The 72,089-nt window shown below is 28.6% G+C and overlaps 2 protein-coding genes across 2 annotated transcripts; one reads left to right on the top strand and one right to left on the bottom strand.

Moving 5' to 3' along the window:
* The first annotated feature begins 14,997 nt into the window (after positions 1–14,997).
* LOC135926459 (large ribosomal subunit protein uL11-like) lies at positions 14,998–15,839 on the top strand. The gene is made up of 4 exons (XM_065462345.1): positions 14,998–15,116; positions 15,165–15,238; positions 15,281–15,461; positions 15,507–15,839. Exons 1-4 carry the CDS (start codon positions 15,077–15,079, stop codon positions 15,710–15,712), a joined length of 501 nt encoding a protein of 166 aa, XP_065318417.1. The 5' UTR covers positions 14,998–15,076; the 3' UTR covers positions 15,713–15,839.
* Positions 15,840–30,827: 14,988 nt separating this feature from the next.
* Positions 30,828–60,858, bottom strand: LOC135926452 (zinc finger SWIM domain-containing protein 8 homolog). Its single transcript, XM_065462335.1, has 25 exons — positions 60,624–60,858; positions 50,661–50,817; positions 50,345–50,439; positions 48,312–48,478; positions 47,955–48,141; positions 47,588–47,708; positions 46,532–46,727; positions 45,868–46,050; positions 42,896–43,028; positions 41,783–41,929; positions 41,481–41,551; positions 41,292–41,378; positions 40,326–40,847; positions 39,606–39,798; positions 39,033–39,412; positions 36,840–36,951; positions 35,964–36,219; positions 35,597–35,838; positions 35,276–35,484; positions 34,912–35,082; positions 33,796–34,692; positions 33,410–33,572; positions 31,788–32,376; positions 31,390–31,583; positions 30,828–30,900 (listed from the first exon to the last, which is right to left on the bottom strand). The coding sequence occupies exons 1-25, from the start codon at positions 60,778–60,780 to the stop codon at positions 30,878–30,880; spliced, it is 5,652 nt and encodes a 1,883-aa protein (XP_065318407.1). The 5' UTR covers positions 60,781–60,858; the 3' UTR covers positions 30,828–30,877.
* Between the last annotated feature and the right edge of the window lie 11,231 nt (positions 60,859–72,089).

The following is a 72,089-nucleotide window of genomic DNA, read 5'->3' as shown; positions in this document are numbered from 1 at the left end:
GTGAATTCCTTGGGAATTGGGTCCCTCGATTTTTAATTTTTAACCGAGGGTGATTTAAAAATTTTTTTATCGGAAATGTATTCTAGCATGTACTTAGAGTATTTACCCTATTTCCAGCCAATTTCCGCCATAGACATTTTAGTATTTATTTTTTAATTTATATGAAAAAATCCATATAAAAATTAATATAAATTAAGAGTAGTTTTAAAGTTCATGGCAAAATTGTTTGAAGTTTACCTTTGGGTACTCTATACATGCTGAAATGCAATTCCTGTTAAAAAATCGCCCTTAGTAAATGATTCAAAATCTAGAGATTCCTAACCCCAATACTACTTATATACTAGTGGATTAGCGATTCATTAATTAAAAGTCTCCATACGTAGGAGTCAGCTAGCTCCATTTGTGATTTGTACTTCGACTAATTGTCTTTATTTATCTTTATATTAAAGTCAGTCATACTAATCACAAAAATGGCGATACAGCTGATTCTTATGTATGACACTTTTAAATACATTTAATTAATCGCCAATCTAGTATTATATCTACATCATTGATCTCAATACGACATATACGTACGACTAGAAAATAGTCAAAACAATTATATTTTTTTTGTAAATATTCCTCCTAACCTATTTTTTTTTAAAAAGCCGTTAAATATCAGCACAAGCCTTGTGTTAAAAAAAATTTTTTTTTACTAATATTTAGGTAGTTTGAAGAGGAAATAAGCAATTATTAGCTCAAAATAAATCCCTTATAAAAGCTAGTTGAAAAAAAAACAACTAGTATAACATAATATCGGCCTTAGATTCATGCATGGCCGTTCAAATCCGAAGTTTACCTAACATTGATATTATATAGTAAAATCAATTGTTAAAGTATATGATACTATGTCCAATACATGGGGAAGCGCTCGCCCCCCTTTGCAATACATTCCTGATAAAAATTACCCAAAAATTAAAAATATTTGGCGGGTAGGGGGGATAATCTTATGGGAACCAGTGTTGTTAAAAGTTACTTTAAAAGTTACGCGCTATTATCTATTTTTAAAAAAGATAGCTACATATGATTTTTTTTTACATAATTTTATTTCAAACAACAAATAAAAATATGACTAAGATTTCAAATATATATAATTCTCAATAATAACATTTCCATACTATCATCCTCAAGTCTAGAGCGACAATCAGAAAGTATAAGATGTGACTAAATAATCGTTTAACACTATCACGCAATGCAATTTTAAATTTAATATACGTATTTTTTATAAGAAAAATGGTAAAAATATTCATTTGAGTATTTTTAAATTTTAAAAAATGCGTCTAAAGGATTTTCATTAGTATTAATATTTATTTCAAAAAAATTATACATAGTAGGTGGCGTTTTTGATCTAGCTAGGGTCAGTTAAATTATAATAGTAATAGTTAGAATAGAAATTATGAAGGGAATTAGTGAATGGACATGTTGCCAACTGGCCAGGCCATCACCCTTTAGTTTTTTATCCATTGAACCAATTAAAATTGGCTAAAATGTGAAAGGATTGAAATAAGTTTCGATAAAATTTTAAATATATAAATAGATGAGTATTTAATTTAAACATGTTTAACATCCAGATAATAATTTATAAAATATCATTAAATAGATGAGTCTGATGATAAAATGAAATGTTAATAATTTTTAATTTATAATATAATTCTTGAATAATATCTTTTGGCCAGTTGAAACATCCTGTTTGAACTGGGCCAGAAAATCAACTTTCACAACCTAGCTCAAAAACTATTATAGATAGTGCTTTGATTCATTTTTATTTAAAAGTTAGGAATTGGGTGACACATTGATATTAAATTTTTTTGATATATTAATTTTAAATGTCTCGTTGAAGCTACTAGTGTTGTTTGATAATAAAACCTTCTGGCTCATCTTACAGTGAAATTTATGTACTGTTTTCTTTTTTCTTATCGAGATTAAAATATTTTGCGAATTCAGGAAAAGGAAATTTCATATTATCATCATTTTTCAGGGAAATTTGTCGATATGAACTGTACTAAAAATATCTTAAATCTCAATCCCTATTTATCGCCATTTTTTTTAAAAAGAAAAAGTAGCGTGCTTTTAAGAATACTGATGTGACCTCTCCCCCTCATGAAACTATTAATAAAATTAATATTTTACCATTTCCTACATTTAAAATATAATGTGTCATTAACAATAAGATCACGGAAAACCTGAAATTTCTTCTACTCTCGAAAATCATTCGATAGAATTTTCAACATCACGTGATAAATCGAACGTTAAAAAACGGGTAATATTTGGACTATCGACCATCAGGGAAATTTCGTTTCATAACAACAACAGCGACAACTCTAGATCCCCCCAATCTAAATCAACCCCTTATAATGGCGAAAAGCTTTGCGTGGAGCAACCGTTTTCACACATTTATGACGAAAGTTTGTGCGCATATGATGAAAGAAGGTTTTGTTTAGATCTGAGCTCCCGCCATTGTCAACTTAATCGTCTATTTCCTGCTAGATATTGTCATATCTATGATGATGACGACGATAATGATCATAATTACGATTCCATAACGAAATCTGGCACCGAAATTAGTAACGAAACCCTGGGTTTTACACGAAGCTACGAAAAATCTACGACTAAAGATACCGGCTACAATACCCAATTAATCAATAATTGTGATAATATATCAATTAAAAAATCAATGATCGAAACTGATAAAAGTAGTATTCATTACGAATCAATACGTTTTCGTTACCCCCTCAAGAAAAATGTGTCTTTATCGGAGCCTAACATAGCGTGTTTCAAGGATGGAGGCGATTATGTCGACAAAGATAATCTTTCTAAAAATTTATCTTTCGATATGATTAACAATTCTCTGTGGTCACCAGTAATTTTTTAAACTATTGTTATTCAAAATTCAATGATAGATTTAAATTATTTTTAAGACCAAAATTTAGGGTAACTTGAAGTTTTTTTTAATATACATATGTATCGTATCTTGTATGTATACTACCTAAAACTAATCTCATTGAAAAATTACTTATTTTTTGCCTCTTTAATTTTGTTTGGAAATAAAGAAAGATTATTATTAATACAGTAATAATTATTTGTGTTGTAAAAACATTTCCATATATTTGTAACAACCTTATAGAATTGTTTAAATTGCTGTAAATTGTTTTTTATTTATTAATTTTATCAATATGTTACTTTTTTTACAATAATTACAAAATTAAACAATTTTATAAGAAATTTGTTGCACATGTAATATGTGGAATAACCTTCTTAACGGCTCGATTTGAGTCGATTTTTAAAAACATCTAACTCAATATTTTATCGAGAAAATTTTACGCACGTCCGAAAATTTTGTTCATAGATTGCACAAAGGTTTGGATATCTATTAGCGAAATCATGAGGCTTGGGACAATATTTCTCTGGCGAAAATATTGAGTTTACCGTTTTTAAAAATCGGCTCAAATCCAGCCGTTTAAACAACAAACACTACACATATGTTTGAAAATGTTTTATGACAAATCATAATACTTACTGTGTATAACATTTTGTCTCGTAAAAAAAAATCATTTCAAAACTTGTAAATATTTATTAATATTTTGCAGGGATTCTCATCAACTCCTCATCCGCTCCGATCCAAAAGATGATAGTTGATTGATTCGATGATCATTTGATCCTTTTATTTATTAAATGTATTTTAAAAAAAATTACGATACTCACAATTTGATTGAAATTTTTATATCTTATTCAATAGTTATATACACAAGTACAACCAACAATTTTAAAAGTATATTGGGGGGGGGGGGGGTTTATGCGCCAAAATTTTTATGCACTTTAAAATGTGTGTGGATCTAAAAGATATTATATAATTGAAATCTTATTTCGAATATTTCACGAGGCGATTTATAAAACAATGCTCACATAAAAAAAATTTTCCCCACTAATAAACAATCAAATAATGTCTTATTTTTTTAAAAATTTCCAACATCAACAAAAAGAGGTAATTCAATAAATGAAAATTTTCTCTTAAATGAACAAAAAAGTAGGCTTACATTAAAATGTAAGAGGACTATATCTTAAAAAAAATTAATATTTTTCCTCTAAAATTTTCATTGGATTTATGCCTTTATGCGCCTGTTGCTGCATATAAGATATTCATCTAAAAACTATCAAATATTTTATCTATAAAATAATTTATAAACTTAGGCATTATAAAATATAAACCACATTTGAATAAAATATACAGTAGTCGGAAGGGAAAGCATACTGTAGTAAATTTTACAGAAATAGCTATTAGAAAATGAAATCTATTTTAAAAAAAAAATAATAAAAATTTAACTTTTATAATAAGCAAACCTAATATATTTTATAACAAAATATTTATTTTAAAAAAGCGTGCATTATAAAACATATTCGAAGAATTTTAATTAAAAATTGATATTTCTAAAGTTTTTCTTATTGTTTGGAAATTTTGGGTTTGTTCATTGATTTAAGATATATTAAAATTAATATTATTTGTCAGGGATTCAAACAGGTTAAACCATGTTTACTCTTGTTATTTACTGAACCTAAACTTTATCAGAAGTCATTATTACTCAGTAGTATAAATCATTATTTTAGATATTTCTGTATTTAGTGGTGCCAGCTACCCAATTGACCCTGTATTCACGTTAACTGTGAATCCAGAGTAAGACTAAAGTACTCTCATTCATAAATTATTTTAACTTATAGATATTATATGGAAAATAATCTTGAAAATATTTTATTTGCTCTGCATCAATAATATTTTTTGGGAAATAATTATATAATATAATTAATAAGTATTCTCTATTTGTTATAATCTATAAATTCGGTTTTAGTCTTAGGTATATCTGTATGAATCTAACCTAACCTGAATCTTCACAATTTTTATAATAAAATATTTGAATCAAACCTAACCTATATTTTGTTATGGTTCAGATCCCTGTTTAAAATAGTATAACCTTGGATTTTTTCTTATAAAACAATATATGCCTTATTATATATATAATAAAATAGTTACTGTTTCTATTAAAATATATTTTTTATTCTATTAAAGTATATTTTATTAGATAATTCTAAAATATACCATCACGTTGGTGAATTATCAAAAATAGATACAATCAAACTTAATCGGGCAAATAACTAGTGAGGCAGAGTTAAGGTTAAGATCTGAACTGGGGCACAAGAAGCTAATTCAATGCATATTAATACCTAGTTTGTTATAAATAATTTCCTCTAAAATTAACCTAGTTGACCGTATTATAAAAACGAGAAAAAATTAAAATAGATTTTTAGTTTAGTAGATGGAATTAAAAGGTTGGAGATATAAGGGTTATAGGCAGTTTGTATTAAAAGATTAGAGATGTGGTAGATTAAGGGCTAATTTTGTAGATTGTAATTTAAAGAGATATGGATTAGTTTAGAAAGAAATATGTAATTAAATATAAAGGAATTAAGATTTCTAGAAGAGTATTAGAAATTTATCATCCCAAATAAATTTTTTAAGACCATTTTTATTTTTTTTGTATTTCACTAATTCCTCTCTTCAATTATTAAGGTGTCTTTAAAAAAACTTTAAAATCATTAAACAAAAACATTAATACTAATTTACATTTGCTAAATAAAAATTTAGTTAATTATCTTATTTTTTTTTCTGATTTTTTTGAGATATTTAATTTTTGGTTTGAATTAATCTAACTGAATTATTTTTGACTTTATGATGTAACCTTATATAAAAAATGACCTTTGTAGCATTAAAATGTGTATTTATACAAGAATAAGAAAATTGCTAAAAATTATTATTTTCTCCTATGGGTGTGCAGAAATGTAAAATGGAGTAACATCACGAAAACAATTAGGAAATTAAATTAGAGGTGTTTATATAATATTACGTCAAAGAGTTTTTTATAATTAAATGTAAGCTGGATTTTATTATATTATTCCTTTAATTCTTTTTTTCATATACAATATAAATAAGGTCCGTGAAGTTGGCAGAACGACTTGAGGTGCAATTGACAAAATTTATGCCATTATTTAGAGTCTTAATTGCACTTCTATCCTGACATAAGCAGAATGAACCGTTCGTGAGTTATGAGCAAAGTAAGGAAAGTGTGAAATTTTGATGCTGGCAGAACGACTTGAGGTGCAATTAACAAAAGTTACGCCATTATTTAGTCTTAATTGCACTTCTATCCGGACATCAGCAAAATGAACCGTTCGTGAGTTATGATCAAAATAAGAAAGTGTTGGCACTTTGCCAAATCGAAAATAAAAGAGATCCTTTTTTGAAACTTAACAATAATGTAGTATTTGATTTACTCTTTAATATTCTCAAACCCGGATATCCGTATGTATAACCGTAACCGAGCTATATTAGCATTGGCTTTGCCTTCGTTGCTATTGATCTTCTCAACTTCTGCGCATATTTATTCGCGTTTTTGTCATTAATTTTTGTTGTCTTTAGTCGATTGAGATCCAAGTAGTTTTTTAACATCAACGTTATAATTAGGTTAAGCATATCCTATGAACATAATGTTCAATCAGGGGGTTTCGCTCATTAAAAGTATAAAGCTGGGATGATTGAACTTTACTATGTTAGGGCTAGACATAGGTAGAATCCCTCGTTGGGATCCTCGGTCCTAGTAGAGATTCCGTCGAATCAAACAATTAGTGATAGGAATGTATATTTGGCAGGTAGCGATGGCAAATATTTAGCAGGTTTACACGCCCCTCGACATCTAATAGAGCATCCTTATTTATATTGGAAGGGGTAAGAGCAGGGTTGCCAGGTCAAAATTTTCAAATTGCGGGAGAAATTTGGTATTATGCGGGAGAAATATGAAAATTGCGGTAGAAATATAAAAATTGCTAAAAAACGGGATTTTGAATTAATTATCCGCCTATTATTTTTATAATTAGTTTATATAAATGCAAAGTAGGTAACTATTTTTAAAATAAATACGTCTTGATTTATTAGAATATATTAATTTATAAAAAAAACCAACGATCTTTTTTATATATAAAAGAATATAAACTAAATAAAATTTTATTTAAAAAAACGATTTTAATTTTACAATTAATATTTTATGTAAATGTTCCGCAAAACGACCGCAATTGGAAATCTACCGTGTGTTTGTATCTAACATTATAGGGATAGGCGCTTAATTATCACGTTTAAATACATAATAAGGTACTCCAAAAATAAGAAATAATATAGATGTAACTATAGTTGCAGCAATTTTAATCACTTATCTTGTAGTGCAACATTCACAGAGCTACTTATTATCACAATATTGGTAGAATCTTTTTCATAATATTTAACGACTCTAATATAAATGAAAACTATACTTGTAGAACAAAAATGAGCAAAGCTATCATCAATGTTTTAGGACTTAAATCCAGGAGTTCAATTCCTGACGATTTGAAAGATGGGCATACATATGCAATTCTAACAGATGCATCTAAAAAGGGAAATATTAAAATATACCCCTTGATTCTCCGCTATTTCAACAAAATTAAGGTCGTTTCAATAATACTATTTAATTTTTTCCCCTCAAATAGTGAAAAATTCAAAGACATAGCTAACCATATAATGGTAAATATAGCAGATTCGAGATTATCAATAAATTGTATGACAGCTTTTTGATCTGATAATGCCTCAGTGAATTTGGTAAAAACAGAGTGTATTTGCAGATTTGAGTCAGCACAATGTTGGTTGCGATATGTTCCTAATACCCGCCATCGATAGAATTTTAAAATTTTATAAACCTTTAAAAATATATTTCTTAAATAAAGATGTCCTAACATTTTGAAAATTTTTTTCAATAATGAATGGCAGAGGTATATTTAGGAATGATTTTACATGTAGGAAATCTACTACTTGCTATTAATGTTGTTTTCATCAGAAGAATCTTAACAAAGATTCACAAAATTATGCTGTAGATGTGTTCATCTTTACAGTTAAAAATTGACAATAAATTTTATGGCGCCATTGCTAAAACTTAATTATATTTTATTTGAGATTTAAATAATAGAATTATATGTTTACCGTCGTTATTGAGTATTAAATTCCTGGCATTACATATTATATATTTGTTTAACCATTAGCTCGGCCTCTAATGTTGTTAAAGCAATCCGATTTCTCTCCTTTTCCAGGCAGTCCTCATCAGGCTAAAAATGCGCTCGGGTGAGGCATTAGTGATGTAAGGAGAAGACATACTCGCATCTTTTTCCCAAGCATAGGATTTATCGTTATTACGAAAAAATTCTACCCATTTATCCTCTGCTTTTAGACCATCTAACTTTAAGTATTTTGGCGAATAAAAAATAGAGAGAATTACAATCACCTCAAACAAGACATCAATGTCTTTCGGTATTTTTAATATATTTATTAAATTACAAAAACCATCAATTGATGGTTTCTGTTCCAACGTCATATTATTTATACATTTGTAATTAGAGTTATGAAAATCAAATTTTGATTGTAAATATTCTAAATTGTCTTAATAAAAATATCTGCTTCATTTAAAAATGTATTAATGAGAGTATTATTTGAACATTTAATATAATATTTTTAACAATAGCACCATAAAATTTATTATCAATTTTTAACTGTAGAGATGAACAGAGCTGTAGCATGATTTTATGAATCTTTCTTAATAAAGAATATTCTGATTGCAACTGAATATTAACTGCATGAAGTAGATTTCCTACATGTGAAATGAATCCCAAATATGCTTCTGCTATTTCATATTCGAAAATATTTTTCAAAATTTTAGGACAGCTTTTAAAATCTTTATTTAAGAAGTTTTTTTAAGTTTGTAAGATTTTAAAATTCTATCGATGGCAGGTATTAATGACAACCACCTGATAGGTATATATCGCAACAACTCACACCATTCCAAGTCAGCCACTTCACCAACTCTTTTAATTCATTAACTCTTTTAGTTGATGAACTAAATTCGTTAAAACATTTTATCACAATTATTTCGACATCCACAGATAGTACATTCATTTCTTGCAAGAGTTATATAGTATATGGCATATACAGCCAATTAGTATTAATTCATTATTGTGCTGCCTCAATTCAGTTACTTTGGTTTTTGCCAAAATTTACAGAGGCATTATCAGCGCAGAAAGCTGACATGCAAATCATTGATAACCCTGAATCAGCTATATCTATATTATAATTTTCCGTTGTCCTCACTACGTCATCGTGACGTCATGTCATCGCTACGTATTTATTTTTATTTTTTTTATTTGTTGATATTTTTAATTTATTTTATACAAACATATGAAAATATTTTTGGGCTGGAAAAATCTTCTGCGGAAAAATGGATGATGTTAAATTGATATAAACAATATTCCCTCAACTTTCTAAATATGAATGAATAAAATGATATGAATAAAAAAATAATTCAAATTTCAATGTCTCTTCATTTCTCAAGATTCAGGCTAACTTTTTATTTCACTTAATCCCTTTTTTTATTTTTTAGATTACCTTATCAATTTTTATCTCAAATTATCAATTACACATTAATGTAATTTTCCTCTACAAGATACTCAACTTATATATTTATTTTGAACCACAATTTTTGTCAGTACTTACATCACAATTTTTTATATTCATATTTTTCTTTCATAACCAATAATTAAGTAACCAAGTATATTTAAATATTTAAATATTCTTATCCTAACCTACTTATAATCTCCAATCCTTATAAATAACTCTTTCTATTTTTTCCCCGCCCTTAGTGAATTTATTTATCACTAAATTTTATTATCTCATTCTTTTTTTCCTATCTCTATATTTATTAAACCCTACTTCTCAAAACCTTATCAATTCCTTTAATTTAATTTTTATTATTTTCATAATGTAATAATTTATACCTTCCTTTTTCTCCCCTTTGTCTTATTTTTTAATACCTTACAATTAATTAACTTTAATCATAATAACAATACATTCATCATATTATTTTTTAACCTTAACCTAAATTGTCAGCCTGCTTTCTTTTTCTATTACCTAACAAATACCAAATCTTAATTTTTCTCAATTTAATCTAAAAATCTTTTCTCAAATTACCAATTTTTTTCTTTTAGTCTACTTCTATTACCTATATCACTATTACTTATTTCTTTCTTATATAGAAATATTTAATAACACCTTTTTTTCTTACTAAATATAAATTTCTAATTCTTACCCTATTATTAAAATATATTTTTATCAACTCAGTGGATACTAACTTTATCCACAAGAGATACCTTAAGGTCTCTTAAATTAAACGGGCTCTGATAGTAGGGTAAATTACTGTTAGTGAATATTTGCTTATTCACGAGAGGTACCGTAATTCCTCTTAAATTAAACGGACCCTGACAGTATGGTAAATAACTGCCAAACAGTGAATGCAAAATCACTTCACTGGAGACGCCCTCTTTGGGGTGGTGGAGTGTCCACTTAATTGTGGGATGTCTCCCCAGTGTATAATAGGATAGGATACAAACAGATGATCCTACCAACAGTCTTAATTTATTTTTAAATAGTATTTTTTTTATAAAAACATTTTATAAATTTTTAAAATCAAAATATAATTATAACCTTGATCATAGTACAAAAAAAGCATAAAAATCATTAAGCATTATAAAAAATAAATTGTTAGAATTTACTTAGTATGATATTTTTTTATAATTTAAATAAATTTATATTATTTTAAGCATCCTACGTATTTTTAAGGTTATCCATTATGTCGGGCTGCACAATATACCCTTTTATCACTGATGAATATTTTGTCTAACTAACTGAAAAATATACAAAGTACATTTTTAATATTTAATTAAATTAATACATTTTTTAAGGATCCTTCATTTTCCATCATTTTTGACGGGCTTTCTACTAGTTTACCATTATGTGGCTAGCTACATCGTTGGATTTTTACTATCCGAGGAAAAAATTTGAACAGTTTTATTGAAATGTTCTTATACTTGTTGAAATAGCGAAGGATTGAGGGAAATGTTTTATTATTTCCTTTATTAGATGCATCTGTTAGAATTGCATATGGATGCCCATCTTTCAAATCATCTAGAATTGACCTCTAGGATTCAGTACTAAAACACTTGTGATAGCCTTGCTCATTTTTGTTCTGCCACAAGTAAGGTTTGCACTTATATTGGAGACGTTAAATATCATGAGAAAAAGATTTGACCCACATTGTGATGATATAGCTCTGTGAATGTTAAACTACATGATAGATGTATACGAATTCCTAAAATGTAGTTGGATCTGTATTATTTATTATTTTTGAGAATATTTTTGTAATGCAATCGATGTTGATATACTCCCCTGTACTGACTTATATGAATGAAATGATGTTGATTTATTATTGGATAAAAATAAAACAGGATAGAAAGAAATTTACAAACTAGACTTGTTTTTCGATAAAATACTTTTTAAAAAAATTGCAAGAGAAATTAAAAAATTGCGGTTGAATTTTGCGGGAAATTTCTAATTGCGGTAGAATTTTGCGGGATATTTATAATTTCGGTAGTTTTGCGGTAGAGAGATGTCTGCATGTAAACTAAAAAATTGCAGGAATCTCCCGCTGATGGGGGAAGACAAGGCAACCCTAGGTAAGAGAATCAATACATAAGAAATTCCAGGTTAGGAATTCCCCCTTCTTCCAAGGGATCACGGTGGTACCATCGGGACGCTTACCATCTGAATTGTAAAGGTCAGTAGGCTCGAGGGTTGACGGGATGAAGCAGATTTCAAGGCTCTGGCAATAGTATCTTTGCATTTTAAATGTCTGCTAAATATGCCTCTACAATGTTTGAGTGCAAAGAGTGATGGCCTATGGAGTTTACCGATGTTTAACAGAGAATACAGTGGTGGGATATAACCATATCACAATTGAGTCTAAGACCAATGGCGTGACGTACACATCGTTGCTTAGGAGTGGTCAAGATTTAACCATGGGAAAGCCTCGAGATATTTATAGCACCTGGGAAATGGAGAACAGTAGAAAATGGTACTTGGGTTGGCTACTTGATTTAAGGTATGCAACTGAGTTGCAAACTAAAGGCTTATCCCAGTCCTTCTCTAGTGCCGATAAGGGAAGATCAATTAATGAGAGAGATCAATTGCCTGCAGAAGCAAAGGGTCAGTGTTTTGTGAGTGTGTGTATGATGGGCTCGCATGACAAGCGAGAGGATATGAACGCACTAACGGAAAGTAGGGAGGGTGACCTTATGCCAATGCCACAGGATTTGGTTGGTAAGGTAGCTGTAATAAAGATATGTCTCCAAATTTAAGATTGAGTATGTCTACTGTGAGTTTAATCTCGAGCTCATGTGCAGAGGTTGACATCGTAATAAAAAATTCGTGACGATCGGAGTTTATATAAAATTCTCAGAATTAGAAGGTAGTTCATCAATAGGAAGAAAGTTTGGTGGGATGAAGGGCGCGATAGAGCATCGTGTAAAGGTTTAACCATATTACGTATTATAATATCTAAGATCTAGCCAATATTTTTCGAAATTTTGATTTCGTTGATTTATCAGAAAAACGTCTAAAATGAGATTTTGCCCAAAAGAACATTTCAAGGTTGTATAAAAGAGGGCTAAATATTCCGCCATTGTGAGATCTCTAGGCTTAGGCAATATTCCTATGAAATATCGGCAAGGAACTTGATGAAGGACTTTTCTTCACCTATTTAGATTCGAGATGTTTCAAAGAGTTCAATGATGAATGATTGAACATAAGATCGTGGGTCTATAATCCCTAGGGATATTCGCTCTTATCTTATCTCGATCGAGGAATAGCTGGCATAGCACTTCTTTTATAACAATAAGTTCTAAATTATTGTAGACACAATGTGTTTGGTTTAACGCAACAAAAAATTATTATTATTTAATTCAAAAAATCAAGATAACAATAATAAATCTATATTAAATGAGCAAGATTAAGAGTGGAATTCCCAAACTGCTCTCGCTGAATTTTATTATCTTGATTTATTTACTTGAGGTGAGCCTCCTAGTATGCCATCGTCGATATACCAATTATGAAGATTAAGCATGCATTGGTCATTTATGTCTCGTATCACTAGTATGCCATCGTCGATATACCAATTATGAAGATTAAGCATGCATTGGTCATTTATGTCTCGTATCAGGCCATTAATGCCCAGAACAAAAAGGAAGATAGATCAACTTGTCCATCGCTAGAAGGGATCAATCTCCAAATTGGATGTGAGAGGGACCAAAGATAAATTGCGAATATTTCGGTGGAGGGTGAGGATAGGATTTTAAAACACGCTACGCCCTAGAAAGTTAAAGTTTCTATTTAAAATATTCGGGTTCAGGCCGGGCCGGGCCTAATATTTAAAAAAAAAATTTGGGCCGGGTCGGGTAGAGTCGGACTTTGAAATTTTTTTTAAATATATCTAAATTTATTAATTTTATATTGAACTTTTTATGTAAAATAAAAATATTTGATTTTATTTATTGAAACTAAACGACATATAACATATGTCTTTTATTTTGTGTAATTATAAAAATTAATTTCTATATTTAAATAAATTGTGGCCGAGCCAGGTCGGTAAATTTTTTTAAAAAAAATTTCGGGCCGGGCGGGCAAAACTTTTTTAAAAAATTTCGGGCTGGGTCGGGCTTGAATAACTAGGCCCGATGCAGATCACTAGTATCTATCCAGTGTTTTACAGAAGAATAATTATTTATCAAGGAAATCAAGCCTTTTAACAGGTGTCTCGCCACTTGAAGCATTGCCCTCTTAGATATTTATGAAATGAAGAATGATTTTGGTGTGGTTAAAAATTTCTACATCTGTAAAGTAGGTTGTATGAAAACTGGAAACTTCTGCGCCAGTGGAGGTAGAGACTGTTGCACTAGTAAGCATCAGCTAATAAGGTAGGAATGGTGACTATGTTTAATTGTATTGAGGGCAAGAGCAGAAAAGGTATTAAGTGTTAGAGGAATTGCCTGTGATAAGAAGGATGGTCCAGATTGAGGACACTTGATTTTCTAAGATGTCAATAGCCCCAATTTGGTTACTTTAATAAGTTTATTGCACAATGGGCAGTTATATTTGATAGGTGTTGTGCTGAGATCTGGTAGGCTCATGAATGGGAAATTTTTCTCAGATTTAGGATGAAGATGAAAATCATTAATGTCAAAATTCACGGTTGTATTTATGGATAAATAACTGTATTGCACTGTAAATTAATTAAAGTAGAATTTTAAATTATATGTATTTCAAATCAATACCCATCTAAGTAGAATGTGATAAAGATTAACCTATCAATTGTAGGGTCCAGTTACTAATAAATTTAAAACTCTCTAGTAATATAGTTCTATCAATATTATATAGCCAATCCCAATATCAATAAGCACAATCTATTCTTAAGAGTCTATTATTTGAGATCATGATATGAAAGTTTATATTACAAAGATGATTTTATACAGCATTATTATATGTTGGGATTTACGATAAATAGGGAGGAATACTGATGGTAAGGTGAGTAGAACCAGAGTGCGTATACTTGAACACCTATATGCAATAGGGCAGAATAATACGTCCCAGGGAGGACAAAGGCCTTTATTTAAAATTCGAGTTTGTGAATAATTTGGATGATTGTGTAATTTAGAAGCTCAAATTTATTTTGAAATGATTAATATGAATATGATATTAGATTAAAGTAAATAGAATGTTGTAGTTTTTAACTGATTAATATATATTTAAAGCTAAATTAATTATCAAATTTAGAAATAAACAGCTGTTGGAAAGCTTTTCTTAAATAATTATATATTTATAATTATTTTTAATTAGCTACTAATTATTTAGTAGGTTAAGAAATTCGTAAACAGGAACATTAAAATATGTATTTTTTAATAAAAATTATATATTATATAAATAAAAACATTTTATTCATTACTTGTTTTTTTTTTCAAATTCCAATTTTTTTATTTTAAAACGAGTTTCTTCAAATCACATGCTAATCATTTTCTATTTTCATTCCGCTAATTAATGCCTCCCCCAAAAGGAGATCCAAATGCTATAACTGTTGGTAAATAATTATTTTACATGCATATTAAATAACTTAAATTATTTACAGTATGCTTGAGAGCAGTTGGGGGTGAAGTTGGTGCTACTTCCTCCTTGGCTCCTAAAGTTGGACCTTTAGGATTGGTATTATTTTTATCTTATTCTATAAATGTAAATCAACTATAGTCTCCTAAAAAAATCGGAGATGATATAGCAAAAGCCTCACAAGATTGGAAAGGTCTAAAAATTACAGTCCAGCTTACCATCCAAAATAGACAGGCAACTATTGCAGTGGTTCCATCAACTGCCTCAATGATAATCAAAGCTTTAAAAGAACCACCAAGAGATCGAAAAAAAGTCAAAAATGGTAACTATTTAAGATTAATTATAAGATATACCTATAAATTAACAGTAAAACATAATGGGGATATAACAATGGATGACATATTTGAAATTGCTAGATGTATGAGGCCTCGGTCAATTGCGAAATCTTTAGAAGGTACAGTTAAAGAAGTTTTGGGTACTGCACAATCTGTTGGATGTACTATTGAGGGTTCTAATCCACATGATATTATTGTCAAGATTAAGAATGGTGAGTTAGAAATTCCGTTAGAATAAAATTCATATAAATGGGCGATTTTTATAATATTTATTATAAATGATAATAAACATATGTTACATGATTTTGTAATGTGTTTTTATATGAAGTGAGAAAAGATAATTATCTTATAAATTTAAAAAATAAAAACTTGTTACGGGTTTAATATTTGTAGCGTGATCCAAATTTAAATCATTTCAACTTTTGATTTAAATCATTAAATTATATAATTTTTGAGTGTGGTTAATATTTAAATATATTACCCTTATTAGAAACACCAGATTAAATTTATATCATATTCAGCATAGCTTTTTGCAAAAGAAATTCTTATCTGTGATAATTGGTAAATAATCTGTATATGCTGTGGCTCTTTTCTGTATATTTCAATAAGATTGCTTATAACATCTTCATCCATTATTTTTCTAAGAGTGTGAAATATTAGGTGCCCCCCCCCCATAAATAATTTATTATACATCTTTATACAACTTATAGCCATATTGCTATATTATATTTTTTTTAAATCTGTGTTTTCACTTATTTTTTTAAAAAATGAATTATATTCATTATTTTTGAGGAGGGTGTAGGAAAGAACTATTTAATTTGCTATAAGTGAAATTTACCTATTAGCCCTCTTGGCTATATGCCTGACTTATAGTCTATGAGATCAATTTTTTTATACCTATCTGTTTTTTTTAATTCTCTTTATTATTACCTAGTTGGAATTCTTGTCACTAAGCATTTTTCAAAGTGTGGGAGGGCACTACTTTAAAGTATGAAAACTTAGAATAAATATTTACTGATTTGTAAAATTTTTCAGTTTGATTTATAACAAACCTGTAGTCCTTTGGAAAAATCTGGACTTGGCTTATTTAAAAAGATTAATATCTGGGCTATTTTTTTAAATTATGTCAATCATCCTTAAAATCTTATAATTGAATACTTTTTTATTCAATCCTTATCAAGGTGGTAAGTAAAATTAAGAACTCAGGTGTTTTTATGTGAACTACTTATTTTTTAAAAATATTTTTATAATATTCATTATCTTTGTATGATGATTTTGCTGTTTATTATCTATATTTCATTTACAAATCTCTCCTGTAGTTAGTTTGTTTAGTTTATGTGGGCCTGTTTTCTTAAAAAAACTACCACAGATTTTAGATACCAACTATATGAAAATTTATTAATAAGATCAGGATTTTTCATGAGAAATAAATTATTGGTATAAATAAATATGCTTCAATGTGAATTCCTCTTTAAATTTTATTTCATATTAAAAATTTGGTTATTGCCACTCAGGGTTATATTATTTTTTTATCAATTTTTTATTTTTGCCTACAAATTTAATTTTTTTATGGTAAAATATAGTAATTATTAATTCCGCAAATTTAAGATATTTTTAGGTATTTTGTATTGGGGATAAAATAGACCCCACCTTTGAAGCTTATGATATTTAACCTTTCTAGTGAAGGGTTAAATCGGAATATAGTACCCATAAATATAGTATTAAAATTTATACATGAAATATAGTATTAAATACCCAATTTTATTCATTAAATTAATACAGTGATTTATAAAATGAATAAAAATGTCAAAACAATTTAACAATTTATATTTTCTAAAATATCTATATTCAAGAAGATATTATTGTGATCCCCATGTCTTTTGTAGTTTCTTTTAGGTCCCGCCACATCCTCTCAACTTTTTGGGTGTGGATGGATCTGTCATTAGGATCACCAAAATTTTGCGAATGATTGACCCGATAATGGAAATAATTGGCTTGTTTTAGCCTGTTATATCTAAGATAAATAGATTTAAATTTATTACCACATTTGATTTACAGGAAAAATATTTTGCATACCCTCACCATGAGTCAGTCATTATCGTTGTATCTTGCATTACATTATCTTTAACCACATGCAGTGTGGTATCAAATATTATAAATAAAAATTTGTAGAAAAAAACTTTTTTAAATATCTTAAATAAAAAATTAAATTTGTAGGCAAAATTCTCCTAAAAATAACTTAAATATGCGGAATTAATAATTCCTATATTTTACCACAAAAAAAATTAAATTTGCAGGCAAAATTCTCCTAAAAATAACTTAAATATTTTACCACAAATAAATTAAATTTTTATGCAAAATTCTCCTAAAAATGACTTAAATATTTTACCACAAAAAATTAAATTTATAGGCAAAATTCTCCTAAATATAATTTAAATATGCGGAATTAATAATTCCTATATTTTACCACAAAATAAATTAAATTTATAGGCAAAATTCTCCTAAAAATTTTTTCACAAAAAAAAAAATTAAATTTGTAGGCAAAAATAAAAAATTAATAAAAAAATAATATACCTCCCGAGAGTGGCAGTAACCAAAAATTTTGAGTTATAAAAACATAATCAAAAGTAATTCCATTCTAGCTACTAATAAATCAAAATTACTAATGGTTTTATGTTTATAAGTAAGGTATCCATGGGTGTATTGTTAGGGATATAGATCCTCTCACAAATTTATAGTCCACTTTCCAAATTTTAGTAGGCACCGTAGAGTTTTGCATAAGCGCATTATTTCTGGGCATGAAAATTTTTTTAAAAAAATCCGGGCTGTATATTTTATAACAATTGCCATTATTAACTATAATCAATTTTAAAAAATTCAGGCTGGGCTGAAAAATTAAAAAATATTCTAGGCTTGTACAAATGGTCTGAATAATACTTTTATTTAAGGTGGCAATATGTGAATACATATAAATAACTTTTATTTCTTAGATATTATACCAAGTTCAAATAAAATAAAAAAATTTTAGTCAGCCTTGGGTTGGATCTAAAAATGCCTGCTCAGGGAAAAATTCACTTTGTAGACCTCTAAGACTGAGCCATTTGCATAAAAATTTTAAATATTTTTCAAAAGTGTTATCGCTTTTCTCTTTATTTTTTATAGACTGAGCCCTTTGCATAAAAGTTTATTTTTCAAAAGTGTTATCCCTTTTCTCTTTATTTTTTATAGCTACTTCAAAGATAGAGAATAAAAATGTTAATTTTTCATATTTCTATCTTTTTATAGTTTATTAACTAAAATAAAAAATTTTGATTTCTCTCATTTAATAACATGGATATTTAAAAAAAAAATTCAGTATAATAAAAGGTGAAAGATTAATTTTTTGAAAATATTAATCATTAAATATTTTTTTAAAAGGTGGTTAATAAAGTTGATACTGATTGGAAAAGAAAATGCGATAACAATTGGTGTTACAGGCTTTAAAATTTTTACATTATTTCAGTGGTGCCTTACTCCACAGGATTGGTAAGATTCTCTGCCCATTTAAATAATCTATAAATTAAATATTATTCACTCATCAATTTTTTTTTAAAAAAATTTACAACCCCCAAACGAATTTAACTTGCTCCCTCTTCTGCATTATTTAATGTATATATAGGGGTTTGTCACCAGTAATGGTGACAAATGGCTCCACTTTTAGCAGGTTTTGAGCTTACTTTAAAAAGGCTAAACCAAATTTTTATTCAGAAACTATTATCTCAGCCTGAATTGAAGTTAAAATTTAGAATCGCTCAATCTTCAAAAAATATACTCTGCCCTGAAGGTTTAGAAATATTTTTTGACTGTTAGGATTGAGCCATTTTACAACTACAGTATACAGAAAAGAAATAGTCCAATTTTAACATTTTAAATATAAATATGACATTTTCAAATAGGTAGGTTGTTACATGTAAAGATTAATCATCAATATCATCTTGCCAATGATCAATATTATTGATTGACTGATTTTTTTAAAGTGTTAATAATAATTATTAATTATCATTTAATATAGGTTAATATTAAGAGATGTTGCTCAATTCACAAATTAAAATTATTTTAAAAAGACCTAAAAATAGTAAGATTGGAAATAAACTAATTTATGATTTCTAAAACATGCAGTCCCATCTTATGAAAAGCTTTTTTAAAAAAACTTTTTTTATTATAATAATTCTTTCAATATATTCTTTATTCGAAAAAAAACCTTTTTTTTTTATTTTAATAATTCTTTCCAATATATTCTTTATTCAAAAAAATGGCCTAAGAATATAGATGCGCTATTTTGCGAAAAGTATATTAAAAGATTCAATAATAAATATGAAACATTAGCGTTGACAATATATTATGAAGAAATTCCTGATGAAAAATTTAAATTATTCCTTAACTACATGGATACTCTAACTTGCAATACTGCTGAGAGTGTATGGCTTCAATTTTATAAATTTGATCGTGGTAGATAACCGAACGAGTTTGAGAGTAAATAATTTGTCAAATTTAATGTTCATAAATATTAATAAACCTTCGATATCGGAATTGATTACATAGCTATATTAAAATATGGAAAAGAAATCATTTTTAAAAAATTCACTCCAAAGAAAACGAGGAAATGAAAGTATGGGAATTGTTTTATTTCATATTTATATATTTTTTAATTTGTATAGAATATATTGAAAGTTTAGAATTTAGAACATTATTTTTATATTATAAGTAAGATTTATTCATATTCGTAATGGATTAAAAACGATCTTATATATATAATATTTTAAAGGGCTGTGAACTGAACCCTGAGTTAGAACCCTTCGAACCCTAATATTTTACTGAACCACGAATCTTTTAAAGGCAGATTTATATAAAACAATTTAAAAAAGTTAAATGCTAAAATTCGACGATATGCATGACAACTATCATTTGTAACTTTTTTTATTTATCCTGCTCACATAAAATAGAATATTATGTATGAAACATTTAGAGAATTTCTAGATAATTTTGATGAGGCGATAAATCTACCGATGAAAGTTGTGAGAATGAACTTAAAAGATTCATCGTTCATAAAACAAATAAAATTATTTGAAGTTTACGGAAGCAGGAATATTCATTTCGTTTTTTTTTGAGAAAATTTGCTAGTAAAATTTTATTAGCCAAGTCTGGCTTCCCGTGAAAGATTTTTTTTTAATAGGTAATCGCTTATTAGAGGATATACGAACCAAAATTTTAAATAATATGGAGATTCTTTATTTTTTAAAATAAAAATTTTGATTTGTAAATGGTAGCTAGTTTGTTTGTTATTAATATGGAATTTAAATATAAAAAAACTATGATTGAATAAATTCAAATAAAGCGTTTAAAGTAGCAATAAAGTTTTGAGTTAGAAAAATAAATTAAAAGCCTTCCTGGCGTGATCATTGCCTCTCGTGAGCTGCGGGTTGGTTTCATAAATTTTTATCAGCAAGCGTGAAAGGTGGATTTGATTTTTTGTCACCGTTAGCGGGCGGGCGGTGAATAAAAATTATGCCCTCATCCATTTCTAATCCAAACCATTCAAATATTAAGATTTAAAAAAAGGAGATTTTGTCCATTTTTTGAGTAAAATGCTCAAAGTGTTAATTATAGTTAGTTGGATTATGAAAAAATTTTAAAATGAAATCGATTAACTCAATAATTTCTATTATAAATTTTATCCATTATAAAAATGAAAAGCTTGCATTTACAGTTGGAACCCAAGTTGGGCTAAAAAGCTTTAATATTTTAAAAAATATTGACCATTTGCAGATGGAAACTAAAACATTCATAGACCATAATTTTTTAATCAAGTCCGCATTTAAAAAATTTACCCCAGATCTGGCCCATATTTTATATTGGAAAAAATGCCCAAATATTAGAATTAGGCATTTTACAAGGTGTAAGCAAATTCTAAACATTTAAGTCCAAGTCAATTGAAATATTTTTTCAAAACATATTAAAAGACGCCATCATAAGGATATATTTTTATTGTATTAAAAATAAAATATTAGAAGGAAATTTTATTTTATAAATTTATCGATATTATAATATCTTATAATAATTTTTTATAACTGTCCAGACTATAATTTTAATTATAAAAACCAATTGATTCTCAATTAATATTAAGAAAGTTGAAAATACTGAAATATGATTAAAAATATATACATCAACAATTAAAATATTTTGAAGTTTTTGAAGCAGGAAAATTTATCTCCCTTTTTGAGAAAATTTGAATTTAATCGCTTTATTAGAGAAAAGATGAATCAATTAAAACATAAAAAAATGTGGAGATTTTTTCTTTTTTTAAATCAAAATTTTAATTTATAAATGGTAGTTATTTGATTTTTATTAATATGGAATTAAAGAAATAGAAAACTATGATAGAATAAATACAAAAAAGCATAAAAGTAAGCAATAAAGTTTTGAGAAATTTAGAAATAAAAATCGTGAATTTACCTGCCGTGATCATTGCCTCTCGTGAGCGGACAGGTTGGTTTTATAAATTTTAATGGCAAACGTGAAAGGTGTTTTATTTGTCATAGTTAGCGGGCGGGCCGCGAATAAAAAATTATACCTGCGTCCTCTAATCCAAACCATACGAAATATTAAGATATAAAAATAAGCATATTTTGTCCTTTTTTGTCAAAGTGCTAAATTATAATTAGTTACATTATAAAGAAAATTTCAAATGAAATCGATTGACTCACTAATTTATATAAGTTCTTATTCTTCTTAAAAATGAAAATTCTGCATTTGCAGTTGGAACCCAAGTTAGGTTGAAAAGCTTTGATATTTTAAATAATTTAGACTTTTTGCAGATGGAACCAGAGACTTTCATGGGCCATAATTTTTTAATCAAGCCCGCATTAATAAAATTTAGCCCAGACCTGGCCCATATTTAATATTTAAAAAAATTCCCGTCCATAATAAGTTTAATTTTTCCAAAAATTTAATATTGTATTTAGTGAAAATAAATACATTTCAGCAGGGTTGGCAAGTCGGTAAATTGACCGGCCAAATTCAGTCAATTACCGGCGGAGTATTTGACCCTGAAGAAAAAAAAATACATTTGGAAAAAGGAAAAACGATATCAATATATGTGATCACAATGCTTCTTATTTATTGTGTCACCAATATCAAGGGGAACATCTTACTTGTAGTGAATTTAATGTAATATATTGTATAATACTGAGATATTAGGCATTTTACAAGGTATAAGCGAATTTTAAACAAACATTTTTTTATGCCCAAATATATAAAAATAATTAAAATAAAAAGATGCCATCTTGTGGATAGATATTTATTGTATATATTTATATAAATAAAAAATATTGGGATAGGTTCTAAATCGCTAAAACAAAAATCGCCAAAAATTGGGAATATGGCTTATATCTCCTAGAAAATTTTTAAAGTAAATTTGAAATTAATATTAATAGATACTAGGGGATTAAATTTAAATTGAAAATTTAAAAAAAATCGCTAAAATATAAGAAATATCATCCAAATTTATGGCCTGGCCGAAATTACATAGACCATTATATTGGATTCAAACTAATATACAGATATGGAGGTAAATTTATCTTTATTATAGTGATATCAATACCTTTAAAAATTTTTTATCCTCTTATATTTTTCATATACACTTCTAACCGGCAGTGTTGACCCTCAAGTTTATTTTTCTGTTTTATTTTATTCTTTTTTTTATTTTATTTTATTCTTTTTTTTATTTTTCAATTTATTTAATCTATTTTTAATTGATTTATTTTTCCCAGTTGCGTTTTATTAAAAACTAATCTATATGAAATATTTAGAATAAATAAAATAAAACTTATATTAATCTTCAGCTAATAAAAATTTGTAGCACAAGGATAATTCAAACAGCTCCCTTATTAATTTATAGATCTCTAGTTGAGTCATTTCAGCAGGTTTATACATTCATAAGTTTAAATGAAACCTTGATTTAAATATAGATTAATAACTTTCGTTTAATAAGCTTAATTAGCTTTTTGTTTAACATACTCTATAATATCTATCATGAATTCGTTTGGCAGACTTATTTATACCGTATTGATTATAATTAAAATGATTTAATTTGTGTAAAACCTTAAAGTAAACGGTATGTTAGTCTTTTTAACAATATACTACTTTGGTTTATATTTTTGTACGCATTTTGATAGCGTTAAAGGTTTAATAGGAATTTTACCTTCGTCTTTGATTATTTGTATAAATTTTTGTATGTATTATTGATAGCGTCAAATTGGTTTAAAAGGAAATTTACTTTTATCTTCGCTTAATATAAATGACTTAAAAAGCAAACTAACGATTCTTCTTAGACTGATGGCGGAATAGAAAATGGATATAATGGCGATACAAGAAACCCACTCTAAGGATAATAATATGGCCAATTTTAGTAATTTCATATTATACAGTTCGGGCACTACTTTAAATAGATGGTCAGGGATCGCCTTTTTGATTAGTAAGAGAGTACACAAATTTGTAGATAAATTTGTACCCATTTCCGAAAGATGTGGTTTGCTGTATCTAAACACCTGGTTTAAACGAACGATCCTAATCAATGTCTACGCCCCTTCTCACAGAAATGATAGGCTCTCCTTTCTAGACGATCTTGAAAACATTGTATGCTCACTCCCTAGGAGCCGTAATCTGATAATCTTGGGCGATTTAAATATCAAAATTGGGAAGGAGGAGTCCTTTATAACTGATGGAGTAATTGGAAATGCGGCCATCCCACAGCTAAATGGTGAGGATAGCATGAAGCTTTTGGATCTGTGTAAGAGCCTAAACCTTAAAATTGAAAACACCTTTTTCCTCTATAGTGAAAGAAACACATTAACCTATAGGAGAAATAATATCACCTCTCAAATCGATTTCTTTATTTCCAACATTAATGGCTGGTTTACCGATGTTAGGGCCTTGCTAAACATTAATATTTCTGATCATAAGCTAGTCAGAGGAAGTATCACCATAAGAAATTTATGGGGCAACTCTAGACGACTAGCCATCTCAAATCAACTTAGTCCTCCCCCCATATAATAAAAGCAAGGAATCTACAGTGTTCAGAAGTTAAGCTCCTTTTAGTCCAAAACTTAAGAGCTAGGATGGCGTTAAATCATGGTTCATCGGAATCAGAATCCACGGAAGAATGTTGGTTGTCCTTTAAAAAATTTTTATTTGGAGCTTGCAACGATCTCCCAAGCATTAACAGGCCCTTCCAGAGACACGAGTGGCTATCTGAAGACACCATTCTGATGATAGCGGAACTAAAGTCAAGTGAAAGACGGGATGGTAACCTTTGGACTATCTTTCATAGGCTTATTAGGAAAGATAGAAGGATCTACATTGCAAAAAAAGCATTTGAGATCGATTGAGACATGAAGGACAACAGGACCTTTGATGTTTATAAAAAGCTTAACACTTCTGTAGCGCTAAAGTGTTTAAACCTCTCCCGTCTATCAAACTAGACAATAACTTCCTGATTACAGACCCAGATGAACAGATCGCCCTTTGGTTGGATCATTATATGAAAATCTTTGATTCCAGGAGGCCATCCTTATTCTCGTCCTCTAGTCACAACATAGAACCACCTGACGCAAACTTTACTGTGGCAGAAATAACTAAAGCCATTAATAGGCTTAGGAGCAATAAATCCCCAGGTCATGACAACATATTGGGAGAACACCTAAAAGCTGCCCCGTCAGATCTCCCAGCTTTTGCTGAGGTTGTTTAATAATATTTGGCATACAGGGAAAATGTCTGGAGATTGGAACTTAACTATCTTTTACAATTTCCGTAAATTCCTAACCTTACTAAATTCAAAGATTATAGAGCGATTGCCCTTACCTCCATAGTATCAAAATTCTTTATACTCTTTTAAAAAACCGAATCCTAGCATCCTCCCCTAACCTATTATCCGAATTCATTTGTGCATATCGCCCAAACAGAAATATAAACGAACCAATCTTGGCGCTGAAGAAAATTGTACAAAAGTGTGAAAAATATAAATTACCTTTTTATTTTATATTCATTGATTTCAAACGCGCTTTCGACAGCATCCCTCATGATACCTTGTGGGCTATCCTAGCGAGATGCGGTATAGAAGCCAATATTATCAAGATTTTAATAGTAATCTCATGGCTTCATTTAAAATCTTAAATAAAGTTATACCTCCTTACAGGACAAAAAAAAGGAGTTAAGCAAGGCTGTGTCGCTTCTCCACTACTGTTCAATATAGTAATGAATAGAGTAATTACTGATACATTAGGGGGCAGCCAATCTTCTAGAACTTAGATCCAATCAGCTGTGGTTTTTGGAAAACAGGGTGATTAGTTATGCTGATGACTTGGTCTTGATTGCAAAAAACTTGGAGGAGGCTAACAATTTGGTCTTGATACTAAACACTTTTAGTCTTATGGTTGGATTAGATATTAACTTCGATAAGACTGTAATCATGCCATAGTCTCATGCTCCCCCTCTGGGAGATTGGTTAGTTGGAGGAAAAGTTGTCAAAGTAGTGTCTTCCTATAAATATCTTGGAGTGAACATCGACAATAAAGGCAGTTGTAAAGATGAACTGAGATTCCGAATTCAGAATGCTAGAGCTGCTTTCTACAAATATTTTAAGCTATGGAGAACTAGGGAGATATCGGTGTTCACTAGGCTAAGAATTTTTAACTCTTCTAACATTCCAATCCTCCTTTACGGGGGTGATAAATGGGAGATAACTAAGACGGAGACAAAGAGATTGCAAACGTTTGTTAAGCTTAAGAATAATCAATGGAGTCTTTTACCCCAACATCATTTCGAACGACAACCTTTGGAGAAGGTCTAAACATACTCCGGTACATGTAACTCTAAAGAAAAAGCGTATAACCTTCTTCGCGCATATTCTGAGGAATCATACCAATAACAGCCTAATCAGTGGCGTAGCTAGGAATTTTCCTTAGAGGGGGTCCATACATATAAAAGCTGGGGGCTTCGCCCCCCAGACCCCCTTCGGCCGGGTTAATCTTACAAATCATAACCATATCTTCGATAATATATAATAAATATATTTTTTAAATGCATCAATAATATGTTATTATAATTTAGTAGATTATTCTCAATGTCTTTATAATAATACTGCCAGAATAATTTCAATAGTAATATAATATCCTTCCACAAACATCAAAACCAGAAAAATATAATTCATATAAAATCACTTTTAAGTCTTTTGAACGTATAATCTCAAAAAAAAATTTGCTCTGGTAGGGGTCCAAACCCGAAAACCACCCCCGTAGCTACGCCACTGAGCCTAGTCCTTGATGCCATAAATTGGCTATACTTCTTCAACGGCAAATCCTATGGAAAGTTTAAAATATTATGGTACTATAGGGCAAAAAGACATCATGGATATGAACTTAAACACTAAACAGTTTCTAAGGCTAAATAAGAATAAGAGATCAATAAAGAAACTGCTTAAAATCAAATCAAATTATTTAAATCTCCCACAAACTTCTCCTAAAAACAGGTTATTTTACTATATCTTTTTATCTCCTCTTCTCCTTGTCTACTTTTCTTTTTCTTCTCAATCTTACTTCTTCTTTTCATAACCTACTCTACATTTCTCACCATGCTTTTATGTATTACTGACTAGTTTTGCCTATTCACTGGAATTTTCACCTATTTAAACAATTTGCTGTAAACCCATTAGCTTTTTCTTATTTTAATGAATAAATTCTAATTTCAATTGATATGAACACATTCTCAATTATTGATAGTAATTATCAAGTACATTAGATGTTAAACTTAAAATTAGCCACCACCCACCCTGTAATTAAATTATTTTTGCAGTTCTTGGGTATAGGCTTTTGTTTTGCCCATTTCTTTTTGTTTATTAGCCTATAGACGTTTAAGCAACAGTTCTCGGATTGTTGCGCGTACAAGTACGTGCGGCTTGCCCACAAACGTGTGAAGGGCTCCTCATTTTTTTCCCCTTAATTAACTATCCAGTTTGAAGGATTTTTGAGGAAAACCTAGCGTAGCTCTGTTGTATCCACAACCAGAGGGCGAAAACGCTTTTATCACGTATCACGTAATAAACCTTATTTAAATCGGTTGATTGGCATTACATAATATTAATATATATAAAAATATGACACATTAATTTTTTAATTGTCCATGATCGTATATTTTTAGTTAGTTTATATTATCCGGCAAAAAGGTTTCTTTCCTAGAAGAGAACTGCACCAATATTACGATAATTCCAATTTATTAAAAATTAATTATTTTTTATTGAACACAAACCGAACCTGAACCCTGTTTATAAAATATGTAAAACCCTGAACCAACCTGGGAATTTTATTTGAACCCGGGTTCAGTGTATTGTTTAAAATCATATATTAAAATATTTGTATAATTGTTAATACAAATATTAATAATTTAATTGAGATTTTATTATATTTTCAAATTTCCAATAAAATGAAGTGTAAATATATTTTAAACAACTTAATTCATTTTTATAATTTTTTTAATTTATTTTCAAAGATTCCCATTGGAGTGTTAGTATATTTTAAACAATTAAATTTTACCCCATTTAATTTTTAACTTATTCTCAAAAATTAGAGGAAAATGAAAGTGAACAAGTCGAAGTAAAAATTATTATATTGGATATTGTTAATTTAAAGAATTCTTAAAATCTAACTTAAAAATTGTTAAACAAAGATGTAGGGCACTTATTGGTTTGCCTATAAATATCTAGTTTTTTAATTATGATTTAAATATAAATTTTTTTTAATCAATTCAAAAATTCTTAAACCCCAGCTGAACCCGGAACTAAACCCGGGTTCAAAAATATTTCCCTAAACCGAACCAGAACCTACCTATATTTTTTACGTAAAACCGAACCTGAACCGCATCCTTCACCTCCCTTATTTTTCAGAGATATTCTCAGGCCTATTATACATATTCATATATAATTTTTAAAAAAAACTATTTATATTAATAATTAATGATTTTATATTTTTCTTATTTATCCCCTCATTAATGGTCATTTCGCAAAATCTCCTTGCATCTCTTTAGTAACTACAATTGTTTTGGACATAGGTCTTCGTATCTTTAGTTCATCGTTTCATAGGAATTTTTTTGAGATTGAAATTTTTTTGCTGAACTATTGACATCGGATACGCTTTCTTTATCATTAATTTGGGTGAAGAATGAAAAGCTTGGGTCATTCCTTGTGCCGTCAAAGGATTATAGATGGTGATCTATATTAGTTCTGATTGCTTGGACAACCAGCCATTTCCACCAGAAGAATAAGTCAGGCGAATTTGTCAAGACCATTGAAATCCACGTGTTGATTGAATAGGAATTTGTATTGACGATGAAATTTATCGTATTCATTCCATTATTATATCTGTGGCATTGACCTACCATAGTATTTATCAAATCGTCCATTTAGATTGTATCTGTTTTTGGTACGCTTTGGAACCATTATTTGAATCGTCTCTTTTTGAAACTGATATATGGTATACTCTTCCGGATATATTGACAATAAAAGACATTAACATATAATCTAGGGAAAAATTATATCGAAGTTATAATCTATTAAATAGTCATATTGAGGTTACAATTTATGGGATAATCATCTTGAGGTTATAATCTTGGGATATTCATATTGAGGTTATAATTCACAGGATAGTCATATTGATGTTATAATCTAAGGAATAGTCATATTGAGGTTATAATTTATAGGATACAATTATAGTGACTGAATCTGAGAAAAGTTTCATTCGACTAATTTAACCTAAGTAATATTTTTCACATCTGACGCAAATTTTTGGCAAGGTCCTAAACCGAATCCAAGAGAATAATTTACTGATCTGTTCGGGTAGGGTTCTAATACATATCAAAGATTTGATATTATTATTTTATATAAAATTGAAGAAAAAATCCGTCTAAAAATATGAGCCGAGAATCCAAATATTTAACAGCCTATTTTATCAGTATTAACACTTAAATTTAATTATAAAAAAAAAGATCAATTTCTATAAAATATTATACAACTCTATAAGTTCTTAAAATCTAAGTATTCACAAAAAGATTTAAATGCAAGAACATTGAAGTTGCTAAGCAAAATAGGTAGTCATCCTAAAGAACTTAGTAATTTCATTTAGAATTCTGATAATAAATAAATAGACTTCTTAAAAGGTGGTTTTATTTTTTTCGACACACCTTGGAACCGGTCATAATCTACCATAATTTTCGTTTAATGAGAATGGGCATTTTAAAATTTCAGGGAACCATAACTAACAAAAGAATAAAAATACATATTAGGAAGATTTATTTATATCGCTTAAATTTTACGAACTGGAACCATTTTTAATCGGATTCCCAAACTCTGAAAAATAAATCGAAAATAATTGTTCAATAAAAAATCACAAACGTTTTTACAAATTTTGTATCTAAAGTATTTCATTTGCCTACGATTTACACTTTACAGATTTTAGGTAGCTTATTATGTTTAATAAATATTTTACAAGTTTGAAATTGTGCATATTTACAAGTTAAGATGATATATTGGAATTGCGAGAAAGAAATGGAATAGAGGCGATTGGAGTGGTGATGGGAAGGAATAGACTGAGGTAATTTGGGCATGTCAAAAAAATGATTGGGAAGTGGATCAAAGTCACGAGGAAGAATCAAGACCCATATGGATGTGATAACGGATAATATGAGGAAAATAGATTTCATAAATAGCGATGCTCCGAAGAGCAAAAAATGAAGGGGAATCAGAGGGAAAACTGGCTTACCCAATTGTTTTTTTGATGGCAGCAATGGTTCATACTAAAGATGTTTAATAAAATTTGGACGTTGTTTATCAAAACTAGTGTTGTTAAAATGCCGATTTTTAAAGAAGGCCCGATTAAGATTTTAGCCAAAATCATATTACGTATGTAGTAATTGCTAAAACTCGAGCCTTATACAATATTATGTTGACCAAAATCTTAATCGGATCGATTTAAAAATCGACCCAAATCGGGGTTTTTAACGACACTAATCAAAACGTAGGCAGAAAAACTAAAATTTTATGTTCTGGCTTTTTAGATTTGATCTCGTAACAGGAGTGCTCCAATTCTATATTTGAATAAGGAGGTTACACTGTATTTAGATATATTTTTTTTTCTTCCTAAATACAATAATAATAATAAAAAAACAATCATATACGCATTTATATCCAAATTATTTTAATTAATAAATAAATATAAATTTACATTTTTATATAAGTAAAAAAATAAATAGTATTTTTCAAATCAAATCACCAAGTATAAAACGCTACATTCATTCATATGTGGATTATAGTAACGATGACCTAAGACATATTATTCAGGACATCTAATTATTATTTTTTGATAAGATAAAATAATATAAATTAATGAAATTATATTTTTTTTTAATGATACAAGAGATACACTTATAAAAGTCATTATTTTTTTTATAAATGACAAAAAAAATTAGCCAGCAAAAACTAATAGCATATTATCTTAAAAAACCTTGGCTATAAATTATTCTTATTTGGAAGCGTCCTTTGCAATTTCTAGCTAAAATGATTTTTAAAAACGACTCGATTAAGATTTCGATTTTTGCAAATAGTGTCCAAACCTTTCTGCCATCTATGAGCAAAATCTTCAAATTTACATGAAATTTTAGCTAAAATCTTAATCGGGTCTTTTTTAAAAAATAGATCCGAACAGGGCTTTCTAACAACCATAGACTTGCAACTCGCTAAACTAATCTTTTTTCTTTTATTTATTATGTCTTTTTTTTAAAACTTATGTGAATAAAATCGAACAGTTTAATTGATTGCCAAGATATCTGGCTTACTTTGGATTATTTTCTGCCAAAGATCCTTTTTGAGCATTTTGGATCGACGCATATTTTGCAGAAAATCGTTAAATTTAGAGGATCCGTCGGACGATGTATAAAATGCAACTTTTGAGTGGTTCAATAACTGAACAAAATCTTCGTATTCGTCCGGGGTAATGTGGGATAAACGCATAGTTGCCCAATGAGAATACCTGAGTTTAAAAAAAATTAAACCTTTTTTTTGATAACATATCGAAATAAGATTGGAACTTAGAAGTTAATCCCTACCGGTTGTTAAATCAAGATCTTGGCCAGTCCTTTTCTTGGATTTATTCATATATCGGTTAAATCGAAGTTTTTAATACCATAAATCTTTCAAAATTACATTTTAACCGATAAAAAAAACTTTTTATTACATTTGCCAGCATTTAGTTCGTAATGGCGAAATGATAGAGGCTTCTAGTCGAGAATTATGCTGACTAACGGGCGTGGATGGTAATGAGGTAACTGGTAAAAACTTAAAAGAATTAGCGACGTTATTTATACTATTTTCAAAATAAACGGATCCGATCGAAGGTGGTGGTAGGGCAGTGGTAAAATTTAAAAAGTTTGTCGAATTATTATTTGTAACGGAATTTTGGTGGTAAATTAAACTAGAGGCAGTTTTGTAAGCGTCGTCGAGGTGAAAATTTACACCGCCACCATAACCAGGGGAGCCTATCAAATTTGTCACACCATTATTAGCAACTTTATTAAGGTTGGAAACGAGATTGTATTTTTCCGCAATAACATTTTGTGGAATATTGAGGGGATTTATAACTAAAGACGGGAAATTCAAATTGTTTGTAAGTATGTAAGATTGCGAGGGGGTTGAAGTTTGAACTAGGTTCGAGTTGTTTGAATCTAGGATATAAGTTTGCGTGTCGACCAAAACGTCCTGAAGAATAAAAGGGCTTTGGATGCAGGTGATAACGGAAGCGCAAAACTGATGAAAATAGGTGGGCCCTGTGAGATAAATTATCAATGTGGTGAATTAATAATTAGTGATCAAGATTTTATCGTTCTGCAAGAAAATATATTATCCCGTTAATCTTCAAGTATTTAGATGAGGGGGGGGGGGATAACGTGAATGATTGGGTAGGGTCAAACACACCAGTGAATAGGCCTAAATTATATTTTCTAGCGGGTCTGGGTCTTTAAAAATTTTTTTTAATGGGCTTGGGACTACAATTTTTTCAATTAAATTTAGATTATTTAAAACAGTTAACTTAAAAAAAATATTGAAATCTATTTTTTTCTATAATAACTTTGTTTTACAAACAAAATGATTGCCTAAATACACTGAAATATTTACGCGACTGCTATATATCCAAAAATTTCACTTTCTAAAATTAATATAAAATTCCTATTATATAGCATACTAATAAATTATAATGAAATATTATTACCTACACAATTACAAAATTCACAATATTTCACTTTCTAAAATTGACAAGATATTAACTTTAAAATTGAAGTATAAAAAGGACATTTTGAAAAATGGGAAGAGAAAAAAAATGATTCCTCAAAAAAATTTTTTAATTTAATATTTTTCTTGGACACCTAGAACCTATTACTTTTAAAAGGGTCTGGGTTGGGATTCAGCCAAACCAGGGTTCGGGTTCACACCCCTGTCCGAAACAACTTTTAAAACTGTTATATCTTATTTATAAATTTTTAAGTTGAGCTTTGATATTTTAAACACTTTGCAAGGGTGAGATGACACTAAGCGAAAACAAGAGGTTTATATATTGAAAACCTATACAATAATAATAATAATAATGAGACTTTGCAGAGACAGAGTAAGGATAAAATGAGGGTACCGAAAAAAACAAGATGAAATATCTAAAGATTTTTTAAAATTATATTTAAATCGCCAGTTTATACAGCAAGACCTTAGTTAAACCATTCAAAGTTTAAAACCCCATAATATGAATATGAATTTCGCAATAATTTAACAATCTAAAACGGCCATTATAGGAGAATTGCCTCAAATAACCTAAAATAATTGAGATTCGGGAGAGCCATTTGACATCCTCTCCATATGGCGGGTTAGGCGCGTATTTTGTTTGAGGTCTTTCATCCTGAATTTTCTTGCCTAACAATTCCAACGCCATCATTCCAACCCTGAAAGCGGAAAGTAGATGTTGCGAATTCTTAGTCTAGCACGATATATAAACAAAAATCATGTTTTAAAAAAATTATATATTTGATTGTATACAATGAAACCTCCAAAGATGATCACTTATCTTTACCCCTTTAAAATAACCTTGATATGACTATTGTCACTTGGTTTATATTTTAATTACATAATTGACTTTTAAAATAGTATCCATCTCTACGAAAAGTGGCGTTAAACATTTAAATAATCAAGCGATAAAATACTTCTTTGGCCTCGATATTAGTAAGACACCCGCCAGTTGTATTTTCACCACTCTTGTTAACGACATCGATAACTTTATTCTCGAAGCGTGAGCTATCCATAAGTGTATGATCATGAGACGAACCTCTCCGAGTAATTTGCTTTAAACGTTCGCGAGGAAAGGATTCGTCGGAAGATATACTTTCCATATCGGCAATTATTTTATTGTCATCGGCATAAACTGCGTTATTCATTACCATATTAGCGTTGACGCCATTACTATCATTATTATGTATGATTCCATTGGTAGAGCTGATATCTAAATTTTGAAAGTTAGAATAATTAAGGGTAGAGTTGTTGGCGTTATACAATTCGAGGTTGTTACCAACATAGCGGCTCGATTCGACGGAAAACGCATTGTTATAAAAAGTTTTTTGAGGGACTAATTCCTGAGGTCTACAATAGAGGTAATAGTGGTAATGAAAATTGGGGGCAGCGGGGAAAGGTGGTAAAGATGGAATGGGGGGCAGGGGTGGCAAGAGGAGAGGGAAAGAAGGGTGGTGCTGCAGGGGTGCGATGGGTGGATAAACGGGATGAAGTTGCAAAGGAGATGGGAGAGGCGGAGGAGGGATCATGTAATATGGATTTAACCATCGTTGAGGAGTTTGGTGAGGTTGTTGAATGGAAGGAGGCCAGTTTTTAAAGGTATGAATATTAGCCAAGTTGATATTTGGGTTATTGAATGGGTTGAGGGCTTTATTAACAGGCTGAAGAAGGTTGAGAGGATTGGGGAACATGTTTAAATTGAAGAGTGATGGATTCACGAGAGAAGAACTATGGTTGCTGCCGAAAGCAAAATGGTGACGGTGATAGGTAAGTTCATGAAGCGAATACCAGTGCTTGGCTACCTCGAATAAAACCTTGATTTTTTTATTTGATTGGAAAGATTATTCAATATAAATAAAATTGAAAATTCTATTCATTCTCATCGAATTGTAGCTGAAATTGATGAAGGTTGCGGTTGGAAAGTTTTTCATATATCGACCAATGGTCCATTTAAAAGAAGACCGGTCTGTCAATCAATATATTTTAGTGGGACTACAACTACAAACATAAGCTTAAAGTTTAAGGAAAATAACCTCGGGAGAAACGTGAAAATTTCTGGCAATATTTTCAACGGTCAAACAGCCTTTAATCAGCATTTCGTTGTTCTGTTCTTTGCATTGTATAAGTGCTCTTTGCGTTTCCGTAATGGATAAAGCATGACAATAATTCAAACAAGAGAGAGCCAACTCGGCTGCTATATATGGCTATTATAATTTTAAATAAAATATAAATGCAATTCAAAAATAGCAATAATGTAATTCAGTATGCTAAATTTGGTCTGCAAAACCGCACCAAAAAAACCCAACATAATCTATTTGGTTTTCAGAACACTAATTAATTGCGTAAAATGAACATTTAGTTTAGAAGCCTTCTTTATAATATTAAACACAAAGTTACCATGTAAGAATCGCAGATATTAGAAGCTTTATCGGCCAGGGAAGCCGTTTCGGAAGGCGTCAAATGGGCTTGCCAGGTGTCTACGAGGAAATGAATGGCCGAAGCGCCAATCTCCAAGGTCTGGCCAGTTATCCAAGATACGTGCGAGCTGTATGTTCGCGATAACCAATTAGGTGTGACTCTATTGTGAAGCCCTAGGGCGTATAGGCCTTTGTTTTTTTTAATTTTCAAAATTTCAAGTTCAATATAAAGAAATATTTAGATAAGAATTTTAATGGAAATAATGTTTTAACTTTTAAAAACATTTTTATGACAACTCACCTATCTGAAACGCGCAAAAGTGAAGGGCCTTGTGGGGCTCGCGAATTTGAAGAGGTGTTGAGTGCAAGAAAAGATCGGAATTCGAATTGCCACCGGCTTTTATCAAGAGATTTTTCGCGAACTCGAACGTATAATGAGCTCCAGCCTCGCTAGGAAAAGCCGAGAGTTGGGATGACATTTGCAAATTTTCTTTCAAGGCCTGCTGTTGAGAGGTAGCGCCATTTTGCTCAGCGTGAGTTTGGCTGTAAGGTATAAATAGGGAAAATAATATTTTTGAATATTAATGAAAAAAGGATTGTTATTTTTAAAAATTATTTAAAACCGGAACTCTTTCTTAGTGCCGGTTCCCAAACTCCAATTATATTACTTTTCGAGGTTATCAATCGCAAGATTCTGTTCCTCGATCTCGACCAAAGTTTCATCGCCATCTTTCCTGTAGTTTATGGTTCTAGAATTACTAAGCGATAAAGTGTCGGGCTCGAACATGTGGGAATTTTGGGGGGAATTATTCGATGAGTGTGTGATCGAATATTCGCTGATAACTTCTTCCGTTCCATACGCTGGAAGGTCTTTTTTCTTATCATCTACTATGCACTCGTTGTCATTAGTCCGCAATGGAGAATCTTCAATGTGGTAAATGAATGATGTATTTAAAGATTGAAAGTAGGGCGGGAGGTGTGATGAATTAAAAAAAATATATTTAGCATCATCGACGTTGAATTTGTGTTCCATATTTATCGTGTTTTTTATGATTAAAATTTATATATGTACTAGAGGTTTGGGCCGACAAGCAGTACGTTTCGTCAGATGTTATTTGTTTGCCACAGATAAACAAAGTTATGAATATTACAAAAAACAAGTCGAATATATATAGTTTTAATCAGATAGCCCGGCCCATGAACAGGGCAAAGTTTAAAAATTGTTTTTTTTTGTGCCAGGCCAAGCAAAACTTATTTTTTATGGATTCAGATATTTCATAGAAGAGATAATCAGTAGAATATTTTTTTTAATTTAACCACCCCAAGATGATAAATAGTTGTTTATCAACAACATGTATTTTGGTAAGCCTTGTATTTGAAAACCAGTCTAGTCAAGGCAACCTTAATAAAAAAAATTGTAACTTGGACCGGGGCAGTAATTAAATTCCTACCGTTGGGCTCGAAAATTTTGCCATTTGCAGACCTCTAGTCGATTAGTGGCATACAAATAAAATGTAAAAATGAATATCTAAGAAATGGTCAACCTGTTTGAGCGTGATTCATTAGATTATTGCTAGCGTTATTGCAGTAGTAGAAGCAAGGCATGGGTCTTTTGCACATTTGATGCACATGGGAATCTAAAAATCTATCCATGATCTAAGTAAGGAATTATGAGAATAGTAAGATATAAAATTGTTTTAGCGTTGAGTTTGAACTGTACATTGGAAAATAAAAAATAATCATTTTTTGAATATTAAAAAAAAAGAGTCTTTGATTCAAGCTTAAACAATAATCTCGCGAATCAGATCAAAGCCCGTTTGCCATTAAAAGAAATCCCACTGATATTACCTCCAAAAACTAATGATAACCACAAATCCAGGATTTAATAAAAACTCAATGGATCCAATTTCGATATTATTCAAGTCTGTTAAAATTTCGAATCTGTTTTGGCTAAAACATGATTTACCAACCATCAAAGATACCAATAAGTTTAAATAAGTTGTCTCACAGGCAGAGTGAACATTTTTTTTTCTTTTACAACTAATTAAAATCCTTTATACCTCTTTATTAGAACCTGATCATAAATAAGATCTTGTTTATTAGTTGGCCCTGTCCAACTGAGTTCACTGCTTAACTAATAATTTTTTTTAAAAAAAGTTTACATTTTGATATCATGTTAAGGAAGAAAGAATGGAATAAATGGCTATATATAGGAAAAGAAAATCAACGACGATTAGAATTCCGAAAGTTTTGTTTTTTTAACCTTGATTTTTAAAAAACCCAATCTTCACTAGATTTACATGACCTTCGATAAACTCCCGACGCTTTCTCGCACATTGTTTCAAAGACAATGAGTGCTTAGAAGATATAAAGATGCTCCAGTGTTTAGAAGAGGTTTGCATTTGCTTAGATTCATTGAATAAAAACCCCAACATCCCCCCCCCCCAATTCCAACTTGTTCTAGAGCTCAACAATGTAGTGCTTAACAATTCAAAAATAATAAGCCAAAAGCAAGATGGTGATAGAAATTTGATTAAGACCTGGGTAATGATTCATCTTGCGCTTGACCTGAGAAGTAATATAATAAAATTAATAAGAATGTTGGTTTAGGTTTAAAAAAAATGTCATATAAAACATATGGGAATCTTTAAAAAAATAAAATATACATTTTACCTCAAATTGTCAAACTTATTAAGCACATGGTGTTAGAATCCTAAAATTGTCGTTTTGTCCATTTTATTATATCCTTATACATTTTCCACATATTTTTTGAAAAGAATACCCCCAACTACATCTTATAAACAGATTCTTTAATCTTATAACTCGAATTTATTTACAAATAAATTTAAACTAACTCTTGTTATTTTTCAATAATTTTGTACTCTTCCATAAAAGCTTCTTTTTTTATCTACTATATATTCAAACTTTCTGCCCTATAATTAGGTACATAATATAATTTGGTAGTAATCTCAATGAGATTTTAATAGCTAAAGGGGCAAGGCTTTGATTGAGATTCATGCTAGCGTTATTGTTGTAATAAAAGAAAGGCATGGGCATTTTACACATTTGATGCACATAGGAATCCAAAAATCTATCTATGATCTTAAAATTGGAGTATATAGATAAATAATCTTACATTTATATCCCATTTAAATCCCTACTATCCACCCTAATATACAAATCAGCTAACTTATTAGTTGGTCCCATCATATCACCTCGTAAATATCCCACAATCTCCAACCATACTACCCTCAGAACTTAATTAACAAATAAATTCACCACAATAAATATTCCTTTCTTATCACTCTTCAAACTTGTATATATTTGATAAAATATTCGTACGTACAAAACCGTCTAACAAAAATTTTCAAAATGCCTTTTTTTTGTTGCATTTATGGGTATAGTTAATTTATATGATTTCTATGATATATTAAAAGCAGGTGAGATTTTCAATTATTTAAAATTTTCATTCTATTTTTATTTTAAAAAAATTTGGGCAAAAATATGTATATTTATGTCGCAATTACCATTATAATTTTTGTTTAATTGGATATTTATTCATGTTATAAAGAATAATTTTATTATTTAAATGGCATGCTCTCAAATTGACATTATCATCAATATTAAAATAGATTCTTGTAAATTTCTTAAAATAAAGTTAGGCAGGTTTATGAGACTGATGATGATATTTTAATGCCTCGATGAAATAGGTGCATATTAATTATTTAAAATACTACTTGAGCCAATTTATAGATATCGTCTTTATAGGTCAATAGTAGTAGTAGCGCCAAATCGCCTCTCCTCCTTCTCATGCCTTCTATCAATAGCGGATATTCTATTTCGGAGATATTGGTTCTCATTTCTAAAGCCGCCAGTCCAATTTTGAATTCCAAGTAGTTTTCCTTGGAGGATGCTTGCTGCAGGCACTGAGATTTGGAATTCGTTATATTGAAGTAAGAACAGCTGGGCTTAACTTTGATAGAGTCCTTTGCCAGTTGTTTAGATATTTTTGCAACATTGTTAACTGCGGATATTGAAAAGTGTGATTCAGATAATCCAGTATTGTTGTTAGTGTAGGGTTTTTTTGGCTCTGGTGGTAACGTAAATTTGTCTTTTCCTATAATTGAATGCGTATAATATTTTTTAGATGAGAAAAAAAAGTACAATTATAATTGAGATAAACTGGAAGTAAGGTAAACTTGTGTTTTCTTATAATTGCAATAATAATAATAACATTAAAATATTTAGTAGTTAAATAGAAAATAGCCCTAAAAAGCAAGTGGGAAAAAAGAATAAAAATCCTCACAAACTCGTAGAACATAGAGCCTCGAAGAGCAATGTTGCGAGGGTGTAAGGCAGAATACAGGATAGGTTGGTGTTGAGATTGAAGACTTGGTTGATAAAATCCGAGCCTTCCTCGTGTAGCAAAGATAACTTCGCCAAGTCCATGGGTATTTTGATAAGAATGTCCCATAGAACTGATTCCTGATTAGCTAATTTTACCTTGAGTTGGCATTTTTAATTGTTTACAAAAAAAAATAGAAAATAAGATAAGAATTATTCCAGCCCAATTCTTGACATAACTGTTTAAAGCAGAGGCTTGGAAACCGGACCTCTTAAGTGTTTAAACGAACAACATGGTTTCTAAAAATTATTCCAGAATGTTTCAGTGATTCAATTTAAGTAAGCTTAAAAATATCCTGCCAAATTCAGTGAATGTTTTTTTCCGTTATTTTAAGTTTCTTATTATAAATATACCAAGAAATGTTCCAAAAAAAATATATATGATCTTGGGGCATGGAGCCAGAACATTTTTAATTTTAAAAGGCATAACTATGCAATGTTTTAATTGACCTTCACTACTTAGAGTCACAAAAAGGCAATTCAATTTATTTAGCATATTTTTCAAAATTTGTCTAGTGGAGTAATTTAATTTAACGACACTTTTGAATCATCTTTTTAAGATATCATATTTCAAAATTTTAGCAATTATTTCTAAATTAACCAAAAAATCTATTTATTTATACTACCTCGAGAGCTTTGCTAGACGCCGGGGGTCTCAAAATTTTCAAGGTTGCCAATCCTAATTTCAAAGCCAATAAGGACGTGCCCATTTTTTCTTCGTTTTGATGTTTGATGTTATCGTCATTAACGTTGCCTATTACAGGGTTACGTTGTCCAATGATAAGGTTATTCATTATATTATTAGGAAGAGGGCAGTGCAAGGAGGCAGATTCGCAAAGCACGGTACACACAAAAATGGATTTGTTGAGAATGGAAAGAGACTTTCTGGTAATTTCGTAAGACAGTAACTTGTTAACAGTTCCAGGTTTCTCGCTATGATGGTGATGTTGTTTAGGTCCTGATTTTTTAATACTAGTCAAGAAGGGAGTTTGGGGTTCATTAGGCGAAGACACTGATTGTCCCAAACTGAAGCCTATCAAATAGAGGGAGGGAGTTTGTACGAGAAGGCTAGCGAGTTGGTAGGCCATCGATGTAGCTAGTTTGAGGTGTCCATGGTAATACAAGCCCAGAACCTGGTAATACATGATCTAACAAATATAAAAGTAGAAGGGAAATGTTTTATAACATAATATTTTTATGAAATATAAGATTTCATCAGGGAGTGTTTCTCAAATAAATGGTCTAAATTTTGCACCGACTCCAAACCTCAGTTGTTTTAGTCTAAAGAATGGTTCAACCTTGAAGGCACTCAACAAGTGTAAACAGGCGACTTAAGGTTTTGCTAATTATTTTCGTGAACACGCCTTAAAATCGAGCCAAATTAGCAACGCCGTAAAATGGAAGTGAGAAAAGTGGGGAGAAAACATAAACGGAAACCCGATATAAGGGTGATATATGTTTCACATGAATATCAAAAAATCATAATAAATCGAAGTAAATCTGAATAAGGATGTTAATTTCAATAACATGATAAATTAATATATGATATAAATTTTAAAAAATGAAGGGAAGCTATGACTAATTAAAATTACTTCTTGAACATCGGTTATTTTAGATATATTCGCAAAATAATTCGGTTCATTCGTGCTTGTACTATTCGTCGAATTGGGCATATTACTCTATTTTTTGTTTTTAAAAATGCGATAATAATTAAATTTTATCTGTTTATAAAGAATAATAGTGAACCCTATCATTCATATTATAACATATAAGAAAATTACCGTTACAACATCTGTTGGCGAACACAATTTATCCTCAATTTCGATATTGGTAGATTGAGATTGCAGGGATGCTGAAAAAAAACAACTATGTTATCACTATTTTATGAAATAGTTCTTTGTTTAAAGAAAAGATTAATACACTCTCCTAGCATAAATATTATTATTATGAAGTTCAAAGTTAGTGGGTATCCTAAATACATAATTAAAGTGTTGGAATTTTCATAAATTATCAATAGTACAAGTATTGAAAAGAATAAGTTTTGAAAAAGCACGTAATAATTTTTAAAAAAAATTTTTTTTACGAGATTCTTGGCTAAAATTGAAATTGGGAATAGATGACAAATCCAACAACTGAGTTGTATTAGGCTGAGGTATCATGCAAGCTTCAAGTGCTGGCTTAAATCCGGGAAAGGATTCGAGGTCAAATTTTTTCAACGGATAATTGCTACCTTTAAATTTTTAGTAAACATTTTTTTTTTTGAATGAAGCTTATCTTTTAAAAATAAAATAACAGTTTTTTTTTAAAAAAAAGGAACCGAGCTAAATCCAGAGAAAGTCAAACATCAGTATACCATTCAATATGACCGTGGCATCTAAAGGAAATTGGGCGGACACGACACGCTCAAATTTTGTGTTTTAAATATTTATTAGAGTACCGCAGGGCAGGCCAGTCAGCCTGGTGGGCAAAATGATCAATAAAATAAAGGCCCTGGCCCTTGGCCTAAAAAAAAATAGCAGTGTTATTTTCTTTTCAATTTTTTTTGCCCGATTGAATTTCACAATTATAAAATGAATTTAAAAAAAATAAAGTAAAAAGAGAATAAAGTTTAAGATTTCTTCCCTCCCATAAGTTTTCCCAAAAATTCGAGTCTCGGGTTGGACCAAGGGCCTGGGTCAAAAAGGTTTTGCCACTAGGGCATGGGCGGACTAGGTTGGAAAAATTTAAATTTTTCAGGTCTAATATTTATTATATTAAAATGGAACAATTTATAAAACTATGGATATGATATTTTTTTGTTAATTTGATTCTTAAATCAAAAAAACTTCTTTTTATGAATAATTTTTGGCATTCTACCAAAAGTTGATGATGGGAGAAGGTATGATCAAGCTAGTTTTTGGGAGAGGTATCATTATCATCTTAGTGAGGGGGGGGGGAGATGTTGTAATGCCTGATGTTATATAATAGAAATGGGAAGTAATTATAAACAATGATTTAAAGAGGTGTAGAATTGCCCTATGCTAGATATACCAAGTAAAAATAACTGAATTCTCTTTAAAAAAGGAAGAAAAGATCTTAATCATGTTGGAGTTAAAATTCAATTTCTTACATATATATATATATATCAGAAGACCAGGAGGTCCCGCCCAGTAAAATTATATGATTTTAAAAATAGAGGATTCTCAAAAACACTAACCATTATGTTGATTGGGATAATGATGTTGAGCCGTAAGATTGGATGATAAGGATACGGCAATCTGAGGCTTACCTATAGATACGAGTTTGTCCATCAAATATATGTGCTTGGATCGTAGGTATTCTTTTATGGTCTGTTAATAAGGTTGATATGATATAAATTTTATTAATTATAAACAAGAATTATAACAGTATTATACTATTATTTGCTAAACAATTTAAATAACTCTTATAAACTGAAAGGTTTCTACATAAGTATTTAAAAGGCAGAATATAAAATTTAAAATAATCCAAGGATCGAAATAAGTAATTTCAATACATTTTATGTTTTTAAGTAGTTAAAAACCTTTTTTTTAACATGAAATCTTTTTTTAAAAAAAGTTGAAAAAATCTTCACTTTATTTTAATGAATATCAGCTAAACCCAGCAAGATCTATTTTTTTGCATAAATGAGTTTACCATGAATACCTATACATCATAAGCTCAATATAACCTGTACAAGCACCAGAAATTTATGACCAAAAAATCCGATGTCGCCTTTATAATTTAGTTATAAAAATAATCCTTTAATATAAAAAAATATTTCACAAGACTGTGCATCTAAAACATGATTGTGATTTATTATTCATAATGTTTAAAAACAATTTCGTTCTTTCGAAAAATATAGCGCAATGTCATATACTGAGCTATCCAATGTGAACGATGTTCGTCAATAATTGTTGAACAATGAGTACATCTTCTCCTACGTTCAGATCTGATATGATGAGGTAGCATCTTCTAATCTCTAAGGGCACTTTCTTTTTTATTAAATAGAGTTGGATGGCTTTGTTTTGCTGGTGAGCTGTACATAAATTATCATTTTTGCCAGCATATCAGATATTAATTTCCTTCTAAAGTCTTTCATAGTCATACATGATTCATTATTCATTTTATAAATTGCATAATTTTCCAGACCTATTTACAGTAAACCTATTCAAAAACGAATAATGCATTATTCTTATTCGATTCGTTTAATCGATCGAATAACTAACCGTATTCGTACGAATAATAAAATTTACTATTTGTATTCGATTCGAATAATTCTTTTTTCTCTCTAAATATTATAAAATAATTCTTAAGAACTTATTTTGATAGAATTTTTTTTATAGCATATTTATTTTTAAACAGAAAAATTAATTATAATGTAATGGTAAAGAACTTGCGATCAAGTTATTAGCGAAATTAAAATGTATATTAATTTAATTTTATAATTCCAAGCTAAATTTTTAAAGCAATGAGTTTTTCCTATTGTTTCTTTTTATGAAACATGGATTCTTTTGACAGCAAATTAGTTCCAATTGAGACACCTTTCACGATCGGTTAATGTTTGTATGGATAGGTAATTCATTGCCATTTTCGAAAGTATGGGAATCTTTTCCTTTCACCACATTTAACGGGTGAATAACAGTTTTTGCTCTTGGCTCACTCAGATAAAAATCTATTTCACACAGTTGTATATTATTTTGTTTAAAAAACAATGTCTTGTCTACTGTTTTGTTGAATTACTTCCTTATTTGTTTGACAGTTACCATTATCACTTTTTAAAATATAAATTTATTTACTTAAATGAAGAGATGCTAAATACCTAAATATAAATCTCTTTAAATTTATCCGTTAATTTGGATATATCAAAATTATAATCAGCAGATGTTAATTTAAAATATTTTATTTTAAGCCTAGGATCAAGTATAGTAGTTATTCTTGCTTTATCGTCAGTTAGATTATATTAACCAAAAAATCTATAGTAAGCATCTCTATTTCTAAATGATCTATCAAAATTAGGTTTTCTGTTCAAGAATTAAAATATAAAAGGTATAACTAAATTATAAATGGGACAATTTTCCCCACAAACTCTTAGTTTCATATTAGTGGTAAGGTATTAAATTAGCCTTAATTTTTTATATGATCTTCCTATTCCATCTATATGTTAACAAATAAAAATATATTTCATTTTTTTAAATAAATTTTTGTTAAAAAGTTCGCATAATTAATATGGAGGAGAATGTTTGCTGAATTAATTATGCTGAATGTTGATAAAGTTGACAAAATAAATTTGGATATATTGAGCGTTTTTGCGTTAAATTTTTTTTTAATAGTCTACTTGCTATATGTAGTTCTTATAGGAGGGAAAAACGAATAAGTTTACACGGCCATTAACAAACAAAGAAAAAAAATTATAGCTATTATTAACAAATAAATGACTAACGACTAAATAACCTTAGCTAATTAATAGCCTCTAGCTAATAATTCTTCATTTTTATTTAAATCAGTGGGCTATGTATGACAATATAAAAAACCATGAAATAAAAGAAAATGAAAAAGGACGGACGAAGTGATACGGCTAAATAACTATAATGTAGTCGATCTGTTATAACTAAGCCATTCCCCAACTATAATATTTGTATTTAATTTCTAATAATTTCCATATATTAATATAATATGGTGTAGTGTTTAGTGTATATTATAATATATTTAAACTAGCCTGTATATTAATTCATAACTATACATCTTAAAGTTTTTAATTATTATTTTAATTTTAAATAATGACTACAAAGGTCAATTTCTCAAGAGCGTATAACTCTTTGGGTATAGGCCCTAAATCATATCTTATTTTGATAAAATTTTATATTTATCGGGCGAATAATTTTCAAAATATCGGATACAAGGGTTTGCAATAGGGCACTTTAAATTTAATTTTAAAAAATCACATCTATTTTATAATAGGATATTATTATTGGCCAAAATAATTCACTTTGAGTTGATATAAATGATACAAATAAAACATTTTTATAATACGGCACTTTAAATTTAATAAAAAATTCAATCTATTTTAAGATAGAATTTTACTACTGCCCAGAGTTGACATAAATGATACAAATAAAACATTTTTATATAAAATGTAACTTCACTATTATTTTTTTTAAAAAAAAAAACCTCTCTCTCGTGAGACGTGAGCTCTGGATTCATAACGCAAATGGACCATAAATGCACAATCTCCTCACATAAATTTAGACAGGCATGTTGCGTGGAAACGGTTATGCTGTTAGAGGAGTTACGATTGAGTATATTTTTACAATGAATTTCGGCGGATTTTGTGTTGTACCAATAATTCAAAATCTTTTTTTTTAATTGTTAACCATAAATATTTTCCTTTCCTTTCCTTTTACTAAAATGATAATACCAATGGAATAGTGGATTAGCATAAAAAATCATTTTTTTTATATTTAAATCAAGTTTTATAACATGATAAAAAACATTTGAATGAAAATAATCACGGAGGTAATACCTTTCAAATTTAGGAATAACAAACTTCTTTTTTTTTAAAAAAAAGGAGAAGATTTTAAATTGTAATTTTTATCATAAAAAAAATCTTTGATTTTGATCATATTAAGCATAGGTGGTAAGTAGTGAAGTAATAGATAATTAAAATCAAATGAAATAAAAAATTATAATAATTTCAAGTTTTATTAAATTCCCTATGTATGCAAATAAATGGGCTTAACTGTAAATTTAATTGATAATAATTTGCATATCCAGAAATAATAAAATAAATAAAACACTCATTAAAAAATTTAAATGTAAGAAAATCAAGCATTACCCGATCAGAATTGAGACATTCCTGAGTGATGATTTCAAGCAACTTAACGGCGTTCCCGTCCTTTTTCTTGAAGGTTTCGGCGACAATATAGAGTAAATTCCACATTCCCTCTGGCTCCCTACCTCTTAAGGGTCTCAAAAGGTTGGACCATTCCAAGGCGGCGGGCGGAGCAGAGGCGGATAAATAATTAACGTCGCTTTACAAAACGAGATAGAATGTTTATCGTACGGGGACAAATATTATCGATCATATTAAAATAAGTGGCCAACTTAAGGAATATTGGGTAATTTTAAAACGGCTCAGGCGAGAATCGAAACAAATTAAGTCATTTTCTGGGTTAATCCCCTTCTTCGAAACATTTTTTAAAGTCTCATAGGGAGCAATTCATGCACATTATCCCAGGATCCCGCTCTATTCCGATGGTTAGTTCGTCAGATCCATTTTTTTGGGTCAACCCGATCCCATAATTTTGTTTTGTCCGATCAATACAATCCGATGTATATTTTTTAGATATCTGAAATAGATCTGAGTATAACCTGATCTAATTTTCTTTTAAATCGCGGTAGGATAAGGTCGATATAAATTTATAAATCATTCAATTCGACCGAATCCCGGATGTCGATCCGAATCCCTATTATAAAGTAAGAGATCTAAGTGGAAAAGAAGGGGGAGGGGGTTAAAATCGTAGATTTTTTTTATTGGCTAACTTTGATGTAAACTTTTAATAGATATTATTTTTTCAATTTAATAAATATACTGAATTTAGTATTTTATAATATTGGATATTTAATAATAAATATTTTTTTTTTAAAAAAAACACATGTTTATTTTATTTTTCTCAGCCCACCCAAATCTTGAAAAAAGTTTCAGATTTTATTCTTATCCGCAATATTATTTTGTGGTAGTAAAACGAAAACGATAAGAGAATAAAATTAAAACCTTATCGAAAGTTAATAGCAATAGATAAGGGATTACATCGAATCCCGTGTATTTTAATTTTAGCGAATCAGAGAAGAGGGGAAGGAATTAAAGAATTCAAATGTGGATATACAATACCTGAAAACCATGGGTGTAGGAATGCAGAGTTTGTACAACGTCTTTTTGATGCTATCATGTAATAAGGCTTCGTCTAAAAACCACGATGGTGATTCCTGAGTTGATCCACCAGCTGTTATGTCTTTTTTTTTAAAAAAAAGAAAAGGATTTTATTTAATAAATATTTAAATTTTTATGGCCCATTTTAAAAAAATTAAAATGATATGATTATTCTAACTGAATAAAGAAAATAATATTTTTTAAGCCTAAAATTTTATCGTGGTAAAGTTGTCATTACCAAATTGTAAAGTATTTCTAAACTTGAAGCAGGTTAATGGATATACTGAAAATTCAAAATATTTTTTGGTTATATTATATTGAATTTTACCTGGAGCCCCCGAAAGAGTGTTAATCTTTGAGTGTGGTGTTAAAAGTTCTTCCAGTATCTCTTGCGCCGTCGGTAAGATTTGTCGAGGTAGTTTGCTTATAAGATACTGTAAGGCTTTTTGCAATTGTTCCCGCTGCAGTCTAGATAGAGATTCCGATATAGGGACTCTGTATTTCACTAGATTCGCCTTTTAAATTTAAAATAAAAATGATTAAATAAGACCATGTGGTATAGTATAAATAATGAAAATAAAATATCATCCCTAATCTGGACCTTATAAGTTAAGGATTCATTTTCATAAACTTTTTCAAAGTAATATAATGAAAAAACGATTTTTTAAATAAAATTTGTCATTACGTTGTGGATTCGAAACAAGCAAAGGGCCACGATATGGGAACACCAAGAGGATTGAGCGCATTCACAGCTGCAAGAGGTAATTTTACCTCTATCAAATAAAACGGTCACCATGTACCTCTGACTTTTGTTTGGCAGTGATTGTATTATGGTAGTGCTAAGATGAAACCCTGGTAATAATAACAAAAATTATGATATACTGCCTAGAAATCTGCAAAGTTAGGCCCGGCCCGAACGGGTTTCGGACCGGGCTCGGGCCTAATTCTATTTAAAATAATCGGGTTCGGACCGGGCCTAATATTTTTAAAAAAATTGGGCCGGGTCGGACCTTGAAATTTTTTTTAAATATATCTAAATTTATCAATTTTATGTAAAATAAAAATTTTTGATTTTATTTATTGAAACTAAACACCATGTAACATATGTCTTTTATTTTGAGTAATTATAAAAATTAATTTCTATATTTTAATAAATTCGGGCCAAACCGGGCCGGTAAATTTTTTTTAAAAAAATATCGAGTTCGGGGCTGAGCCGGGCTTGAAAAATTAGGCCCGATGCAGATCACTATTACTGCCCCAATTCATTGATATTTGAACACTCTTATTTATTTTTATAGCTTAATAAAATTTATAACTTGAAAAATAGTGATGGACATTCAATTTTTTTTAAAAAAAACCTTTATTTTAAAATAACAATATTTATAATGAATAACATTTAATATAAAATATATGATTTAATATGTAACTTTAGTCAAAACCCTGTACTATGCTAAAATACCATTATTTTCGCCTAGCTATATTTAAATTGTGTTTTATTTAGCTTTGCCTTTATACGGCTATTCTTTGTGACATTAAATTAATATTAATTTGGCACATATTCTGTGATACCGATTTTCATATAAACCTTAATTTATTCTACAGAATCCTTTGTTCTGCGTCGCTGCTTCAACTTTCTCCCTAGATGAATTAATGATGATTTTATAAATTTGGATATTTGAGATCTTATCTCCATATATTTAAATAAAATAATAAATCTTAAAAAGGGTTTAAAAAAATAGGCAGACGATAGTTAATCTTAAAAAATAGGCAGACGATAGTTAATCTTAGAAAATAGGATTAATTAACATGGGCGAACATTTTGGTGATCTTAACATCGTAGGATGATTGATATCTTTGCAAACACTTTATTTAAATTCCAAATAAATTTTTTTTATAAATTAATATTATTTTGTATCAATTAAGATTATAATTTTTTAAGAGATTAATAGTTATCCACTTGAAAAATTAATGTATCTGAAAAAAAAGAATGATTGGTTATCAATGAAGCGGAAGCAATATACTAGAGTCCTTTGATTGGACCTATTTTGTCAAATCTGACCTGATTCGAGAAAAAAAATTAAAATTTTTGTTAGACCAATCATTTTATTTTGAAGATAGATCCGAGTCAAAGCCAATCCGAATTTTTCATTGGATTGTTAAAAGAACTATATTTCAGCGGAAAAATTTTTAGGATCTGAAAGTGTCTGAATGCGGTCCAATCCCATGATTAAATTCAATCCAGGTCAGAATCCAATCGAAAGAATGTCTGTCAGAATCAAACCGATTCGAGTTAAGATCGAACTAAGATTGGTCCGTGCATAGATCTAACAATGACATGGACCATGCCTTCATTAGATAGAACCCTTTTCCAATAATAATTCATCTATTTAGAATTGAGGATGATAGGGGGGGTTTAACCTTAGAAAATTGAATTATAGTTGAATCAATGTGACAATTAATACTTATCTAGACTTCTGAAGGGTGGTTGAATAAATTAGTTGGTTCACGGTTTTTGGTTTCCCTTATAATTTTTTTTAATCATGAATTTCATAAAATTTTAAATGTAAAATGCTTATATAGGAAACCTGGCGTATCAGCTGACTCGTATTGAATACATATTTAAACGAACAAAATCGTCAGTTTAGGCTAATATATATATGTTATTTAATTGAATATTCTTGAACAAGTAAAATCGGTGAAACTAATATTATTATTTACCTATCTGTAGGGCTTCGTTGATGACCTTCATTTTGAAAAGACTTTCCCCGCGACAAAATTCGTCGCCGGAACCATTCGCGAGACAAGAATATAACCTAGGAAAATATAAATAAGAATTAAATGTAAAATTAGATTACTCTCGCTATAAAATGTAAAAGTTAGCAATAGGAAAAAATTGTGGAAAATAATTATTTCTTTTTACCTTGATGTAACTAAGCATAAGTTGCATCTTAATAAATATATTATAGCTTATGAAAAGTCAATCAGTTGCGGGCTAGGTCTTAAAATTAGTTAAAGAAATAAATTTAAAAAAAACCGAATCTCTTCCTCGTTTTCAGGAAAGCTCCAAAACGCGATACGCAATTGCAGTTGTTCTGGTACAGGAGGATACATTTTCTCGACAAATTCGAAGGGTATGCATTTGGCCACCCTTTTCGCCGCTATTTCCACCAAAGATTCGGTGCCGAATATTTCTGTAAGTAGGGAAAAACATCATATAAAAAATTAGCATTTATTTTATCAAATAGTCCCGGCTCGTCAGACCAAGCCTGTAATTTTTTTGAATCTTCAAAAGATTCCAGGATTTTATGGGATACGAACATGTGCCTTATTATCGTTTGGAGAAAATAATCTCTAAATTAACCGATTGGGAGTGGGGGAAAGGGGGGTGGGGGGTTCATTTTCGATCTTTCCCATGGTGCAAATAATTAAAGGTAAATTAGAAACAAGGGAAATTCAAGAAGAATTTTAAAAAGAAAGTTTATATTCCGATGTACGTGATAAGTGCTATAAGGGCATAGCCCTCTATAATTGAATAAAACAGAGCAACTGGATCAAAACTAAAGAATGCCTCATAAGAGGATCCTCCGCATATCAGCAAGAGGAACTTATCTAATTCACGCAACAAAGTTTAGTTGACCGTTTAAACCACCATAAGGGGTGTCAGATATACAAATTAAAATGGCCTGTGCCCTAAAATTAGCTAGAGGGGTTGGAAATTATAAATTCAAATATAACAATACTTAATTCATCGTTGAGATACCTGACTAACTTAGCTAACAACGTTAATTATAATATAGCAACACGAAATCTACATACCCTAAGTTTTATTGTCTTTCGTATTCTAAAAAAATCAGATAGCCTGATTTAAAAAATATATATAACCCTGCATTTACAGTTAGCGCGACGGCGAAATATACAAAACATGCTGTATTTATGTATAATTCTCCGTAAATTCGCGCTAACTGTGAATGCAGGATAAGACAGAAAAGTTTTCTTTCTTTTCATTTTTATTTTATTAGCCTATATTAATAATAAAAAAAAATTTTTTTAAATAAATCAATAATAAACATGAAATGACCTCAATAATTCAAACTTTAAAGATAACATATCAAGATTTGCCCAGCGGGACTGATAAAAAGCGAGTTAGTATAAAAAATATGCTTTTTTAAAAAAATATATATACATTAGGAATAACCATGCTAGTAGTGATACACTTTAAAAAGATGAAGTAAAATTGTGGTAAAAACCATTTTAGTACTTTATTACGAAACAAAAAAAAAATAAATAATATCCTGATTTTTTTAAAAAAAAAGAGAGAATAAAGAGATAGCGAAAATATAATAACAATCAATATATCCTCAAAAAGACGATTATAAAATCAATATTTTATTTTCTTTAAATAAACAAGAGCACCCATAACTAGAGGTGCAATGTTCTTAACCCTAACACGCACCCAATGCGTTAAAAAATTTTAACCGCCAGCCAACCCGTCCATGTATAATGGTGATTTTATGAAATAAATATAATTTAAATTCACCTCCCCCCAATTGTTTTTAAGAATATTTTTGGCTCATCCCTTCTCACACCCTACCAATGTTTTATATTTTTTAACTTGCCCGCCTGCGCACCAGTAGTATAGGTGGGAAGGCTAAAAATTCCCCTGCTGACCTCTACCCAGGACCCTCAAACATAGGGGATATGAATCAATTGTATCATTAAATAATATCGGGAGAGGGGATAACTTCATAAGATAGATAAGTAACAATTTAGTCACACCCACTCGTTACATTCCTTCCCCGGCGCCGGTTTAGCCATTGTAAGGGCTTACCGGTTATTAATCTGGGGTTAAAAATGGCCACGATCCTACATGTAATAAAAGAGGGAAAAATGGGCTTACCCTCTATTCTTAATTTACCAAAAAATAATCAAGAAAATAGAGAGGAAAAATATATAGAAAAATAATTTAATAATATAGGAATGTAATCGACCCCAAAATTAATTTTTTTGTTAGTTTGTTTGTTAAAAAAATGTTTTGACCCCAAATTAATTTTTTGTTAGTTTGTTAAAAAATGCTTTGCCTTATGGGAGATTTGGAAGTAGGGGGGAGGGGGTATATTTTTTCCTGATATAACAAAATATGTATGATATTATACTAATATACTAATCGGGATAAACTGGAATACAAAAATATGAACTTAAGGACGTTAATACTATCAGAGCGGATATTTGAGGAGAAGGGAGATCTCATCATAATGTTCACATATTTACAATAAATGGGTAAATTTGGTTTCTTCCAGTTGAATGTGTCATTTATTTCATTTTCAATCTAAAATATTCTAAAAACGTATGAGATTATACTAATCGGGGTAAGCTGCAGAAATATGAACTTAAAGACATTGATACTATCAGAGCGGATAGTTTAAGGAGATGGGAAAGTTTATTACATATTTACGATATATCACCTGCTCAGTGTGCCACATTTACTCGCTTTCAATTTTCTCCGGCCTTTAATACTTATATATTCTCGACCATTGTTTGATTAAAATGGTCAAACCTATCATTACTATTACTACTCAAGGGAGAAATAATTTTTTTTTAATAAAGTGCTAGAGAAAGCTATACCCAAGCGTTTATATCGTGGATTTTTAAGATTTTCGGCTGAGCTACTGTTGATAAATCACCTCATTTGCGCATATTTCTAAAAAATGAGCGCCATCAAGATTTTTTGCCAAAATATTATTTGTTTAGTCCTCAAGATTTCACCTAAAATATGGCCAAAATTATATTGTTTGGATATCTTTTTTTGCGAAATCTGAAAATCCTTTCAAATGGAATGGGGGGGGGGGCACGGTAAATTGAAATATTAAATGGGGGAAAATATTCATTCATGTAATCCTCTAGGATAATCATTTTAAAGATTTTGAATATTATTTTTAAAAATATATACAAAAAAAATTAAAGAAAAGAATAATATAGGAAAATAAGGTCAAGGGAATTTGCGTCTATTTAACGTTTAGATGGAATAAAAAAAATTTGTTATCCATTATTTATTAAGTTTTCGTAAACATGAAAAATAAAATAAAAATGGAACATTAAATTTTAAATTAATATTGAAAAATATATATTATAAATAATTTATAATGCGCCTGCGCATATGTGTTAAATGGGATCGTTTATAATGGGCATACAAAAGTAATAATTTATAATAGATGTTTTTTTTGTAAAATATCAATTTTCGGGAAAAATAATGTCCAGTAGAAATCTAGATGAATACGTGGTTTAACAACAAATTTTCACTAGTTTTGAGCCCCATCCAAATTAATTTTTAATACCAGAGAGGTTAAAATATAAAATTCTCTTCAGATAGGGATTGGAGGATAATGTCTACCTTCTTATAGTGACGACCTCCGTATAATAATCACCGTCTTATAATGAAGATCTAAATTAAACTGTTAGGATCTTAGAGATAATATTATTCAAGAACCTTTTCCGAAAGAAAATGGGATGAAAATAAACATTAAAAAAATTATGGGTGTACCGATACCACTTTTTGAGGCCAATCCGATATCATATCTAATTCTGTAAAGATACCAATGGTTTTAATTTTTAATATACTTTTTATTAGTTTTACTAATACCATAACATATGTCATTTAAATATATGATAATAATCAGTTATAGTTGATATTCAATTCAATTGCAATTCTAAAAGTATATAAAATATTTTTACTGATAAATTACTTATTTATATAATAAGTAATAACATTAGTCTATTTACATAATTAATAATAAACAAATATTATGAAATTTGAAATTAATAAATCGAAGATTTCTTTTTAGAAATAACAAAATTTCCAATTTATCAGAGATCAGAGATCAGTCTGCGGTGATGGGGACTGTCAATATCGCTAGCATCACTAAAAACAGATTCTGAAGAGATTATTGAACACTCTTTTAAACAGAAAGTTAAAAAAAAAATAACTATATGGCAGAAAGTTTACTAACTAAATATTACTATTAAAAAAAAATGAAACATAAAAATGGATTTCGATTAAATGGGTTTTTAGATATAACTTTTTTTTAAATTTTGATAAAGGCGCCATTTTTTATCGGATCGGATCGGAAAATTTTATAATATTTGCCGATAATCGATATTTTAAAATGGGTGAAATATCGGCGCGATCCAATCCGATATAAAATATCGGTACATCCCTAAAAAAATGATCATCTTGATAAGTAATGACTTTTGTGATGCAAATGTTACGGTTATTCGGATTTTATTATATTGAACGCACCTGAACTAAATCAAAATGGTAAGAACTCGTTGTTTAAAGGGCTCTATTTTTAAAAACGGCCAACTCAATATTTTAGCCAAAAAATATTACGCAAGCCTGGAGATTTGCTCATTAGATGACACAAAAGTTTTGACCATCTATTAAAGAAATCTCAAGGCTTGTGTATTATTTTGGCTTAAATCTTAATTTTATAATATTGGTAAAATCAAGCCGTTTAATAATACTAAACTTAGAGCTATTCGGAGTAATGTGAGTAGTGTTGTTAAACGTTTTGAGCCGATTTTTAAAAACGGCTAACTCAATATTTTAGCCAGAAAAATATGGCCCAAGCCTCGAGATTTCGATAATATATGTCCAGACCTTTGTTTCTTCTATGAACAAAATCTTCAGGCTAGCGTAATATTTTTCTGGATGAAATATAAAGTTAGCCGTTTTTAAAAATCGACCCAAAACGAGCCCTTTAACAGCACTAAATGTGAGAGATGGGTATGGTTTAGGATTAGTTCATACAAATTTTTTAAAAGAACAGATATATACTTTTACTACAAAATTTGAGCCTAATTTTTTGAATATAAACCTTAAATCAAATATTGAAAAAAAAATGAAATGCGATAAATGTTTTATCTTACTTCCATCGAATAATTTTTCATGCCTCATTATGCTTTCTTTCTTTCCTTATAGCTTTCTTTGTTTCTAGTAACTATTTTCTTTTTAAGACATACTCTTAATAAACCCCCTATCTCCTTTCTTCTAAATCCTATTCACCTTTATTAATTTTATGTTAGAAAAAAAAAATTGGTAATATATTATATTATAACAGTTAATATTTAAATAAAGAAACCAATGACCAGTTTAAAAAAAATTACAATAAGGAAGGTTAAGTTTTTTCCACCAAATTTCAAAATGCCCTCCCCTCTCCCCCCAATAAATTAACTACTTGGGTAAGCCATTGTTTTTATTAGCCTTAATAAAGTCATTAAAAGTTGTGTATAAAATTTTAATCTCAGCCTTTACTTTATTATTGGGTAATATATAATACATAATAATAAAAAATATAAAATAAAAAAATAATTTATAAAGGAACAAAAGAAAATTTATTAAATTAAAATTAAAAAATTAATTTAAAAACATGTTTGCGAATTGCGGCAATAACAAAAAGATAAAATGTTGTTGATCACTAAAATTAAAAATAGTATTTATAATGGTTGGGAAAAATAAACACGATTATTCCCGGTTTATCAGCTCGATATGTTATAAAAATGGCGTACGCGTCAAGACTGCCGTCCTATAGTTCATTTATTGCAGAGAACCGGGCCGTTATACTACCGAGTTTTAAAATTTAGTTTTATCATATTAGTAAAAGTTTAGATAACCAGCGAGATATGATTGGTTTAAAAAAAATATATCATATTATAATATAACATTTAATAATCCCTTGAGGGATGAATTTTTTTAAAAATATGATTTTTAAATAGACTTAAGTTTCGTTCTTTAGTTTCTGCTAATTTGCAAAGATTCGTTTAGGTTTAATAGCTGGTTTGTTATCAAGCTTAGTGTCCAGGAGATCTTATTAAGCAAACATACTGACTCAAGAAAAAAATGTAGGATGGCCTCTGACAGGCGCGTAACCAATGGGAGGGAAAGGGGGAAATTCCCCCCCATCGCAAATTTTACTATTTTCATAAATATCATTTTAAGCTAATAAAAATTTTACTCCTACCCCCCAGACCCCCCCCACCCCACCAATCAAAATTTTACAAATATTTGAATATCAATTTTACAACATATTATTCAAAAATATTAATAAAATGGAAAAATATTTAGTCAAAGAGATTGAAATCAAACGATAATTTATAAATAAGGTTGAGCATGAAAAAAAAGTAATGTGTCGTTAGCAGCGATATCATTATTGAATTCAATTGATCAATCAGAATTTATCATTGCTGCTAGTTGCATCAATAAATTATTTTCCTATAGCTCACTACTTTGTAGAAATTTACAAAAACCAAATTTAGATTTGGTTCAGGTTATTGATTTGGCGGAAAATATAGATGAACAGGTAGATACAATAAGAATGAATGTAGACGTTGAATCGAAGGCTAAATTTTATGATATAATACTAATTAAACCTCGTCTAGCACCTAGGCCATTATTGAGATGAAAATAAATATTGGCTCAACTGAAGAATATTATAAAATATCCATTTTCATCTCATTCTTAGATACTTTTTTATTTCAAATAAAAGTACGGGTTTTAGATAAAAAACAAGTCTTTAGCAATCTTCAAGTTTTATTACCCAAAGATCCTTCTTCATTTTCTAATGCCACTATTGGGAAAAAAATTAAATATTTAGAAAAATTTTATTCCTATGAGATTGATACTGAAATAAATTTAATCAGTGAATTCGAATTGTGGTATAAATATTTATACGTTTAGCTATTTTACCTGAGCATGCTATTGATGCGCTCAATCGGTGTAAAGAAACCTTGGCTCAAGTTCCTAATATTTCGAAGTTGTTTTATATTCTTGCATGTTTGCCTATTACAACATGTACGAATGAAAGAACTTTTTCCAACTTGAGAGGGTTGAAAACATATTTACGAAGTACTGAATCTCGGCTAAATGGGTTAGCTCTGTTAAATATACACAGAGATTTGGTTCCAACGACAAACGAAATAATTAAAAATCTTGTATTTGATAAGAAGTTAAAAAAAACTTGTTAATTTAATTATTTTCTAGTCAATATTTTAAACTACTATTAGTATTTTCAATAAAAAATTTATCTTCTACTTATATTGTATGAGAATTTAAGCTGAGGCTAGTTTTTAAAGCAAATTTTATAAAAATGACATTACACTTTATTTCAACTTTTAAAAAAACCTTTACATTTAAAAAAACTTTATTAAATATAATATACCTATCTTGAAATAATAAAAAAGAGGCTTGTAATATCCTATCCATAAGCACGAATTAGTAAATAATAGTTAAAAATAGAAATATAATTAAATTATGAATAATTTAATAGAATAGCTAAATAAGACCCGGCCGTAGGCCGGGGAAAAGCTGGTCGAAGGCCAGGTAAAAGGGGTTTGGGGGCGAAGCCCCCAAAATTTCCCCCCCCCCCTATAAGAAAATCCTGGATACGCCACTGGCCTCTGATGACCCTAAAAATTTGCGCCTGGGCAAATCAAGAAATAAATTGGAAATCAGCATACCCCATCTTCGAAAAAAAATAATTAATTTCTGAGCTGGACAACTGTACTAAGTATATTTTACAGATCAAGTAAAAAAAAGGCCGAGCCGAAAACCAAAATAAAAATATATATGAGCCAGCTCGGGTCGACCTAGTTTAATTATAGATATCTGCCCTTAAATTGAAAATTTTTAAATCTCACCCCCAAATTCATCTTTTATGTACGGCTAAAAATAATGTCTAAAAACAGTAATTACCCAACTATACTCTTAACAAAGTTTTAAAAAACCGCTTTGGTGACAAATTCCCTTAAAATTTGAGCCCCATTAGCCAATCCATAACTATATCGAAGATGTGAGAACGAGCGTTGCGATAACCTGAAACCGCGCCTAAAATAATACTTTTTGATTATCGAGTGATGAAAAAAACTTATTTCACAACCGGCAAAAATGGGGATAGAGGGGAAGAGGGGGGGGGGCAAGAACTTTTAAAAAAATAAGTCAAGAATAGATTTTAAAAATTCATTTTTAAAATAAAAAAATACACCATATTTACCATCGATTTTTCATTCTCCCTTTTTTCGTATATTTTTATTATTACTTTTCCCCCACACTTTTATTTTATTTTAGCTTTTATTTTCTTTTTCACTATAGGGGGGTTTATGTATTTTATTTGTTTATGAAATACGATATTATTATAAAAAAAATATATATAATATATTTTAAAGGCGGGGTTCATTAAGGTTCAAGGATAATGCCCTCTCAAAAATAATAAATATTATCATTTTATTTTTTCTTACAAAAAAATATTAAAATCATTAAAAAAATATATATTATTATTATTTTTTCCAATTAGTAGTTTTATTTGATCATATGAGACCACCCCCCTCCCCCTTTTATTTTTATTTTTTTAAATATTCAATTACGTAGTTCGTTCAACCTTGCTTAAATGAGCGTTCGTTATAACTTAAATAAAATCTAATTATTAAGCTCGTTCTAGGAAGTATTTTTCTGAATACGGTAATAAATAATATTACAGGTAAAATTCTCGATTTAACCTCTAAAATTTCTGGGCCATTAATAAACTGTTAAATTTGGGTATTTTATTTTGTGTAATAAATTATGAAAAAAAAATGGGCAATTTAAAAAAAAAAGGATGAACTTATTTATTAAATAATAATAAAAGAGGTCTTTCACCCAATATTTATTTATTTATAATTATTGCCTTGCTACATATAAAATTGGATATGTGGAAAAAAATTTAATTATTATGGGAAATAGAGTTAATGATATTTTTTTAAAAAAAAAATACTATGGGAGGTACAAAAAAGGTCAAATAATCAAAATTTTGACAAATGGTCTTAAAAGAATTAATCATAGTTTACAAGAACCCTGAGAACTGGAGTCAAAACCCTCTTTTAAAAATATATTAGATCCAAGGCTGAAACCCAGGCTAAAATTTAAATTGGTTCAAAATTTATATATTGTTTAAAATGTTGTGTAATTCATTTGTTTAAAAAAATTTGAAACCAGAATTTCATAATTTTAGGGAAACCATAACCCATTTTTAAAGAATGATCTACTTTGAAAAAAAAATATATATTCACCCTTATAGTCTATGTTGCAAATACTGATTAAGAAAGTATATTTATTATTCTAAATATGTAAATGTATATACTGTATTACTTTATTAAGCCCTTTAAAATAATTTAAATAAATGGGAAGAGGTAGTGTTATGGCTCAATTTTATAAAACAGCTTCCAATATTTTGGCCAAAAAAATTAAACAAGCTTTAAAGTATCATTAATAGATGTCCAAATCATTTTGGTATCTATGAGCATAATCTCCAGACTTGTGTAATATTCTTGGCCAAAATATTGAGTGTCATTTTTAAAAATTGAGCTGATTAATATAGAAAGGGGATTCTCCTAAATTTCTAAAAATATATATTTCTTATATATTCTCAAAAAACTTAAAATTGATAGATGTTAAGGAAGGTAGTACTTATCTATCTTACTATTCAGTTTAAAAAAAAACCTAGAGATTTTCTATTAATATTGTTATAAAGTTTTAGGGGATAATAGATAATAAATAATCCTAATTTTTAGTGATTTTTGTTTGAATAGAAATTATACACAAACAGGCATGATGGTATAATATAATTACTGTTGGTTAATCGTTAAATAAACTATAAATTTTTCAACATCAAATAATAAGAAAAAATAAATTGTGCTCTGATAAAATATATTTATATATATAATTTCTTACTTAAATAAATATTAACATTTTTATCAAATAAAATTGGCAATATAAAAGGAAAATTTGAAGCTTATTAATCATTATGTAAAGAATTATTACTTGTGGTTAGAAAGTGTTATAAAAGTTTGGCTTAAAAAAAATCTCCACAACTCTATATGTAGGAAAAGCTTCAAGCTTATGCATAATTAAGTAAATCGAGATATATAAATAAATGAATATAAAGAAATGCATATTTTATAAATTCTAAATAACCATTGCTAATAGGATAATTGACCGTTTTTTTCCATCCACGCCAGGTATTACATAACTCATGTTCATTTGTGTATTGTGAAACAGAATCTTCATCAAAATTATAGCTGTCATCAAAACTTAACCTTTCTTCATCTTGATATTCATTATTTAAATCCATTTTATTGTTAAAATTCTTATTTTATATTGTTCATTAAATAATATTATATGTAAAAAAAATAAAATTATAAAAATAAATGTATATACAAACAAAACATAAATTTTACATTAATAAATTAAAATGATAATACATTTAACTCTCCTAAACAAATTGTTATCAATTGCACCTTCATAATAATGGGGAAAATTTTATAAGTTAAGTAGGGCAAATTAAGATAGATATAATTATGTTAAATGCGTGTCTACGCTCTAAATAAAAAAATATTAATGAAATGGAAACCATAATATATTGTATTAATATTTCCTAGGTCCACTTTTATTTTTACAATGTACATATTAGTTTCACATTTAAACTTATTTAAATTTTAGAAATTATATATTGATTATTATCGCTTGTAAATAATTTGATTTAACTAGCAGGCCGATGATCTATATGGCAGAAAGGTTAATTTATAATTTCAAGTATATTATTTTTATTTAAAACAAAAAAAGCCCAATTCAGATCGTGGATAATTACAATTATGGAAACAAATTTTCAATTAAAATTATTCCATAAAAATTGAATCCCACCCCCTTTTTCTAAATTAAATAATTATTAATTATATATAAACAAAATACAATAAATAAAATGATATGTTCTTCATCTATATGTGTATAGATTTGTATAAAAACACAAAACATCACCCTCAACAGGTCAAACGTCCTATATTAAAAAAATGCCATAAAAATATATAAATTCGCTGAGCATATTAAATAATAATTTAAATCTTTTAAAAAGAATCCATATAATCATTATGTGTCAGAATTTGTTTATAATATAACTAATATTCGGGCATAAGTTGCTTCCCAGCAGCTTGGTTGAAACTAATTGTCCAAATATATAAGTTATAATCCTATAGTAGAGGGCATTATTCCCAGAGGCTTTGTTGAATCTCATTATCCAAATTCCATACTCTAATTAACAAGGTCTAGCGGTCTTCGAACAAGAAATTTCGCTAATGTAATTAAAAATGACATCATTCTTCATGATCACTTACCCCGTATGGATTAAGAAAATCTCGAACAAATAATTATGATAAATTCGAATAATTTCCTATACGTATTTATTATCTTCCAAAAAAATTAATTTTATAGTTAATATATTTTTTTATTTTATTTTACAATTATCTATTTTTTATATTAAAAATTTTAGATAATAATTTATACTTTGTTTTATCAACACAATATTGTATCGAATAATTTTTATAATAGGTAACACGAATATCGGAAAAGTAAGTTTTATATCCTGAAATAATTTATCATATGAATAAAAAAATTTCCCAATAATATCTTTGAATGATGTGATTGATATCTGGCATAATTTTCCAGGTAAATTTAATTTATACCCAATCATATCTTTTATTAATACATCGACTTCTTCTTCACCATTTTGATTTTAAAGGGTAGTGTACTTTATCATGAACAGGGTTGCCAGGTCAAAATTTTCAAATTGCGAGAGATATTTGGTATTATGCGGGATAAATATGAAAGTTGCAGTAGAAATATAAAAATTGCTAAAAAAAAAAATTTTTGCAGGCCTTCGGCCGGGATTTGAATTGACTTAATTATCCGCTTATTATTTTTTATAATTAGTTTATATAAATACAAAGTCGGTAACTATTTTACAAAATAAAATAACATCTTGATTAATTAAAATATATTAATTTTAAAAATCCAACAATCTTTTTTAAATATAAAAGAATGTAAACAAGATAAAATTTTATTAAAAAAAACGATTTTAATTTTACAATTAAAAAAATATTTATGCGAATGTCCCGCAAAACGACCGCAATTGGAAATCTAGTGTGTGTATAACATTATAAAGATAGGCGCTTAATTATCACGAATCACGTTTAAATACATAATAAGGTACTCCAAAAATAAGAAATAATACAGATGCAACTACAGTTGCGACGATTGTAATCACTTATCTTGTAGTACAACATTTACAGGAAAACTTATCATCACAATGTTGATAGAATCTTTTTCCCATAATATTTAACGACTCTAATATAAATGAGAACTATACTTGTAGAACAAAATGAGCAAGGCTATCATCAATATTTTAGGAACTAAATCCAGTAGGTCAATTCTTGACGATATGAAAGATGGGCCTACATGTGCAATTTTAACAGATGCATCTAATAAGAGAGATATTAAAATATTTCCCTTGATCCTCCGCTATTTCAACAAAATTAAGGTCGTTTCAATAAAACTATTAAATTTTTTCCCCTCAAATAGTGCAAAATCTTAAGATATAGCTAACTATATAATGGTAATAAATATAGCAGATTCGAGATTATCGATAAATTGCATGTCAGCTTTCTGGTCTGATAATGGCTCAGTGAATTTGGTAAAAACAGAGTGTATTTACAGAATTGAGTCACCACAATGTTGGTTGCGATATGTTCCTAATACCCGCCATCGATAGAATTTTAAAATTTTATAAACCTTTAAAAAAATATTTTTTAAATAAAGATTATAAAAGCTGTCCTAAAATTTTGAAAATTTTTTTCAATAATGAATGGCAAAGGTATATTTAAGAATGATTTCACATGTAGAAAATTTACTACATGCTGTTAATGTGTAGTTGCAATCAGAAGAATCTTAATAAAGATTCATAAAATTATTCTGAAGATGTGTTTATCTTTACAGTTAATAATTGAAATAAAATTTTATACCGCCATTGCTAAAACTTAATTATATTTTATTTGAGATTATATAATAGAACTAAATGTTTACCGTCATTATTGAGATATTTATAAAATTCCTGGCATGACATATTATATAATTGTTTAACCATTAGCTCGGCCTCTAATGTTGTTAAAGCAATCAGATTTCTATCCTTTATCCAGGCAGTCCTCATCAGGTTAAATATGCGCTCGGATGAGGCATTAGAATGAGGTAAGGAGAAGACATACTCGCATATTCCAAGCATGGGGATTTATCGTTTACGAATAAATTCTACTTATTTCTCCTCTGCTTAGACCATCTAAATTTAAGTATTTTGGCTAATCATAAAATATAGAGAGAATTACAATCTCCTTAAATAAGACATCAATGTCTTTCGGTACCATCAATTGATGGTTTCTGTTTCAAGGTCATAATAATTATACATTTGTAAATAGAGTTATTAAAATCAAATTTTGATTGTAAATATTCTAAAATTGTCTTAATAAAAATATCTGCTTCATTTAAAAATGTATTAATTATAGTATTATTTGAACATTTTAATATAATATTTTTAGCAATAGAGCCATAAAATTTATTTTCAATTTTTAACTGTAGAGATGAACAGAGCTGTAGCATGATTTTGTGAATTTTTTTTAATAAAGAATATTCTGATTGCAACTGAATATTAACTGCATGAAGTAGATTTCCTACAGTGGAACGAATCTCAAATATGCTTCTGCCATTTCATACTCGAAAAAATTTTTCAAAATTTTAGGACAGCTTTTAAAATCTCTATTTAAGAAGTTATTTTAAGTTTTTATTTTAAAATTCTATAGATGGCAGGTATTAATGACAACCACCTGATAGGTATATATCGCAACAACTCACACCATTCCAAGTCATACCACTTTAAAAACTCTTTTAATTCGTTAACTCTTTTAGTTGATGAACTAAATTCGTTAATTAATCGCAATTAGTACGACATTCACAGATAGTACATTCATTGCCTTCTTGCAAGAATTATGTAGTATATACAGCCAATTGGTATTAATTAATTATTATCAGGGTTGGGCAGTATCGCGGATATTTGTATCTTGTATCTTTTTAAAAATTTTGGAAAGTATCTTGTATCCAGTACCTAAGATACATATTATTTAAAAGATTTGTATCTTAACCAACTTTGTATTCAAAAAGATACAGATACTTTAAAAAAAATTTATATTGGTTAATTTAAATAGTATTAAAATTTTAATTGATATTGTTTTAAGATTTAAATGAAAAATTTAATCAAAATTTAGATATTTTAAGATAATTTTTGATATATGACGTTGGTCGTCATATAGCAATTTGCTAACAATTTGAACTATCATATTTGAATCGTTTTATATCTGTCTATTTTAAAATTATGGAAGAAGAAAATAGAATAATATGTTTATCTTCGTCTTCAGATGATTCTTCAACCGAAAATTATAACAATAAATTTAAACTAAGCATACTTAATGGCAAATTTTTTGAAGTACTTCAAGATGATCATAATAAAGAAATTCATCGTGACTTTGGTATTGACGAAAAAGTTATAGCAACTGTTACAGATAACGGCTCTAAATTTAAAAAAGCTTTCAAGGAGTTTGGATATTCTATGAAAGCTGTAGAGAATGACTTTGACATCAAAGATGATGAATGTATAGAATTCGAAATCATTGAAAGTATTATTTAATACTTATTTAAAATTTGTTATGATATTGTAAATTTAGTAAAAATTTTTATTCAAATAAAATTATTTATTTGTTTATTTAAGGGTCTAAAGAAGCCTCAATAACATTGCCTCAACACATTCGTTGTTTGTGGCATACGATAAGTCTAATTGCCACAACAGATGTCGAGAGAGCTATTAAGGATTCTCCTAACATTTCTAAAATTCATCATTCTGCAATAGCTAAATGTACTAAGCTATGGAATGCAAATAATAGGCCTTTTAGGAAAACAATTAGTTACACCTTGTTGCACTAGATGGAATAGTTTGTATTATAGTCTTCATAGATTATTAAAATTTAAAGGCGAACTTCCTAAATTATGTCAAAAATTAGAATTTCCTAAATTAAGAGATATTGAAATTCAATATTTAGAAGAATATTGCAATATAATGGCCCCATTGGCTATAGCGATTGACAAAATACAGAGTGAAATCAACTGCTATTATGGAGAATCAACTCCAATTTTAAATGTCGTTAAAAAAAAAATTACAAATTTAATTCAAACCATTCTACAATTTTGCAAACTATTAGCTATTGCCATAAAAAATTATTTAAATAAAAGATTTAAAAATATATATGATTTTGATAACAATTTTAAAAGTGCATTTTTGGCAACTATTTCTCATCCCTATTTTAAAAATCGTTGGATTGATGGTGAAAAAGAAAAAAAATACCTTCAGGATTTGTTATTACATGAAGTTTTAATTGTTTTTAAAAATAATATTGAAATTAATACTTCAACAAAATCTTCAATTGATGAAGATGATGATTACCTTTGCCTTAAAGGTACCACATTCAATTCTAATAATTCAATAAATGATATTGAAATAGAGGTCCTAAATTATATGAAAGATGACAGGCGGAGTATAAATATGTTAAATAGTTATAAATATATAAAAGAAATATTTATTAAATATAACACAATATTACCCTCCTCAGCCCCCGTTGAAAGATTATTTAGCTTTGCTAATATGGTTAATAGACCAAATCGTCAAAGATTGAACGATAAATCATTTGAAAAATTAATAATATTAAAAAATAATGGTGATTTATTATTATTTACTAATTATATAATTATTAAATGGAATATCGCATTATCTTTTATAATAAATTTGTTATTTTCTATAATTTATTTTAAATATTTTTTTATAAATTTATAATATAGATAAGAAAATAAAGCTTTATACATTTTGATTTTGACTATTTAAAGTTTTTAAAAAAAGTATCTTGTATCTTAGATACTTCTTTTTTTAAAAAATACAAGTATCTTGTATCTTATATCTTATTAAAATTTTTCTAAAGTATCTAGTATCTTGTATCTTAAATACAAAATTTTATAAAGTATCTGTATCTGTATCCTAATACAATCTTCTGAAAATTTGCCCAACCCTGATTATTATGCTGCCTCTCTGTAACTTTGGTTTTTGCCAAAATTTACAGAGGCATTATCAGCGCAGAAAGCTGACATGCAAATCATTGATAACCCCGAATCAGCTATTTTACCATTATGTGGCTAGCTACATCGTTGGATTTTTCACTATCCGAGGAAAAAATTTTAACAGTTTTATGAAAATGTTCTTATTCTTGTTGAAATAGGAAGGATCAAGGGAAATGTTTTAATATTTTCCTTATTAGATACATCTGTTAGAATTTAATATGGATGCCCATCTTTCAAATCTTCTAGAAATGACCTCTATGATTCAGGTACTAAAACGCTTGTGATAGCCTTGCTCATTTTTGTTCTGCCACAAGTTAGGTTTGCACTTATATTGGAGTCGTTAAATATCATGAGAAAAAGATTCGACCCACATTGCGGTGATATAGCTCTCTGAATGTTGAACTACATGATAGATGTATACTATTTCCGCAAATGTAGTTGCATCTGTATTATTTATTATTTTTGAGAATATTTTTGTATTGCAATCGATATAGATATACTACCCTGTACTGACTTATATGAATGAAAGATTTATTATTGGATAAAAATAAAACAGGATAGAAAGAAATTTACAAACTAGACATGTTTTTCGAATAAATATTAAAAATTTATTTTAAAAATATAAAATATATCAATTAATGTCTCTCAAAATTATTATTTATATATTAAAAACGTTAAAATAATAATAAAAAAAAAATTGAGGGGGAAATTAAAAAATTGCGGTAGACTTTTGCGGGAGATTTTTAATTGCGGTAGTTTTGCTGGAGAGAGATGTCTGCGTGTAAACTAAAAAATTGCCCGCTGATGGGGGGGGGGGAGACATGGCAACCCTGATCATGAATAGTGATAATTTTTTAGCAGTGATAATTAAGAAAAATTAATGTATTATATAACATTTTCGCGCTTCTTATTATATGACAATTTTACCTCCCTAAAAATTTTACCTTCAGCCTAACTCCACCACTTTAATCTACATGAGCAGGGGTGGGGGTGAGGGGGTAGGAACAGTTTACTTACTAATATTATAGAGGGGGTAGGGGATAGGCATCAATTAGGGGGTAGGTTATTGTGAAAATTATATACTCTAAAAAACTCTACCAGTAAACTCCAAATTTTATTTTAAATATTTATCTACAAAAAAAGAAGTCATTATAATTATAAAATATGGCCCTTTTATAATTTTTGAAATAAAGAAATCACGAGTTCTACATGTGATATATAAATCAAGAGACTATTTATAAATATGATAAATATTAAACAAAATAATTTTTAAAAATAAATAAATAATTTTAAGTAATAATATGACAGTTATGTTGTGAGTACATTATTAACATGATTAATTTAAATATTATAAAAATGAGAATAATTAATATAATTATATAAGGGTTTTATATTATTATTTATTATGCAAATAATATGTTAAAAGATGATACTTAATGCAAAAAGTTTGGAGAAAAAATATTACAGATCATGTAATTTAAATTATTTGGTTGTAGATTTAGATAATTATTTTTCTTGTGCATTTTTACAATTTTTATTTCTATTTTACTTTCAATTTTTCACTTTTTTAATTTTTATTTTATAATTTTTATTTTATTTATACCTTTTACTTTACGGATTGTAATTATGATTATGAATGAATAAAGATTATTAAAAAAAGGATCATATCATTAATTAGAACTTTTATATTTATATACCTATTTCTTCTATACAAGGGTTACTCTAATCTGCTTATACAGAGTATAATCATTTAGATTGTAATCTATTACATTTTCGAACGATTTATGGACATAAATTGCTATAATAATTTATAATTTAATTATAGAAATATTATAATATAAATATATTGCTACATATAAACCAATATTATAAACATAGTATTAATTAAATTCTGAATAATTTCCTTCAATATTTTATAATTTAAAAGGGTTAAACATTTTATTAGCTTATCGAATGAATTACCACGAATGTCTTACATTGATATTAATGCAGTGATAATATTATAACAAATCCATTAGCACGACCGCCAAAGTATAATCGTAAATAAATAAAGGCGAATGTATATTCGCAAGTGCATTATCGCAAAAATGTTATCACGAATGAATTACAGAGAATGTTTTATCACGAATGCATTATCGCTAATGAATTACCACATTTATTATGCAAGAATGCAGTTTGGCTAAATTTTTATATTTCGGCCCTTAGACAGATTTAGTAGAACCTGAAAATTAGACAAAATCGGGTTTGGGTCTAAAAATAAAAACAAAAAAATGGAGTCTAAGCAATAAAATAGGATTTTTTCTCTAGGTATTAGAATAAAAGAATTAAATATATTATTTAATTGTTTAAATATACGTTTAATTGTATTTTTCCATTAAATTTAAAACGGAAGTACTGGCCTAAAATTAAAATTTTGCTGGACTCGCGTGTTGGCCAAATGTGCATTAGTTAGTGAGTGGTTTATAGTGCAATTTAATTATTTCGGTATTTTGACAGTATGGATATAAAACACATATCAAGGCACAATTTATATAATTAAAAAATTACAATTTAGACCATTGTTTGATAATAAATGTTTCAAAGTTCTTTTATCGTTAAATCAAAAGGCCAAAGCTCATCGAAACAAAACGTGGCTCAAAATTCACCACCACGGTTGTTGAATCGGCTTCACATCTCATTGCTTAATTCATGTAATATCTGATGATGAAAATTATATTATTACGACTCAGGAATTGGGGAAACCAAAAGAATAATAATTTCCTTAATTGATTCTTGTTAGGTTATTACTTCATCTCGAGTCTTTAAAAAAAATGTTATAAATAGAAAATTTAATAAGGATAAAATTATGCCACGAGATGAAAATGTAGAATACACCAAGTTTGGTTCCCGAATTCCATAGGAAAGATGAAATATTCGTCTAGTTCAGCAAGCTTTATAAAGACTTCAATACCCATGTCAAATGCAGAAAAATAATCAAATAATACCTTACTCTTTATGAATCTTACAAAAATAATAAAATTGGCGTTGATATCGTTAGGTGACATACAAGAAAAAAAGGATGATTGTATAACGTAATAATATATTTATTATTTTGATGATTCTCTAAGATCTCAAACTATGTTCTGTGTTTTGAGATATAAAATTCATAAAAAAGGTTTAAAAAACGGCGCGCTACAGCTGTAGACCAGCATAATGGGAACACGTCTAGCCCATTTGAATAAATAAAAATAAATGAGAGAGTTTAAAAAATTTTTTTAGAGAAAAAGAGATTAGGCGAAAAAAGATTATGGGCCATGTACTATGTTCTATTTAAACTCCGAACATGATAAACTCACTTATTTAGTGATACGATTGATATTTAAATATTAAATATAATGTTTTTAGTGATATTGACTTAGAGGGGGGGGGGATAATAATTTTTTTTAAGAAATATTATTGTTTTTTAAAATATCAAGCATAAATTTATTAGAACTAATAACTATTTATAATACACAATTTTAAATTAATGTGAATTATAAAAAATTATATGTATAAACCGTCATATAAAAAACTAAAATAAATGTGAATTAAAAAATATTAAACGGATATAACTGGCGGTATAGAAAAGCTATAAAATAAATGTGAATTATAAAATATAAAGTGAATATAACCACTATATGAATCACTTAAATAACCCAAAATAGAAATTTGAATATTTTGAGCCTTTAAAATTTATATATATAAAAAATTTAAATGTTGGAAATATAAATTAATACACAACAAGTTTATAAGGAATAATTGTATTTTGTATGTTATATATTTACATGCAAAATCCAATCTTCGTTAGGATTGAGCTAATTTTTCAATTATCTCATCCTTGCCTGTCGTCAAATGCCCATGAATATTCAAAAGATCCAAACATTTCAATCTAATTTTAGAAGTTCTACTTCTTGGCATATTTTAAATTTTTTAAATATACCCGGACAGGGCCCTAATTTTTTTTATAAAAACACCCGGGCAGGGCCTGAAAACTGAAATTTTTTTTAAAAACATTAAAGCATCATAAGATACTTAAACATCTTCATGATAAAAATCTAACAAATTTTTTTTTCTATCACCATCTGAAAAAGGTTGGTAAGGCTATTGTGGAAGTAATATCTGCAGATTGGTAAGTGCTGCATGATGAATTAAAAACCATTCATATATTTGGGTTATAAATATATTTAAGAGAGGGGACATTTGTTTTATAATACTCTTCTACTGATCCTATATTAATTTTTTAACGATAAATAAATATTAAACACGTATAGCTCTGCTTTTAACTCAACAATAACATATAAAATATGAAATTCTATATCAACATTAGCTCTAATTTCCTTGAGTTCTAATAAAATGCTCTCCCCTATTCTCATCTTATTAATCAAGTCAATGTCATGTTTTTGAAAAGTATTACATATAGTTGCATAATTAAATAATACATTCTAATGAGGAAAATAATTTGTAATAAGCATTGAATCCAATAATTTTCTTGCTTCTGAGGAAATATTTCTTTCAGACCCTTGTGATATTTCAGTTATAGCAAATAATCAGCTCTTCTATCTCCATAAAAGGTGTTACTGCTTGATGGCGAAAACTCTATCTCTTTGGACAAGCTTGCAATTTCTTTCTCCCTGTTGGACAAGGAGTTTCAGAAATAATTATTATTCGACTAGAAATTTTAACATGGTAGATAAATATTACGCCACTAAAAATTTGTAAATAGTAAGTAAATATCACGCCGGAAAACTTGAAATCGAAATTAATTGATAAAATAACTTAGTAGATGAATGTGATAAATAAATGTAATTATATGAGATAGGAATAAATATTAACAAATATAAATTATTATATACAATAATATTTTTGAAAAATTTATCTTAATAAATGATTAACTGTAAGCATAGCCTTGTTGATGAAATGAGATTTTATTTATTACAATTTAAAATTATTAACAAAATGAATAGAAATTTTATTTAATTATATCCTGATTTTAGGTGTAAAAAAACATTGACAAAATTATTCTTTCCGAAATTAAAAAAAATAAATATATAATTGATGATGTACTCCTTATTATAAAGTATAAATAAAATATAAAGCAATGGAATTTTAATACTTATTAATAGTATTATTTCGTCCTATTCCTCTTTGTCAAAAATGACTTATTCATAAATCATTATTTTTGTATACTATTCTATTTACATAAAAAAAATCCGATAATTTTTAAATAAATTAAATTATAGACAATTTAAGATTATGCTCATATAAAAATAATAGATACCTAATTTTTTTAAATTGCTCTCCTGCAAAATTGCAAAAGGTGGAGATGTAATACATTTAATTCTCAGGCAACGATTTGTGAAATATTAATAAATTTATTAAAAATCACTA

Source organism: Gordionus sp. m RMFG-2023, chromosome 3 (genome assembly GCF_954871325.1).
Source record: "Gordionus sp. m RMFG-2023 chromosome 3, tfGorSpeb1-WG-v2, whole genome shotgun sequence".
Taxonomy (NCBI): Eukaryota; Metazoa; Nematomorpha; class Gordioida; order Chordodea; family Parachordodidae; genus Gordionus; species Gordionus sp. m RMFG-2023.
Note: the sequence above shows the minus strand (reverse complement) of the source record. Positions and strands in the feature narration are given on the sequence as shown.

Bases quoted from the DNA above. Each gene is read 5' to 3' on its own strand.
- LOC135926452 (XM_065462335.1), bottom strand. From the start codon at position 60,780: ATGGATTTAAATAATGAATATCAAGATGAAGAAAGGTTAAGTTTTGAT. The intron at 50,440-50,660 runs GTTTTTTTTAAA...ATATTTTCCTAG, and splicing joins GAAAACGAGGAAGAGATTCG to GTTATATTCTTGTCTCGCGA. The intron at 35,083-35,275 runs GTAACTTTGTGT...AAATTATAATAG, and splicing joins ATATCTGCGATTCTTACATG to CCATATATAGCAGCCGAGTT.
- LOC135926459 (XM_065462345.1), top strand. From the start codon at position 15,077: ATGCCTCCCCCAAAAGGAGATCCAAATGCTATAACTGTTG. The intron at 15,117-15,164 runs GTAAATAATTAT...AATTATTTACAG, and splicing joins TCCAAATGCTATAACTGTTG to TATGCTTGAGAGCAGTTGGG. The intron at 15,239-15,280 runs GTATTATTTTTA...AATCAACTATAG, and splicing joins AAGTTGGACCTTTAGGATTG to TCTCCTAAAAAAATCGGAGA.